Source organism: Hemiscyllium ocellatum, unplaced genomic scaffold, assembly GCF_020745735.1.
Source record: "Hemiscyllium ocellatum isolate sHemOce1 unplaced genomic scaffold, sHemOce1.pat.X.cur. scaffold_101_pat_ctg1, whole genome shotgun sequence".
Lineage (NCBI taxonomy): Eukaryota > Metazoa > Chordata > Chondrichthyes > Orectolobiformes > Hemiscylliidae > Hemiscyllium > Hemiscyllium ocellatum.
The window spans coordinates 1,333,953-1,406,041 of NW_026867640.1; the positions used below are offsets into that span (position 1 = coordinate 1,333,953).

The window sequence follows — 72,089 nt, forward strand, 5'->3', positions numbered from 1 at the left end:
GTCAACTGCTGCTCCCAGCATTCTCTCTAACACTGCACTCATTTTCCTTCTGACATTTTCTCACTGTGTTGCTATGATCATACTTGGTGTTGCATGGCCTAGGAAAATGATACAGATCAAGGTTTTTGCATTGTTGAATTCAATTGTGTGTTTAGTCTTATTTAGGATTTTGAAAGTGTCTGTTCTGTACAGAAGTGCTGGTCAAAAACATCTGAGCAGAAGAATGGTGTTCCGAATAATGACATTAAGCACTATGCACTCTCCTCCAGTGCACAGTGGGAATGCCGTTGCCCCACAACCCAGAGGTCAGACCATAGTCTTGGGACCGTACTGTGCTATTTAGCATTTCACCAAACCAGGGAGAAATATCTGCTGTTCTGCATAATTTACGCAATTCACTTATTTATAAGTTCATGCACATGCGCATATATGTGACGAGGTGGCCGAGATGTTAAGGCGATGGAGTACTAATCCGTTGTGCTCTGCACGCGTGGGTTCGAGTCCCACTCTCGTCGCTGTTTTCAATGTTGCTATTTTTGCATGCTCACACCTGTCTTATTTAAACTGGAACACCAATGGTCAATTTATATGCATCGACGCTATTATAAAATCTCAAAGAATAATTTGAGTCAGTTGCTTAAACTGCATTGAAACGTAGATCGCATTGGGATAATGAAAAGTAACGCGATTTTCTTTTTCAAGTCAAGCTGCTGTGACCTTTTATCATATGAAAGAGATGCAGGAAAACCAAAATACAAGAGATGCGAAGGGCATGTTTATGTAATGGGATTCTTAATGACTGTTTTGTCAAATGAAATCTGGAGCATGTTGAGTAGAAGTTAGTCATCTTGGTGAGAAGAGTACAGAGAGACAACACAAAATAATGGAAATATTTCAAAAGGGGCAGGGCGTGGGGGTTGGGGCACCGAGAACTGGCTGAAAATGCACAGTAAAGAATTGCAGATATGGGTGCCATGCATGGATACGGAGAGACTTACACATTGGTCTCTCCCTCGCCCGTTGCTCTCGCCATTGATGAAGGCTGGACACAAGACACAGATAAACACAAGATGTGGGAAGCAAGCTCCAAAACGTTATGCACACACTGGATGCATCACATTGAACAATGAACAACTGGAGAAGTAGCATGTTCACTGCAGGGACTGAACCTAAACTGTGGATCAATAATCGCAAATTCATGCAGCATTAGCATGAAAAATGATTTAGTGTGTCTTTATACGCATGTCATTAACAGACGTTTCGTTCTAATACCGTGTGGTTGAAAGAAGAGGACACCACATGTCAAGATGGATGACAAAGTAACCAAGTTTGCTTTGAAATTGAGATCTATGTCATCATTGTACACAGTGGACAAGTTCATTTTAAATAATACAAACCACATTCCCTCACCCGGAATAAAAGTGTGATTACATTTCAAACATTGCCCTTGCTAAGTGGCAGTTACTCAACGTGAAAAACATGATGTAATTTTTATTGAGCATACATCAATTAGTACCATTATCTAACTTCGGATTGACTGCAATATGCACATGATAAACAATATTTAAGAAAGAATGTCTTTTGGAACTAATGATTCGGTGCTGACGAAAAGTAATATTAAATTCACATGATGCGGATATTCCACCAATGGCTCCTTTGGTGGAAATGGTCAGTGGGCACTATTTCTAAGTTGGTATAGAGGTGTGTGAGTTGCAAGGGTTGGGAGCTCCACCTCATCTGGAGCAGCGTCTGCTCACATGGACCAGGGAGCATTGGGGCAGCAGGCTGGGAGTTCCAACCACAACTGGAGCAGCCTGTATTGACATGAAGCAGCAGGGAGCATTGCAACATCAGACTGCGGGATCTTACCTAATTTTAAGCAGCTTCAGTCGACATGGAGCAAGGAGCTTTGCGAGATCCGTCTGGGAGCTCCACTCTCACTTGGAGAAGCTTTTAATGTCAAATAGCAGCGAGAAGCATTGGGACATCAGAGTGATAGTTCCAACCTCAACTGGACCGCTTCTATTGACATGGAGGAGGGAGCATTTGGATATCAGAGTGGGAGCACCAACCTCACAAGGACCAGCTCTTAATGACACGTCGCACCTGGGAGCATTTTGGCATGAGAGTGGTAGATCCAACCTCAACTGAACCGCTTCTATTGACATGGAGCAAGGAGCATTGAGGCATCAGACTGGGAGCTCCAACTTAAATTGGAGAAGCTGCTATTGACATGGAGCAGCAAGGAGCATTGGAACGTCAGGTTGGGGGCTCCAACCTTGCCTGGAGCAGTTGGTATTTACATGGAAGAGAAGGGAGGATTGGGACATTAGGCTGGGGGAAAGGATATTCAACTATTTTAATCTGAAGTAAAATAGGTTTCAAAACTCAGATGTTAATTGATTTATGAAGAAACTTTCCCACGAAAATAATTAATACTTTCGAGACTAAAGACAAGTCCTGCAAATATCCAACTCAGGAAAACGCATTGGTACAGAGAGAAATGGGAGTAATGTTTCTTGTCTTTATCTTTTCTTTTCTGGCCGACTCTGCATTGGATTATATCACTGAAAGGATGTTTTCACTCATTTCATGTTGTTCAGTTTCCTGCAAATACGATCAGGTCATTAACGTAATGTAAATCTGAAAATTAATGGGTACATGCGATGTTATGATTAGACAGGAGGTTACCTCTAATTAGGGTGAAAACGCAGCAAAGTAAGTTGCAATTTTCTTGATCAGCAGCGACCTCATTGATTGGCTGCTCAAATTGTGAATGGTAGTTTTTTTTAAAGACAATTTGAAGTGGATCATTGATGGTGATTATCATTGTTCTTCGTTCACCTTGTGACTGTTACTGTTATTGCTCATGTCATTGTCAGCACCACAGCTCTGCAGCGTGTAAAATTTCAGCTGTGCATCTGGCCAGTGGTACAGCCATTCGATCAATTAAACATTACCAAGAGCACTCAATGTTAAAAATCACATTGCATCAGATAGTATCGAACAAGCATATTTGGAAGCACCAGTGTTCAGTGTACTGTTTCTTCATCAGGTGGTTGTCAACTGTTGGACTCTAATCTGGCTTTGTATGATTTTTAAATTTGTCCATCCCAGTCCAACACCAACACATCTAAGTCATGGGTACCATCGACACCACGAACGGTCAGTTAAAGTCCAGATGATCTTCCAAACGATCGCGCATATTGACACACACATCAAGTTTCTGCAGAAAGACACCCACCTGATGAAGGAGCGGCTCTCTGAAAGCTAGTGTTTCCAAATAAACCTGCTGGACTAAGCCCTGACGTTGTGTCATTTTTAACTTTGTCTACCCAACTCAAACACTGGCACTTCCATATCATTGAGAACATCAGTCATGTCCTAGCGCAGTCAGAGAAGGCAATCTTGGAATAGCCTCACTCATTGTTCAGAAGGTACGTTTAATTTTCAGAAACCAACCCACTCAATCGTGAATTACTACAGATTGTTAATGTGCTGACCTGTTTGTTTTAGCTTTACATTAAATGGAAGCCGGTTAGCTCAGTCCGTTGGCTAACTGGTTTTTGGTATAGAGTGAGACTAACGACGTGGGATTAATTGTCGCACTGTCTCAGGGTGCCAGAAGGATCATCATCTCCTCTGCTTACGTGATCTGTAATACAATGTGACTCTAGTGAGTAGGAATGCACCTGTCGATGTCAAGCATCATTATCATTGCCATCGATTGCCTTGGTCGTTTGGTCACAATGACCAGGAACGGGACTTAGTCCTTTTAATACTCACTGATTTAATGGGATACAGAAAAATGTTGTGCAAAATAGACTTGATTGAAAACTGGGTTTCCAAGGGTCGCTGCGTTGGTTACAGAAAATGTTACATTATCACAGGGCTTCTCACTCGGTCGGCTTCAATTCAGCACAGAATTCGATTCAACCACACTTCACGAACATGCTTCTGCAAGATCCTAAAGACAACATGAAACACACTGCACTCATCTTTAATCTTCACCATGGCTTCATTCAAGGACATAATGCACAGTTTTCATGAATACTGAAGACATAAGAATGTCATGCAAGATTAAATTGAATTTCAGTTTAAATTGTTAAGTGATAAGAATCTCGAGTAAGATACAGAACGCCCGAAATTCATGTTTATTACCGTGGTCAGAACTCTAGTCAGAAAAAGGGGAAATCTGTCCCTGAATCCCCAATATCTAACCGGCAGTTTGCTCCATGTGTCTAGTTGGAAACCTGTGTGAAGGAGCATGCAGCTTGAAAGAGCATCTGGGAGAATCCTGCACTGTCTGATCTGAAGCTACAACAGCAGCTGGTAGAGCGGTGGGATAAAGGGGAGGACCTTGGTATTCCGTGGTGTAGATTCACATTGTCCTCATCATGCTATTGTTTAAAACCCTCTGTCAGAAACAGCACAGACTGAGAGGAATAGGAGGGGGCCATTTCACCCGCCAGCGCTACCCCGCCATTTGACATAATTACGGCTGATCGAACAGGTCAATGTCTTTTCCCAGCCCATCTACATCAACCTAACACCCAAAGGGAAAAAGACACTGAATAAATCGAAACACTCTGTGCAACCGTGGGAGGGAACTGTGTTGAAAGACAGTGGGTATCTGCAGTGGGTTTTGTGAATGCGCAGCCGATTGCTGGCTTATCATATTTCAGATGATATGATTTTCTTAAAACTCACCACCAAGAAAGTGAGGAACCTTCTCTGGTCAGTAGCAGGAACGACAACTCCAGACGAGGGGAACTGACGATGAAGCAGCAGAACAATCATTGAATCAGCTGAAATCTGAACAAAATTGCGATTCTGGGGTGAATCAAACCCACAAACTGTGAATCGCGATCTTAACAATGCAGTAGATGTCCACCACGTCTTTCATTGTGCCACTGAGCTGCGCTAGCCTCCATTTTACTGCACTGAAAGTTACAGTATTCAAGTCTTTCAATAAATATCTGTTTATCTTCGCCCCACCTTCCAGTACCTGGTCCTTATCCGTGCATGCTCTAGCTCCTCAAGTGTTTCAACTAAATACTGCTGAAGTATTTGGATGACTCTTAGCTTTACCACACGTTCAAACAGTGAGTTCCAGACAAACAACCCTCTCTGGATGTAAACATTCTTCCTAAATCTTCCCTGAACATCCTCCCTGTAGCGTTTCATCTATAACCTTGGTTATTTATCAATCCCATATGAAGTTTATTCCTGTCAAACATACCTATTCCATTTCTGTGCACGTTAATCAATTTCTCTCTCAGCTTTCTCCGTTCTCAGATAGAGAGCCCCAGTCGAGCTCATCTATCTTTGCATTGGCGAGAGTGTAGTACTTTAAAAGCACAGAACGTCTGGCAGCATCCGAGGAGCAGGAGAATCAATGTTTCCGGCATAAGCCCTTCATCAGGAATGAGGCTTTTGAGTCGGGGTTGAAGAAGGGGAATGGGGTTGGTGGTCAGGTAGCTGGGAAACCGATAGATGGATGAAGAGAGGTAGAAGGTGGTAGTTCGGAGGGGCAATGATGTCCGGGTCCAGAGAGCAGTGCCTAGCTGGAGGTTTGGGATTGGGATAATGTTGGGGGAGGTGAAATGAGCAAGCTGTTGAAATACACATTTATCCCGTATGGTTGCAGGGTCCTAAGGTGGAACAAAAGATTTTCTTCCTCCAGGCATCGGCTGGCAATGGAATGTCGTTTTTTTTCCCCGAAACATCGATTTTCCTACTCCTCAGATGCTGTCTGACGTGCTGGGCATTTCCAGCACTACACTCTCGACTTTGAGCTCCAGCACCTGCAGGCCTCACTTTCGCTTATCTTCGCAGGGGGAATGGTCGAGCTCAGGCACCACGTTGATAAATCTCCTCTGACCACAATCCCGTCCAAACGCACTTTTCCTGAAAGGCTGGCAATCACAACAGAATAAAGTTATCAAAAGAAATGTAGAAATATCGGAACAAAATCTGCAGGTCTCGTGCATCTGGGGAGAAATTTTCGAGCCAAACCATCCGCCTTTGGAATGAATGGTATGTGTAGATGGGGCAGGAACATGAAAGAAGATGGGCAGGGTCTAAAATGATTGAACTCCACGTTGGGTACTGAAGATTGCACGGTCTCTCATTCGGAAATGACGTGCCACTCTTCCAACTTGCACAGGCCATGCGGAGCTCTGCAGCAGACCAAACTGACATGGAGGCATAGGAACACAGTGGGAATTTGCAGTGACAGGAATCTAGAAGCTCAAGTTCTTTTTTCTGTTTGCAGACAGAACATAGGTGTACTCGCATTTGTCACCCATTCTGTTTTTCTCTCCCCAGTCTTGACGAGATTACACTGTGAGCAGGAAATGCAGTTTGCTAAATTGAGTGAGAGGCACATAAATCACTGGAACTTTACACAGCGAGGAGAGACATCGTAAATAAGTAGCATTGCATCTTCTGAGACTTTGTGCACTTGTGCCATATGGGGAAGTGTTGGGGACCAAGGAGGACTGGATAATGGTGCTCAGAGAGAAATTGTCCTACATAGTGCCGGTATTCAGTGGTATGGGCGAGTGGGGAAAGGGCAGTAGAATGTATATTTTCCTGAGCTACCTTCTATAAGTAAACACCTCACTACAAGCAAAACTACCTAATGATTTTCGTTCCAACACCGACTCTAGGTACAGCTTACAGAAGTCACGTGTTTGCACAGTCACTGTCACTGTGTCTCCCCGGGAGCAGCAGCACTCCCACACGCTGATTCAGACAGCACAGTTCTTACTCTGACATGTCCGTTCGGGAATGGAAGGACAAGTATGAATAACCCATTCTTGTAACTGAGTATCTGTATTGCTCAATCACAATCACTTAACTATCCGAACTCCTTTTTAAATCACTTGATACAGAGCCTTGTATGTCTTGGCATCACAAATTCGCATCTGAATACTTCGGAAAGTTATGTGGATTTTGCCTCTCCGATCCTTGCATGCAGTGTGTTTCAGATTTGAGCCACCCACTGCTTGCAAACGTATTTCCACGCATTCACTGTAATCTTTCCGCCTCTGATATATTGTCAACACAGGAGAAAACGGAGCTTCGTGGAATGATTGGTTCGGCTGGGATTATTCTCTTTGAAACAAAGGAGGCGGAGGGGACCTGTATAATCCCATGATAACATTTATAAACGTTCAGTATTCATGGGATCTTGACAGGGTAGTTATGGGCAGGTGGTTTATCCTCTGGTATGAGGAGAACACCAGAGGACATGAACTCAGAATTAGATTTTGCCTATTTAATTCAGAAATGAGCAGTCATTTCTTTGCTCAGGGGCCAGTGAAACAGTGGAACTCCTTACCGAAACTGTTGTTGATGTTGAGTTGTTGTGTATTTTCAAACTGTGCCAGACAGATCAGAAAGACGATAATGCTTTGTCAGGCAATGCAAGAGAATGGAGTTGAAGATTATCAGATCAGCCGTGAGATCATTGAATGTTCGAGCAGACTCGATAGTCTGAATGGCCGACTTTCACTACTGCATCATTTGGTCTAATGCCTTACTTTGTTGATAAGTTTCGAATTTTGAGGGGATGGAATGAAGTGATAGAAAAGGTTTCTCAAACTGATCAGACAGATCAGGAACTAGGCTCATAAGCTCATAAACAAGAAATGTGCTGCTGCCTGGAGACAACAAATGGCACTGGGCACACCCCAGATGGGTATGTGCAGAAGTTGTGGTTGCTAAAGAAAATTGGTGGATCTAATATTGTTGCCAACTTGGTGATCACGCTGGATGCCGGATCCCGGTATGATGCACACAGCAAAAGATTGTGAAAGAATGAAAGGCTCATTATATTTGAAAAGTTTTCTGCGGTTCCAATTCAATTGACTGTTTAAAATACTGATCAAAAGTTTGTGTGGTGTGTTACATTAAAATTCACAATCCAACTGGATAAAATATTGCACCTGATCTCTCCTTATTTGTATTGCTTTCATTCGATGTAAATTCATAGAAAGTCAAGATGGAATGAAAGGAGGAAAGAAACGTTTGCACTCCTTTTCATTATCCCAATTTAACTTACAACGGAAACAAATTGCTTGATTTCGACTTTGATGAGGTTTCGTTTTATCACAAATCTCCGGTGCAATGAAGGGCAAGAACAAGACTCTCCATTCCAATGTATACTAAAGATGTGAGGCACAAACGAAAACCACAGCTGTTTTTGATGGAAGTAACAGCCAGAGTAGGATTCAAATCCACACATGCACAATGAAAGACCAACCCGTCGCCTTCACCTCTGGGCCACTTCAGCCCATTGCAAAGGGGCTCACAGGTGACCACATCAAGATTACATATGGTGCACCCAGGGGATAAGAAATTCGCTGAGAGGAATCGAATCCACACCATTATGTTTCTGCTTTCAGCGAATAATAATACCAGCAAAATCCAAAGAATTGACCTCGTCCTTGGAAGGAATACCTGTCCTTGATTCATTCCGAGTCCGAACTGTCTCAGAATGAACCAGCAAACATGAAATTGCCGTCACATTCACACGCATATTTAGTCTTGACGCATAATTTCTTCAGACAGTTTCTCTCTCACGTGAAGAAGTATATATGGAGAGAGAAGTGAAGGTGATGTTTTAGCTCGATGGGCTTTCTCATATGGCTGCATCTGAAGTGGGTAAAATTTCCGGAAAGGCAGTTTTCTTCATTTCATTTTATTAATTTTGCTGCAACTTCATTCTGTTCATTGCAATGATCGGAAGTGAATTTGATTTATATCATTGGAATGTTTAATGTTGCATTCAATTTTGCTCCGAATTTATTTCAGCTTAAAGAAAATACTGTTGAGAAAAACAGAAGGTTAAACTACAAAACAAGATGCCAGTTTTGATGCTCAGTTACGTTGGCAGATTTCAGTGGGTATCCAATGAACCCAACATCATGGCGATTGTCCTTCCATCTTTAAGGCGTAGGATTAAAGCAGGAATGGATCTCCAAGAGACAGGTCACTTCCTATTCATTATGGAATATCTTTCCTTGACAATATACAAAATCTGCTCAGTTCGATTTATAATGTTTCATGTAGAATATCAATATAAATCTTTCAAAACTCTGATGGTTCTTTGCTCAATATTATTCAGCTGCATACGTTTCCGATATTTCTTCACATCTAAATTCGTCCAAATTAGACATTGATTCCTCACAACTTCCACCGCCCACACACCTCCCCCCACCCCCAAACACACCCCACGTTTACACATTTACCTGGCCACAGGCTGTTTCTCTCATGGTGTAACTCACTGCTTCTGTGTCTCGAAATGTGTCTCTCCAAATATTTGGAAATGGATTCTCAGAGTGACAGAAATTCTGCTCTTATTATTTCTTTGCCCGACATCGATGGTTTTGAAAGCCTGACGTTCAGAAATTTGCGAACTTGAAAGAGAGCATTTACCAACTATTTACTCTCTCCAAACCTCAAATACTCTGGAAAACTTCCATTCGGTTTTCCTTGGTTCAGTTTCCAATTTTCCAACACACAAATAAATAAAATTTCATCCCCACGAAACGCCGTCAGCATCGTCTCTAATGTCTTAGCAGCCCAGTAAGCGCTGGCAGTGTCCTCTCCGATAGAATCACAGATTCCCAACAATGCAGGAAGTACAATTCAGCCGATCAGGTCTGCAGGGACATTGGAAACAGCATCTCAACCAGACCTAGCTCCCGTCTCTATCCTGGCATGCCTTTGGCTTGTGATTTCAAATAAACCTGTTGGAATGAAACCTGGCATCGTGTGACTACTGACCTTATCACTGCGTTACCCATGGCTAACTCACTTAACTTACTGAATTCACTCCCTGAACACATCAACGAATTTAACACGGCCAATCCACCTAACCTGCAGACTTACCAGCAGTGCGAACCAATGAGCAAATGTACCATCATATTGAACACTATCCGTATCATGTTTAATGGCTTTATACACTTGCAACTCAGCCGAGTGAAAGCAAGCTGCGCCCACAAACCGAGCTCAATGCATGCAAACGCGGTTCTGCGCTGTACAACCTCATTAGTGCTGCTGGAAATGTTTCTGCACTCAGATCTGAATGGGTTTACTCTGTTTTCTTCCTCAGATTGCTGCTTTATATAAACACACAGTCAGGAACAACTCTATATAATGGTTTTCATTGCAACACAAACACAATGTGCAGTTTGCAGAAGTTACGTGTTTGCACTTTCACTGACACACTCTCTCCCCAGGAGCTGCAGTCCTTCCCCAGCTGATTCTGACAGCATTGTCCTTCCTGTGACATAACCAATCGAGAATAGAAGGCCAGGCATTAATAACCTTCACTGGGGAACAGAGCGACAGGTTTAAAACATTTACGATACCCCCAGCTGAGAATTGAGCCCAGTGACAGGCGGGGACACTAACCACGATACTGTGGAAGACAACAAAATCGAAGGAGGCCCTGCAGCCTGTTGTGGCCGCACTTGTTCAACACAACTGCTTAACTACCTGAAACAAGATTTCCATTGTTTAGCCCATAGTCTGATATGTATGGCATCACAATTTCACATCTGAATTTTTTTTTCAGGTTAAAAGAGTTTCCGCCTCTCTGACCGTTTCCGCACATATAATCAAACCTTTCTGCCTTTTCCCAAAATCTGTTGGCCCCGTTGTTCAATCCCTCCATCAATAACAAACGCTTCTTTCAGTCGATCCTATCCATATCCCTCATTATTTTGTACATCTCAGTCATGTCTTCTCCAATCTCCTCTGCTTGGTGACAAACAACCCCAGTCTATCCAATCTCTCCTCATAACTGAAACTCTTCAGCCCAGACAATATCCCAGTGAATCTCTCCTGCAACGTTCGCAGTGCCATCACATCATTGCTATACTGTGAATTGCAGAACTGCACACAGTACTCTAGCCAGAGCTAAATTAACTTTTTTCCTATTCTGTTACAGAATGAGGGCATCGCTGTCTCGGCAGCATTGATTGCGATCCCTAATTGCACAGCAGGTAGTCGATACTCAACCGTATTGCAGTGAGTCTGGAGTCACATCGAGGCCTGACCAGGTAAGAATAGCAGGTTCCTTCCTCAAAGGACGTCAGTGAACACGATGGTTTTGTTTTTTTTCAACAATTGGCCATGTATTTATAGGTGTTATTAGATTCGTAATTCCAGATATGTATTGTATCCCAATTCTAACACCTGGCATGGTTGGAGTCAAACCCGGGTCCCTGGTTCATCTGCTTGGTATCTGAGTTAACTATAATCGTGCTCGGCCATTGCGGAAAACCCGTGGAAGTAATCTTTCTGAAAGCAGTCGCTTTTCCTCGATATTGTCCTGAATCATTTTCCTGAGCTTGACCGCCCATAATCGCAAGTCCATATCAGTAAAAGCTGCTACCTGAGGATTGGCCTCACAACAACCGTAACCAAATGGATCAACTGGTCTTCAGGTCCTGATGGTGGGGTTGGGGCACGTTCAACCAGCAACGGTGACCGCAGAAGCACAAACTGAATGGTATCAATGTGAGAGTCAGTGTTAGATTCTGCAGTGCCTTAATGAAATAGGAAATGACTCCACAACCACATGATGAAAGAGCAGCGCTCCGAAAACTAGTGCTCAGTTCAATCTGTTAGACTCTAACCTGGTGTTGTGTGTTTTTTTAACTTTTTACACCATAGACCAACACCGGCATCTCTAAATTAATGTAATGGGGGTGTGGGATGAAAAGTTCAGTTAGTGATCGTAGGAGGGAGTGAAATCTCTGAGAACGGGTGGATTTGAATTCTGACATATGAAATACAGAGATGTGAGCGAGCAGAATCTGAAGGGCAAAGATCATCACCTTGGAAAAAATTACCTTATCCAAACAACTGATTCCTTTGTGTTTCCCAAGAGCTGGAGAAGATAGAGCAATTACTGCCGTGACTCGGATTCGAACCGAGGTTGCTGCGGCCACAACGCAGAGTACTAACCACTATACGATCACGGCATTCCACACATGAGGGGGTTGACAGCGTGCAATAAGTACAATCTCATAGGACACATTAGGCAGAGCACCAAATGCACAATATCAGTGCTAAGCGAATAGTGGCAGTTATGTGGGAACTCAGAACGGGCTGACCGCTTAATATCGGTTCCCCCAGAAGCTGTGGTGATTCCATCATTAATATGCTGAAGGCTGAGATAAGTAGATTTCTCCAAAACATCAAAAACTCCGGGGACAGTGCCGATGTTGTTGAAATGTATGCTTCAATCGTAATGCAGTTTAACATTGGCTACTTCACCAGTTTCCCCACACAAGGCAGTAACCACTGCTGCCACATAGTCCCAATTCCCAGACTCAGAATCAGAGGAACTGAGTGGCGCAGTCGCGAAGATGTGCGAAAAGCTTTATCAGCCAGTGGGTGGTTGGAATTTGGAATATGCTATCTGCATTGTTCAGAGCGACAGAAACCTTTACAAACTGAATAAATATTCAGATGTGAGCTTGTGATGCCAAGACATGTAAGGCTGTGGGGTAAGAATTGTGAAATGTGATTCAGTTCATTAGGCAGTTGTATTTGAGAAGTGTGGCCACATTTGGTTGAAGGGACTCCTTTGACACTCTTGTTCTCGGTCGTATAGTAGTTAGTATCCCCGCCTGTCACAGGGCTCAATTCTCCGCTGGGGACAGTGTAAATATTTTAAAACTGTCGCTCCATTCCCAAGTGCGGGTATTGATACCTGTCCTTCTATTCTAGATGGGGCATGTCACAGGAAGGAAACTGCTGCCTGAATAAAGGTGGGGAAAGACTGCAGCTCTCAGGAAGGCTGTGTGTCAGTGAACGGCCAAACACGTGCCTTCTGCAAACTTCACCTTGTGACTGTGTTGGAATGAAAAGTATTTGACAGATTTGTTCCGGATTGAAGTGTTTACAAGAAGCAGGAAGCTGAGGAGGAAACAACGTAAACACATTCAAATATGAGTGCAGAAACATTTCCCGCAGCACGAATGAAATTGTAAAGGACAGAGTAGCGTTTCGATACATTGAATTTGGGTTCATTTATTCTGATGAGTCTGTTACCAGGGTATAAAACCATTACAAAATGACACAGCATTTACTCAGTATGATGGAACATTGTCTCAGTAATTCGCATTGGTTTTCAGAGGGAGGGTTCGGTTGATTGGCAAAGTTAAGTTGCCCTCTCGTGTCCAGGGAGTGAATTAAGTAAGTTAAGTGAATTAGCCATGGGCATTGTGGGGATAAGGTCAGAAATCACAGGACGTCAGATTATACTCCAACAGGTTTATTTGAAATCATAAGGGAGAGGGATTCCCCTTCTTCAGGTGAAATATATGGAAATAGGGAGGGGAGGTGGGTCTCGGTGAGATGCTCTTCAGAGAGTCGATACCGGCCCGATTGACTGAAATGCTCTTTCTGCACTGCAGGATTCTGTGATTCAATGAATTGATGATGACGGGGTTTACTGGGGTGTAAAGCCATTCGAGAAGATGCTGATGGGGGTGTACTGAAGATGAGATTTTGTTCACTTGTCTTCTTGGAAAACTGAGAACAGTTATCATTTAACCAAGGAAGACTTAATGTTTTTTTTTCCAGTTTATGAAATGTTTGGTCAGAGTAAATAGGTGGAAAATTCCATCTTTCAAGTAAGTAAACATATAGATATCAGGTGTTCAATACCTTTAATCAAACCTTTGAAGGAGAAAGAAATGATGAGAACAGAATCACTGCCACTCCGAGAATCTGGTTTTCAAAATATTTGGAAAGGCACTTTTGTTGACATACAAGGAATAAATTTCACAAGGAGAGACACAGCGTGTGGGTAGGTAAAGGTGTAGGGATGGGGTGTAGTCGGTCGGAAGTTGTGGGGAAACAATGTCTAGGTTAGTTGACTTTAAATGTAAAGAAATTCCTTTAATGTGTGCAGCTGAATAAGATTCGGTTCCAAAACTCTGCATTTTGAAAGATTTGGCATAATATTCCACCTTAAGCATTGTAAATGGAACTGAGTGGATTTTTATTTATTGTGAAGGGAAGATATTACATAATGAATAGGAAGTGAGCAGTTGCTTGGAGAACGACTTCCTGCTTTCATCACATGCGGTCAGGATGTGAGAACAAACACCATGATGTTTGATCCATGTAGTACTCTGTGAAATTTGTCAAAGCAACGAGCAACAAACCTGGTGGGTTTTCTTTTGCACTTTAACCCTCTGTTTTTCTTAGCAGTATTTCCTTAAGCTGAAATAAAGTCAGAGCAAATTTGAATACAACATTAATCGTTCCAATGAGATATATCTAATTCACTTCTGATTATTAATGAACATTGTGAGGTTTCAACAAAATTAAAACGAAACGAACAAATCAGCGGTTCTTGCGATTTAATCCAATTCAGGTTCAGCCAAATGAGAAAGGCCATTGAGCGACAACATCGTCCTTATTTCCCTTTCCATGGCTGCTTCTTCACGTGAGAGAGAAAGTGACGGAAGAAATTATGAGTCAAATGTACGTGTAAATATGAAAGAAATTTTTTTTCCTATTTCATTCTGACTCAGTTCTGACTCAGAATGTATCAATGACAGTTATTCATTCTGACCAGCATGGCTATTTATTGGAATTTGCTGTTATTATAATTCTGGTGAAGGCAGAAGCACAATGGTGTGGTCATATGTCACCCCTCTACAAAATGTGCAGAGGGGACCGAGGGATTATGGTGGTGGGTAATTATACCACTGTGATCCACATTCACAGGTTCGAGTCACACCCTGGCTGCTAACTTTATGTACCGCTCTGGCAGTTTTTATTTGCAGCTCACACTCTGGTATACACTGGATCGAGAATCTTGTTCTTGCCCTTCACTGCACGGGAGATTCACAAATAATCGACACCACATTAAAGTCGAAATGAAGAGTGAGAGCAGCCATTCTATTCAATTGTAGATGAAATTGATGAAATGAGAAAGAACCCATTTTTCTTTCCGCCCTACATTCCATCTTGTCTTTCTATGAATTTACATCGAAAGAAAGAAAAAAAAACCTACAGATCGGAAGCACAGGCTTATCCAGTGGGATTGTTCATGAGTATTTTAACCTAACACTTCACACAAAAATCTGATCAGTATTTCAAACAGTCAATCGGAATTGGAACCACAGAAAATGTCTCCAATGAAACAAACATTTCATTCTTCCACAAATTTCTGCTGTGTGTGAATCATGCAACGATCCATCATCCAGCGTGATCACTGACTTGCCAACTGTATAAAATCTAGCAACTTCCTTCAGCAATCACAGCTTCTGGACACAGCCACCTGTGCTGGGCCCAGTGTCATTTGTTGCCCCCAGGCCACAGCATATTTCTTCTTCCTGAGTTGATGAGCATTGTTCCTGCTGTGTCTGATCTGTTCAATAAACCTTTTATGTCTCTTCATCCCATCCCCTCACAATTCTGAACTTATGAATAAAATAAGGCGTTAGACGAAATATTAAACCAAGTGTAAGTATGCTATTCAGCGCAAGGAGTCTGCTCAACCATTCAACGAACTCATGGTTGATCTGATTTGGAAATGCTGGTGTTGGACCGAGGTGGACAAATTTAAAAACCACACAACACCAGTTTATAGTCCAACAGGGTTAATTGGAAAAACACTCTCTTTCGGAGCGATCACCTGATGAAGGAGCGTCGCTCCGAAAGCTAGTGTGCTTCCAATTAAACCTGTTGGACGATAACCTGGTGTTGTGTGATTTTTAACTTTGTACACCCCAGTCCAACACCGGCATCTCCCAATCATATTTTACCTGTCCAGTAACGTCAAGTGACCTGTCGCACATAATTGAACATTCTAAATATTCCTACAGCTGGAGAAATCGGAGCTAAAAAGGCCAAACTAAAGCAAACATTAGACAAAATAATCAGCTCCAGAAAATTGTGGAAAGACCAGTCAAAGAGGTCACAAAGGTTCGAGAGATCCAGTCATAACCAGCCCGAGAGTTGTGCTTTGAAGAGTTTTATGCAGACTTCCTGGCACCTTGACTTGCAGCCAGTGCCTGAGCGTTATACACCTCGCTTGAGAATGACGACAAGTGAAGGGTGTTTTCATGAAACCCATTGAATGCTTAGAATCCAGAATTTTGGTAAAATGTTGTAAAATATTTCTCAGATCATGGAAATCAGCTCAACATTATTAAAATCAAAGTACTCGTAATGGTCTTCAAAGCCACCAAATTACTGTTCGGTGAAATACGCTTTGTACATGCCTTATTGTTCTCAGGATGAATAATCACAGCAAACATTCAGGTCTCACCAGACACAAACATATGGAAGAGAAACCTTATTATAATTTACACACTATATCTTTCCCAGACCCATGATGACACCTTATTTCTTATGACTGAGATACTACACGTAACATGTATCGAGATGAAGCAAGTCCTGAATATAGGATTTTTTTCTGATAGATTTCCAAGCCAAAAATTATGATAAAAATTTAATTGTGGCTCATTACATTGTCAAAAGATCCCCATTAAATGTATTTACCTGTTTACTCAGAGACAACATTGAAACAAATACATTGATAAATGCTGTTGACTGTATGCTTCTGTGAAAATAAATCTCCCTTATGACTTACTTTCTTTATAATATTGACTCAAATGTCTAAATATTGATGAGATGAAAAATTGCATGCATTAAGTACAATGCAGAATTTGTTCTTATTATATATTATATTTCTTCAGAAGAAAAGTAGAGAAACCAAGTATAGAGATTTTGAAGATCTGAGAATTTTGAATGACAAACCATTTCTGATCAATGTTCACTGAATGTCTAATGTCTTTCCATATCATCATGCCGGAATTTGCATTCTCGGCTGACAGATTAAGAAATATCTAGTCAACATCAGAGCAAATCCATTTAGACATATTGAATCATTTACTTTGCCAAAGTTCTAAAATTAATTAACAATTCATTGTCATTCCAAAAATCACACAGTTTAGGTTTTGTAACAAACATCGTCAAATTCACATTTTAATTAAATCCAGTATTTCTTAGTGTCATTATTTTTTTAAAAAAGTTCTCTTATTCCAGGATAACACAAATACAAACTAATTAATGATTCCTAATCCAACACTCACAGGTAATATCTGTTCCCTTCTCGTTTGAATGTTCACTGAAATCATTGGATTAATATTCATCCTGACATATTAAGAGAGGTCTGATTATTTCACCCTCCAATAAATGCTGTTCATTTTTACACATGACAGGCAGCTATATGAGATTTCTAATCATTTTGAAATTCGCTATGAAATGTTTTTAAGATTAATTGTTGCTTATATCTAATAGTTAAGAATTGACCAAATCCAGTGTATCTAGTTTTAAGTGTGTAGTTAAGGCTCAGTAACATAAACGCATTGCATTTTACAGATACCAATGGTAGCGAATGGTGATTTTTATTTCAATACTTGAATCTTAGTTGATTTGCTGTTCTGGGCTGCCCCCACTTGGAATAGAATGGTCCATATTGGCTCATACAAAATGCCTGACTTTCAAAAACAGGCAGCCTACCTCAGAACTAAAATACAAGGTGTCAGGGGGCGATAAACTAGACTAACATTCTGTTCCAGCCTTAAATTAAAAGAAAGCACACTACCAATGGACCGAGTCCAACGCCGGGACTACAACATGCCAGACATTTCTGCATAAGAGCATGCCGACATACAGTCAAATGACCAATCCTGACCTTCATAAATGAAAGGATAATTGTCCCAATAAATGAATAAACAGAAGCTGCAGGGTGCAGCCCAGTTAACTTACAAAGCAGCTATTATGACAACAGAAGAGTTCATTTGTCAGATATAGTAATTATTTTACAGTTACTCAGAACATTAAACAAAGGTTCTAATTACAGATTCTTGAGTATAATAGGGGAAATTTGCAACATAAGTTTGATACATGTAACCAATGCCTACTACAAACATCATAGCAAAGCATTTAGACTGAGATTTGAAGTTACTTAGTTTTAGGAATTAACGTCACGGTATGATGTTGATTGCCCATTAATTATGAAGTCCTGACAGAAAGAGTAGCTGTACAATTTTACACAATATAAGGAACTTTATAACACAAGTCATATTACTAATCTTATAGCAAGTAAGCTAAAATTAACTGTCTTTTCTATTTCTTTTTACATACATAATTAAGACAGTGAAAAATATAAGGAGTAATTGGCTTTGATAAAATAAAATATAATGACTAGCCGAATTCAAAATTTCCCAACTGGTAAGGTATCCTGAGAGGCCCGAGGGAGTTCAGGAATAACTTTGGAATCTATGTCAATAAGATGCATGGAAAGTTCCCAGTTGGAATCTGGGGATGTCCATGAGAATGCCCATCTGCGATTATGTGATTCAATTGAGTGTTTGGATGAGGAGTGAAGGGCGGTAACCACATTGCATGTGGCCATTGTGATGCAGAAAGTCCATAAAATGCTGCTTTTTACTGTATATGTTACAGTGTGTCATGGATCTCCCTTCCGTGATTGGCCTCGGGGGATGATCCCTTCATTAACTGATTGCTGCACATGCCTCAGCTCAGCCTGCCTCCTGAGTCCTCATTCCCTGTCAGGGGGAAAACACTTCTACAGCTATGATGACATTTCAATTCAACATAAACATTTATTGTGTGTGAAATGATTACATTCAGAGCGATATAATTTTCAGGATAAAATTGCTTTACATTTACTTTTTTCGTGTACAAGAAAACATTTTGATTTTATCAATTTATTCTTTTGTTCAACCAACACAAAGTTTTAAATTATTGTAAAGACTACAATGGGGGAAACGGGAACGAGTTTTCAGCTCAAATGTCAAATGAAATGACTGTTTCCTTTTTTCAAACAAATTGCCCTCCAAAATGATTTTTATTTTCATTTCACTATAAGAAAAATATTCCTTGGAAATGTTGACAATTCTCCTTTTCCTCCCATATTAGATGTCAGTGAACAATAATCACACAATTATGAGAATTCCTTTCCAGATGAAATGTCATTGACTCTATGTTTTGTTCACAGTAATAGTCCCTTCCATGGCCAAATTCTTTCCCTCCTAATTCTGAAATAAATATCAAAACATTTATTGTGATAAAAATTACATCAATAAAATTGACATGACTCTTCAAAAAAATATTGGAAGCACATAAATCTTGCAATGCCTGCATTTTTAAACAAAATCATTTTTTTCAATTGCTGCTGAATGACTTTTTTCACATCATAGAGCGTAGTTTTATGCTTTAATTTTCAGTTCCCTAATCTTAATGAATATCCAATCAACATCAGAGAAAAGTGTTTTCAAAAATATTAAGTCAATTTATCTGTTAGGATTCTAAAAGCAATTATCAATTACAGTAATTGAACAGCAATTTAACATAGACTATGTAAAAATGCGGTGTTTAAAAAAAAATCAATCATTATTTCTGATTGTCAATGCTACTATATTAATACCTATTTGTTCAGGCCCATGCACATACCAAACGACCAAGAATTTCCCTGGCAACATTCATTGTAAATGTCTGATTTTTGCTCAGGTGAAATATAACAATTATCTCAGCCTTTGAAATTCAGAGAGCTCCAATTACTTTTCCCTACAATATTACTCTTCATTTCTACATATTACTCAGTCTAATATCAAGATGGGATATCTCATTATTCTCAAATTCACGAATATGTATTTTTAAATCCCTTTATTGCTAATATATCTTATATCTAATAATTGTGTAATCCAGCAAGGGCTGCAAATGTGGAATTATGCTTATGTGCAATAAATACTGCAAGGACATTGCAATGTCCAATCTCTCAATCATTGTGAATATTGCATTTATTTTAAACTTGGAAACATTTTTGAATTGATTTGATTGTAATTTACTTCGATGCTGACACTTACTGTATTTCCAGTCACAATGTCTGTAGATTATTTGGAGGTATAATCGTCCATTCCAATAATCACAGTATCTGCTATATACTTTCTTCTGGTCACTCATAGCAAAATGTATCCATCTACACTCAATCAATATTCCTCAAAAAATATTTGAGAATGTTGCAGTCATAAGGCTTAAATATACAAAGTCATGATAGTCATTAATTTTCTCTTGTTCTGTAGATCTTAATTAAAACAACATAGAAATTTATGCTCCAGTGCTATGAGGAAAGATCACTGACTTCTCAGTAAAATAAACAAATGCCACTTGCTATTATTTATCAATTTTTAATTACTGATCAGTTTATCAATTGTGTGAGATTTGTTTTTAGCTTTCCAGTCATCTAGTTATATTGAATATGATACTGAAATGGTGTGAAAATATCAGGGTGTGCTCATTTGAAAATTCAATTTGCATACCTCTTACTTATCCCGTTAATTGCATGATGGTTTAAGAACGTTTCACTCAGCAATCCTCGTAAATATTAAAAATTGTCTGATTTTAAATCAGATCATTCGCACGCAATTATCGATCTGTTCCTAATTCATGTAAATATGTCAATTTTATCGAACCCAATGTTCACACTAAACAATACACATAAAGCAACACAAAGACTTCCATCACCATCTGATTATTGTTCAGTAAAATACCTTATTGCTCCTGAAACCAATGACAACAGTAACCATTTGTTTACTATTCCATGCAACACGTGCAATTGATATCTTCTATTTCAGTTCAGTAGTTAAAGATGATTTATGTTGCTTAAAACAATGCTTCTACTTTATCACAGATATTGACTGTAACACAATCATGCAAACAACAAACGTTTTGTCATTCTAATAATCTTTAAGTTTACTTATTTTAAATTTGTGTGCAAGAGATATTTCAAATTACAACCATTTTTGTTGTATATTTCAGCAGACCTAAATTTTGAATTTGGGAAAGACTCCATTTTTGCAGAATGGAAGTAGTTTTCAGTTTACATAACACATGAAATGACTGCTTTTTTAAAATCACGTGCTGTGCAAAATGATTATTGGTTTCATTTAATTGTAAGAAAAGAACTGCTTTGAACATATTGATTCTTTTTTGTCTTTTCTATTCCAACATTATTCATCACTGTACAATAATGAACAATTTTTATAATTCCTTTATGTACCAAATATCATTGACTGCATGATTTGTTCACTTTCATGCTCACTTTCATTATCTATTAACTTTCTTCCGAATTCTGACACAAATGTCTGAACTCTGATCATAATATTAATCATCTAAATTAAAATAACATGTCTCCATGAGGAAACCATTTGATAGAAATTCATATTTCTTGTGTTACCTGCATTTTTTAGTCAAGAAAGAAAAATATTGTTCTATAATCACTGGTTCAGTTTTTCTTCAATTCATAAAGCTAGTTACTATATTCTATTCCACAATTTACCAATTTTAATAAATATCCAATCAACATCACAGCAATGTGTTTTTGAAATATTGAATCATCTTCATTGCTCATATTGCAACATTAATTATCACGTCATTGTCATGATAATACTTGCACAATTGTTTAAGAAAGTCTTTTGAACAAATAAAATGAGATTCAGATTTTAATTTGACAATTGTTTCTGAGTACCAACACTGCAATATGAAACTTGATTTTCAGGTCAAGTATCCCACAATGGATCCAAGGACTTCCCATCCAACATTAATTGTGACTGTCTAATGTTTGCTTATTTGAATGATCTCCACAGTCACAGACTTTAAATTCACAGACCTGCAATTACTTTTCACTGCAATAATTCCTGTTTGTTTGCAAATATTCCTCAGTCACATAGCAAAATGAGATTTCTCATTATTTCTAAATTCATTGATGGAATTTTGTATTCAGTTGTTGCTCATACCTAATAATTATTCAATCCAGCATTTGCCGTAAATGTGGAATTACGGCTCTTTACATTAATAACTAAATATATTGTAGTGTATAATCTCAATCATTATTAATATGAATTCTTACTTTACTCGCGGAAACATAGTTGAATTAATTTAAATATATTTCACTTCAATGCGAACATTTGTTGTATTTCTGATCACAATAAGATTTAAGTATTTTTCACGCAACAAAATCATGTAACATTCCGGCGTTTTGTTAAGTCAAATGAAAAAGAATTAACATCTCTGTTTTGTCTCATTAAACAATGACAATACATTTTGAATTTTTCGAAGTTGAGCATTTTGCAAAGAAGGGATGTTGTCTTCAGCAGAATAATCGCATTGACTGACTAATTCACAGAATCTGCTGTTTATTCTGTTTGTGTTCCCATGAAATCAAAGTGACTAATTCTGCTTGTTCTAAATTCCTGGAAAGTATTTGATAATGTTTGAGTCTTAAGGATGAATAAGTCGATGGAATTGCATTGATTTTTTTTATTGAAAAGAGCTTACTTCAAACATTTCAGGCACATACAACACTTTTCTGCAGTGTTGCAAAGATGAAAAGCAAGTCAATTTCTCCATCAGTGAAACAAACAAATGTCACTGCCCGTTATTCATTAGTTAACTCATTCCCAAATTTGTTGTTAAACAATGAAATTCACCTGAATATTGTTGTGTCCTTTGATCATATTAATTTTCTAATTATTGCTCATTCATGATTTGTTAGTGATTTTTATTTTGCACGTATCTCACTTTTTCACTTCTTGCATGGGAATTGGGCATTGAGAACAGAGGATCAGTGGTTAGCACTCGTGTCTTACAGTGTTATGCACTTGGGTTTGATTCCATCCTCGGACACATGTATGTGTGGAGTTTGTATGTTCTGGTTTTCTCCCACAATCCGAATATATGCAGGTTAGGTTGATTGGCCATGCTTAGCTGCACGTTCTGTTCAGGGATGTGTAGGTTATGTGCATTAGTCAGGGGTAAATGTCCAGTAATCTGCGAGAAGAATGGTGCTGAGTAGATTATTCTTAGGAACGTCAGTGTAGACTTGTTGGGCTAAATGGCCTGTTTCCACACAGTAAGGATTCGATAAACTTAGAATTGTGTTTCGCTATCCAAAACTAACAATTTTTTTAAAACGTTGCATTTAAAACTTACCTTTAAGTGTCAATTGTTAATCTTGTAAAATATCTCAATGTTACCGAAATCGATGTTCAAACAAAACACTGCACATAAAGCCACAAAAAGATCTTCATGGCCATCTAATTACTGTTCAGTGGAATAATCACAGTAAAATTTTATTGTCGAGGAGATCAATCACCACTATCACAGTAAGGATCTGGTTATCATTCCCTCCAATAAATACAATCGGTGTCCTCTGGTATTTCAGTTCAGTCGTTATACAGCACATTGGTTGTTCAAAGCATGGTTATTCTTTATTATGAATGTCCAAGGATTCTAACGGCAAGAGATGTTGTTCGATCGAATTCTCTGCATGTTCTCAAACAGGTTTTCACTATAAATATTGCAAAAAATGTGTCAATTTGGTCTTGTTCAACTGCTGATGCTAACATTTTCAGTTCATGTTCATTAAACATATTTGTAGAAGGTGAGGAAAGCTGTAGCATTGGAAAAGGGAAGGCACATTCAAAGAGCAGGAGTATCGGCCTGTCGGGCATTCGGCCATCATCAAAAAAGATTCCTGATGAAGGGCTCATGGCCAAAACGTCGATTCTGCTCCTCGCATGCTGCCTGACCATGCTCTTTTGACATTAGAAATATTTGTCTGAATATTCAGTGGTAATACTAAAGGTTGCTTCTGTCAATTTAGTTTACTGTGCTTTCTATTCACTGAGTTTTCATGTTAATTTCTCGTCTTTTTATTCTTAAGTCTGATGCAAATACAGAACACATTAAAATTCACATGAATTATAAGTTTGATTTCTCGACAAGAAAACCAATGGAACACAATATAGAATTCTTGAACAGCCGACACGTTTGAATGAAAAAGCAATTCCTTCCAAAATATGATTGCCCGTCTGTATCTCTCTTTCAATTCAATAATCCTGCAAATAGTTTATAATTGCCAGTTGATCTCTCTGAATGAGTACCTAATCAATGTCAATGTAACCAGCTGAAACATTAACAACAGATTGATAATTGGGTGTTACAGATCTTATTTGAAGTGAACAAATGTTTGGAAGTTACTTGAATTCCACCAGGAAACATTCTTGAATCATAATACAAGAAATGAGATATGTGAGAGATGTGCAAACCTTATTTTTAAATGAACAAACTCCAATATTTTCAAAGTATTTCAACCTTACGGTCAAAATGAACAGGTGAATGGAAAAATAAAAACAAGTTTGTGGCAATTCATAAACTGAACAACAATTACAAATTCACTTTGATCAAAGGACAGAGTAACATTTATATGAATCACAATATTTAGTTACAAAGTCGGCAATCAGCTGACTGACAAGTAATAGGTGAGAGCATTTGTTAGTTTACTGAAGAAGATATCAACTTTATTTCCAATTTATAGCACGAGAAAATAATGTTTAATGTGTTTCAAATGTTTGGACTTGCCCCTTTGCAACAAAAAAACAGATCAATCTCATTACTTGGAATGTTGAATTCTGCAACATTTTCAAATATTCTCCAGGAACTTATAAGCGACAGAATTAGATACAGGTATCCCTACTATCCGAAAGTAAAGCATTATTATGAAACCTTTCATAAGCTGAAAAGGCGTTGGTTGAAGAAGCATTAATTTATATGGGAAACAGCTCCACTTTTTTCGTAAAAGTGAAAATGCTCTTCAGATTTCTACAGTTAGAGAAAACAGGGACAGATGTAAGTCTTTTGTAAAAGCAACGTGGCAAAAACGAATTTTCCAACACATATTTCTTGGTAACCTGACTCAAGTAAGTATCAGATTTTGTGATTATTGATGTAATAGTCAAAAGCAGATCGAATATTAGATTGAAAAGCAATTCAATCTGTGCTTAGGTACTCTCTAATCAACATTCAGAGCAGCTCTTCATATATTTCTGTTGAAGGTGTGATTTGAAACCTTCCCTCGGGTCTAGTAATAGAGGCACTGCCACAGCTCCACAAGCTCCTTTCATAATGTTCCCACTCAGGCCGGCAGGACTGTAATATTATGTTTAATGTGGTTACTCAAATGAAAACTAATCAACTCTTTATTGCAGTAATTTGAATGGGAATTGATTAGGTAGTTTCTGTGTGTAATGGACTGGAAATTAAACAATATTTTACAATAACAAAGAATAAAGGAATAATAGACTTAAATAAACAGGAATCTCATGACAATTCTTTGAAATACAAATTGACCAAACTGTATGATTATTGTACTTTGATTTGTAAAATACATCAGTCATTCAATGTGAATGTTCAGCTGAAGACAATTCCCCTTCCTTTCAACAATGTACACCTTCCACAAATTCAAAATGAACAGTCATTGAAAAAGGAAGGAACAAGCAGATGTTAATTCTATTTTCTGTACGTAAGCATGCGATTAATTTTAATTAACTTTTATATATGTAAAAAGGAAACTCTTATTGTGGTTCAAAATACAATAAATGTTAGCGTGAAGTGAAATATAATCAAATCAATTCAACTTTTTTCTCAGTTAAAATATAGTTCAATATTCAAAGTAATCGAGTAATTGTACACTGCAATATCTTTACATTAATTCAGTGCTGAGACATAATTCCACATTTATACCCCTAATAGCGAAGCAAAGTTGTGCCAGGAGTCAGAGGAGGTCGGGGAGGTCCTTAATGAGTACTTTGCTTCAGTATTCATGAGTGAGTTGTATGTTGTTCTTTGTGAGGACAATGGGAAACAGGCTGATATGGTCAAACCAATCCATGTTAAGACGGAGAATGTGATGAACATATTGAAAACTCATGGGAGTAGAGAAGTGCCCTGGGCCAGAAAGGACATAACTTAGGTTGTTATGGGTAGCGAGGGAAGGGATTACTGTGTTTTGGCAATGATCTTTGCATCCTCACTATCCACTAGAGTCATACCAGATGATTGGAGGGTTGCAAACATTATTCCGTTTTTCAACAAAGGCAATCAAGATAATCCTGGGAATCATTGATGAGTCAGTCTTACATCAGTTGTGGAGAAATTATTGGAGAGGATTCTGAGAGACAGGATTTATTTGGAAAAGCATAGATTGATTAGAGATGGCCAGCATGGCTTTGTGAGCGTCAGGTTATGCCTCAAACCTTATTGAATTATTTGAGGATGTGACAAACATGTTTGTGAGGATAGAGTAACGGATGTGGTGTATATTGATTTCAGCAATGTGTTTGATAACGTTCTCCATGGAAGGCTTATTCAGAAAGTGGTGAGACACGGGGTACAGGGTTATCCTGGTATCATGATTCAAAGTTGAGACATTTGTGTCAGAGACTGCAAGGGGGTGAGTGAGAGAGAAATGAATAAGATAAAAGCAGAAAGGAAAGGAACTGGTGAGCAGAAGAGCTCCAAATGTAGTTTCGCACCCTGCCTGCATCGTATTGGGTGAGCCGGAACACAGACTGTCAACCAACGGCCTTACACATTCAGAATCATTCCTTACAATGTCCCAGACACCACCATCACCATCCCTGAATGTCCTGTCCCACCAGCAGGACATGGATGTAACTTAAATGCTGGAACATGCAGGGCTATGGACCAAAGTCTGCAGAATAGGATCAATGTGATTTATTTGTCATTTCTCCAGAATATTAAACTCCAATCCAATTTGAAAATGTATTAACGTCATCAGACTTGAACTCCAAATGTCAGATAAAAATATCAGAAACTTACAGCACAGATCGCGGCCACTTGGCCCATCCTATGTATGTTGCTGTAATAGAACTACCCAGGCTTTACAATGTTCTGTACTCACCAATGAGAGCAACAATTTCAGACTGTGAACTCTGCCCTCTATGTTGTTATAATCTGTTTTTCCAAATTATTTGACAGCTGCATACCTTGTTTCCTGGTTTCTTTCCCAGCCCTAATTCCATTCCATCTGACCTTGAGGGACTACCATTTCTGCTGTTTAATCTCGCTTTTCTTCCCCCGTGTGACAGACTGTCTTTTTGTCCTTGTCTGATCCCCACCTTCCTCACAATCTATTACATTTCTGATGTTTCCCAGGCCTCTTTAACATTCATTGTGGCCCCTGGGTCAGTGGCACAAGTTTTGATTTCTCTTCCTCCAGAGATAATTGGAAATCTTTCTGGTTGCAGTTTCACCCAGATTCTATTTTTTAAAAACAGAACATTTGTGTCAGAGTCAAATATTCGCGAGCCTTCATCCACAATTCCAAGCATTTGGATGTAATTAGATTACTTACAATGTGGAAACAGGCCCTTCGGCCCAACAAGTCCACACCGACCCGCCGAAGCGCAACCCACCCATACCCCTACATTTACCCCTTACCTAACACTACGGGCAATTTAGTATGGCCAATTCACCTGACCCGCACATCTTTGGACTGTGGGAGGAAACCGGAGCACCTGGAGGAAACCCACGCAGACACGGGGAGAATGTGCAAACTCCACACAGTCAGTCGCCTGAGTCGGGAATTGAACCCGGGTCTCAGGCGCTGTGAGGCAGCAGTGCTAACCACTGTGCCACCGTGCCGCCCAAAATCTGCGACCCTCCCACAGATGTGCAGGCTTGCTCTATTGGCCGTGCTCACATGTCCTGTAGTGTGCAGGTTCAGGCCGGTTGGGTTAGCCATGGTAAATGTGGGGCTATGGAGGTAGGGTGGGAGAGCAGTTCATTGTAGGCTCGATGGACTGAATAGCCTCTTTCTGCACTGACAGGATTCTGTGATTCTAACTAGTTGTGATTGTCGTCACATTTTTCTAATGCCAGGTTCATTCAGTTCATGTACACACGCTGCCTTTGTATTTATTGGGGTTCTCACTCAATCCTTTCCTTCTGTTTTACAGCAATTTCACAGTGTATATGAGGGTGAGAATGAATTTGTAAAACAAATACTCCAACCTAAACCCGCACAGGTCAGCTGGCATAACTCACAAGGAACAGAACAATAATAAAGGATTCGTCACAAATCTTACAGGAAAATAGAGTTTTTAATCACCAGGAAAGGCTGAACAATTCAAAATGTTTTTTTCTCACGAAAAGAGGAGGCTGAGGACAACCTGACATAAGGAGGAAGCTTTGTTTTTGTGGGATCAGAGATTTGAGTTTGGAATCGTTGGGTCTGAAACATGTTTCATTACCCCAGGTCAAAGTTGCTATCTAAATGTCTTTTGTCTTTCTGTCTGAGTTAACAATCAGATGGGTAGGTCAGTGTCTGAGTGCTTTCCCAAATCCCTGATTGAATCTGCCTCCCCCACAATCTCAGGCGCCTCACCACTCATTGGGTCACAGAGAAACACTGCCGTTACAATGAGAACTGTCTTTGCTGTCGCCTCTCCTCGAGTTTCTGCCTAATCCCCACTTCCTTTCATTAAATCCCAGCTGTCTGTAGTCCACCCACATAGACATGTTGAAGAGCATGACAGGAGAATAGATTGAAACAGAGAGTTCAATAACCAGAATGAGAGAGGGAGGAAATAAATGGGGTTTGTGGATCCCAGAGGATACAGACTCCAGGCTGAGTCCTTTGTGGACATTCCCGCAGTAATACAAGACAGCATTCCATGATGAGAGTTAATACCGGGTGGCAAGACAGGGAGCCACTGATCTTCAGCAGGTTTAGTTCAAACACAGGAGGTTTGTTCAGTCAGTAATGGTGAGTTAGACATGGATGTGAAGTGAACAGTGAGGGGAAATGTTACCAAAAGCCGCAGATGGACAACTTTCATTGGAACATGAGGAGACCATTCAGCCCTTCAAACCTGCTCTGCCATTCAATAGATCATGGCTGATTTGTGGCCTAACTTGCAATTTTCAAAACTCTCCAAATTCATCAATAAACTCCTCTGAAAAAGACAAGATGAATATTGAACAATGAACCATCTGCAAACCAGAAACAAAAACAGACATTGCTGGAAAAATTCAACAGATCTGGCAGCATCTGTGGAGAGTGAACCTTTCGGCTCCAGTGACCGGTCAGGTGACCAGCTGCAGCTGACCATTCTGCCTGTTCTGTAACACTCTTTGGAACAGGTTCTGGTGCGAGGGGAATGAGATTGTCAATAATAACTGAGAGAAAAAGGAGGACCTTGGATGCTGCCTGAACTGCTGCATTTTTCCAGCAACAAATTTTTCAGCCCTTATCTCCAGCATCTGCAGTCCTCACTTCCTCAGTGAGAATAAAACCCATTTTGAAAAATGTGTTGCTGGAAAAGCGCAGCAGGTCAGGCACCATCCATGGAGCAGGAGAATCGACATTTCGGGCATGAACCCTTCTTCAGGACTGCAGATGCTGGAGATCAGAGTCAAAAGGTGTGGTGCTAGAAAAGCATAGCCCTGAAGAAGGGCTCATGCCTGAAACATCGATTCTCCTACTCCTTGGATGCTGCCTGAACTGCTGCATTTTTCCAGCAACAAATTTTTCAGCTCTTATCTCCAGCATCTGCAGTCCTCACTTCCTCATAAAACCCATTTTGGTCTTACACTTCTAATTCAACTGCAAACATTTTTCATTATTATTTCCAAAATCGGATATTAGACCAGAAATCAACTCCTCATGTCATTGGGCCTGTGAAACGGTTAATTCTGGCCTGGTCCAGCCGACATGTGAATCCAGACTCTGAATAATGTAGTTGACTCTGAACCATCTCCTGGGCAGTCAGAATGGATGACAAATGCTGCCCCAGCAAGTGACGCTGTGATCCCATGCAATTTCTTTCATTGCTGTTGCTGATTGAATGAGTCACTAACGAGCGAACTGATCCAAGCCATGATTCAGCACCTCTGCTGCCAATTCTCGCACGTTGAATAACGACAGACAGCTTCCAAATGAGGTCTTTCAGATCCGACTTTGGGGTACATTTGACAGACAGACTAGTTCAGGAATCTGTGGTGTACTGTGACACCAGCGCGTCAGCTTCTTCCCTGTCTTTGAACCGGACCGCCTGCACAAGGAATGCAAACGCGGTACTGCTTGTGGTGGAAGATTCAGAACGCGGTAACTACACTCTGAAGCAGAATGTCATATAATCAGACCAAGTTTGGAGAAAAAACTTTACAATGCTTTGCAAACTAATTTAATGGAATTGCATCACATTTCACAAAGAGAGCAGATTTGTTCGAGCATTTTCGAAGGCAGGTTTGCAGATGGGAGAGCAAGCAAGAAAGCTCCGTTCTTGTCCGTGTAAAAGGCTACAAATGAAGATCAAAGCAGCTTCTGCTCGGTTTCGTACTGGGGACCTTTCGCGTGTTAGGCGAATGTGATGACCACGACACTACAGAAACGATTATCAGCCAGGCGCGCTGTGGTCCTGTGGCATCCAGCACTGAAAGTTGAAGCCATTCTACGTTTCACCTTTCTTTTACCAATAGCTCGTTGTTATCCAGGGAAATTGACATTTTGAAAAAGTTAAAAAATATAGACTGAAATTCAATAACATATGCATTGGAAAGATTTTCCCATTTGCCAGAAAGCCAAATAACGATGAATCGACTCACCGCCGGACTTTGTTTCACAACAGCGATGAAATAACAGTCTCCATTCGGTTCCAGTAAAACCTCAACTTGCCTGGAACGTTAACCAATCGCCGAACTATTTACGATTTTCTGCAGGGGAGGCGAACAATATCGTGACAACAGAGAGACCTCACAATGCGCAGCACATTTCTACAGTTATTCTCTCGGGAACATCAATGCAGCATTCTAACAGTGCTGCGGTGGTGGAGTTGATCAGCTGAAATGGCATCCGAACCCACGCCCCTTTCAGGACTGGAAGCTGAATCCAGCTCCTTAGACCGCTCGGCCACACTACCAGACAGCCTGAGCATCCATTTTCTTGCATTTCGAATTGTGCTCCTGCATAACCAGTTTCTGCCCTGTTTCGAACGGGGGACCTTTCGCGTGTGAAGCGAACGTGATGACCACTACACTACAGAAACGAGCTTCAGCCGAGCGCGTTGCGGCTCTGTGGCATCCAGCACTGAAAGTTGAAGCCATTCTACGTTTCACCTTTCTTTTTCCAATAGCTCGTTGTTATCCAGGGAAATTGACATCTTGAAAAAGTCAAAAAATATAGACTGAAATTAGTGACAAAATATAGACAAGGATGTCGTCAATGTTTGGACTGGAGTGTGAAGTGGAATAAGCTGGGACAACTTTCCCGGCAGCATAACGGCTGCGACATGGTTTTATGGAAGGGTTGTAAACTGAGTATTTACGTGTTTTACACAAGCTAGGATGAGTTGGAAACTCGAGAGCATAGGTTTAAGGTGAGTGGTCTGAAATTGACAAAGGACCCCGACGCACATTTTCCACTCACAAGGTTGTGGGTGTATGGAATGAGCTACCAGAGGGAGTGGAGGAGGCTATTGCACTCAGAAAATTGCAATGGTAATCGGATGAGTTTCTGGATAGGATGGGTTTAGAGGGATTGAGGAGAAATGCTGTGGAACGGGACTTGTTTAATTTTGGTGATGTGGTGAGCATGGATGAGATACACCGAAGTCTCTGTTTCCACGCGGTGTACCCCAATAACCTTGCGTTGCTTACACCGGTTTTAAAGGATTACTTTTCAGCGGAGCTTGCCGTCGCAGTGTGTAGCACAATCATTTAATCTGTTCGACTGCTCACGGGAAAGGTAGTATTGTGAAACACTGCAGAAACGAACGACTCCCTTACTTTTGCTCCGACTGACCATGCTTCGTGAAACTTTCCCAGATCCTCAGTTGAGGATTTTTGCTGCTGCAAGTTACCTCAGAACCCCTGTTAACTCGTAATGTATTGACCGAATCGCAAACAGAAAGCATTTAACACGGAACACAAACAAAACTGGCATACCTAATGCATGTTCAGACACAGCGAAGCATGAATGCTAAATGTGAGACAGTCCGAGGGCATGAGGCATAAAGTAATCTCACAACTAACAACTGGGCAATTCCAAACTACTCTTTCAAACATACTGCAGCCTTAGTGCACCACCACTTCCCAGACAATGCTGAAAAGAGAGAAAGAAAGAATATAATAAGTATGGGCCATAAAAAAGTGAATTTCACCAATCACAGTCTCGATTAGATTACCTTTCCCTTCCGGTGTCTCCAGGACGGAAATGCAGGAAATGGGAGAAATTCAATAACATATGCATTGGAAAGATTTTCCCATTCGCCAGAAAGCCAAATAACGATGAATCGACTCACCGCCGGACTTTGTTTCACAACAGCGATGAAATAACAGTCTCCATTCGGTTCCAGTAAAACCTCAACTTGCCTGGAACATAAACCAATCGCTGCTTGCGATTTTCTGCAGGGGAGGCGAACAACATCATGGCAGCTGAGAGACCTGGCAATACTCGGCACCTTTCCACAGTTAATTCTCTAAGAACATCAATGCAGCGGGGATCGAAGCAGCATTCGAGCAGGTCAGCTGAAATGGCAGTGGTGGAATTCGAACACACGCCCCTTTCCAGGCCGGAACCTGGATCCACCGACTTAGACCGCCCGGCCACACTACCAGACAGCATTTCGAATTGTGCTCCTGGATAACCACACATGCAAAGTCACTTGAAAAGTGTTCCATGGTCCCTGTCCGACTCGCACAGCAGCTGGTATGTGCCCGGCTACAATGTCTATTTCGCAGCAGATAATGAAAGCCCATCAATCCAGACAAAAATCAATGGTAAGGTGTGTCTATCTTCTCAGACTCTTTTCAGCCAGAAATGTATCTTTGACTGCGTGAGAATATATGTTCGGTAATGATTTGGTCAAATCACCATGAGCTGCTTGACATTACTTCAATTTCGATTCTTGCTTTGCTGAATGATTTCACCGATTGCTCGAAACAGGACAACTTTCACGTTTACACGGAACACGAAACACACCGAACTACAGGGAAAATGCACAAAGCTGAGCAGGCCGTGTTCCACATCATACCGTGCACTATATTTTCAGTCACTGTGTCTGTTTTGCAAAGAATGTTCTCCACCCTAACACCGGAGGTAGCATTACAATCCGAGAACGACAGATCACCTTGTGAGGATGATATGACCTCGGGGCTGGTTCGAGATGCCACTTTCCTTGCCTTTTACCTTAACCGTGCAATTGGCTGCAGGGATATTCACACCTGGACATGAGCCACATCGATACCGACTGACTTGGAAACCTGTGTGGGAAGCGACGAGAAGCGACTCAATAAATCTTGCTAAATTCCATGGTGCTCATTAGAAATGCAGTTTCTGTTCACCTCAATTTAAAAGGCAGTTTCTGAACATAGTAACTGAAGTCAAAAGGTAATTATCTCACTCCACCCCAATTCCGGGAGAGGTGCTAACTGCACTTGATTGCTTTTTGTTCTCGATGTGAAGAGTTCTCAGGCATGAGTCACCTTCACGTCTCTTGGTGCTGAGTGACTTACAAAGAAGGAGTTTCACCAGAGCTGCAACTGCCTCACTTTCCCACTCGCCCTGCCCGTTTACAGTTTCCTGCTCGTCAGTGATTTAAAGAAAACCAAAAGGTTGCGATGTTATTCTGCAGCCTCTCTGTCAATTCCTCCGTTTCAGTTCCAACATGGCTTAGATCTCGGGGCTCACCTTAATACTAGCGACGCTATGAAACCACAAGTCCAGAGGTTCCTCTGGGAGTGCAATTTCTTTCATTGCTGTTGCTGATTGAATGAGTCACTAACGTGCGAACTGATCCAAACCATGATTCAGCACCTCTGCTGCCAATTCTCGCACGTTGAATAACGACAGAGAGTTTCCAAATGAGGCCTTGCAGAGACGACTTTGGTTTACATTTGACAGACAGACTAGTTCAGGAATCAGTGGTGCGCTGATCAGTAGCACCAGCGCATCAGCTTCTTCCCTGTCTTTGAACCGGTCCGCCTGCGCAAGGAATGCAAATGCGGGACAGTTTTTCGTGGAAGGGATCAGAACGCGGTAACTACACTCTCAAACAGAATGACTTATGATCAGAACCAGGTTTTACAATGGTTCTGATCAGAACAAGCCTTTACAATGCTTTGCTCACTAATTAAATGGAAGTGCATCACATTTCACAAAGAGAGCAGATTTGTTCGAGCATTTTCGAAGGCAGATTTGCAGATGGGAGAGCAAGCAAGAAAGCTCCGTTCTTGTCCGTGTGAAAAGCTGCAATTGAAGAACAAAGCAGTTTCTGCCCAGTTTCGAACTGGGGACCTTTCGCGTGTGAGGCGAACGTGATGACCACTACACTACAGAAACGAGCTTCAGCCAAGCGCGTTGCGGCTCTGTGGCATCCAGCACTGAAAGTTGAAGCCATTCTACGTTTCACCTTTCTTTTTCCAATAGCTCGTTGTTATCCAGGGAAATTGACATCTTGAAAAAGTCAAAAAATATAGACTGAAATTAGTGACAAAATATAGACAAGGATGTCGTCAATGTTTGGACTGGAGTGTGAAGTGGAATAAGCTGGGACAACTTTCCCGGCAGCATAACGGCTGCGACATGGTTTTATGGAAGGGTTGTAAACTGAGTATTTACGTGTTTTACACAAGCTAGGATGAGTTGGAAACTCGAGAGCATAGGTTTAAGGTGAGTGGTCTGAAATTGACAAAGGACCCCGACGCACATTTTCCACTCACAAGGTTGTGGGTATATGGAATGAGCTACCAGAGGGAGTGGAGGAGGCTATTGCACTCAGAAAATTGCAATGGTAATCGGATGAGTTTCTGGATAGGATGGGTTTAGAGGGATTGAGGAGAAATGCTGTGGAACGGGACTTGTTTAATTTTGGTGATGTGGTGAGCATGGATGAGATACACCGAAGTCTCTGTTTCCACGCGGTGTACCCCAATAACCTTGCGTTGCTTACACCGGTTTTAAAGGATTACTTTTCAGCGGAGCTTGCCGTCGCAGTGTGTAGCACAATCATTTAATCTGTTCGACTGCTCACGGGAAAGGTAGTATTGTGAAACACTGCAGAAACGAACGACTCCCTTACTTTTGCTCCGACTGACCATGCTTCGTGAAACTTTCCCAGATCCTCAGTTGAGGATTTTTGCTGCTGCAAGTTACCTCAGAACCCCTGTTAACTCGTAATGTATTGACCGAATCGCAAACAGAAAGCATTTAACACGGAACACAAACAAAACTGGCATACCTAATGCATGTTCAGACACAGCGAAGCATGAATGCTAAATGTGAGACAGTCCGAGGGCATGAGGCATAAAGTAATCTCACAACTAACAACTGGGCAATTCCAAACTACTCTTTCAAACATACTGCAGCCTTAGTGCACCACCACTTCCCAGACAATGCTGAAAAGAGAGAAAGAAAGAATATAATAAGTATGGGCCATAAAAAAGTGAATTTCACCAATCACAGTCTCGATTAGATTACCTTTCCCTTCCGGTGTCTCCAAGACGGAAATGAAGGAAATGGGAGAAATTCAATAACATATGCATTGGAAAGAATTTCCCATTCCCCAGAAAGCCAAATAACGATGAATCGACTCAGCGCAGGACTTTGTTTCACAACAGCGATGAAATAACAGTCTCCATTCGGTTCCAGTAAAAACTCAACTTGCCTGGAACGGAAACCCAGCGCTGAGCTGTTTGCGATTTTCTGCAGGGGTGGCGAGCACCATCATGACAGCAGAGAGACTTCACCAAATTCACCACAGTTAATTCCCCTGGAACATCAACGCAGCGGAGATCGAAGCTGAATTTTAACAATGCTGCGGCGGTGGAGCTGACCAGCTGAAATGGTAGTGGTGGGATTCGAACCCACGCTCCTTGCAAGACTGGAACCTGGATCCAGCGCCTTAGACCGCTCGGCCACACTACCAGACAGCGCCGCCGCGCATTTTCTTGCATTTCGAAATGTGCTCCTGCATAACCACACATGCAAAGTCACATGAAAAGGGTTCCATGGTCCCTGTCCGACTCGCACAGCTGCTGGGATGTGCCCAGCTACAATGACAATTTCGCAGCAGATAATGAAAGCCCATCAATCCAGGCAAAAATCAATGGTAAGCTGAGTCTATCTTCTCAGACTCTTTTCAACCAGAAATGTATCTTTGACTGCGTGAGAATATATGTTCGGTTATGATTTGGTCAAATCACCATGAGCTGCTTGACATTACTTCAATTTCGATTCTTGCTTTGCTGAATGATTTCACCGATTGCTCGAAACAGGACAACTTTCACGTTTACACGGAAATGAAACACACCGGACTACACGGAAAATGTACAAAGCTGAGCAGGCCGTGTTCCACATTATACCGTGCAGCATTGTTTCAGTCACTGTGTCTGTTTTGCAGAATAAGAGTCCCAAAGAATGTTCTCCACCCTAAAACCGGAGGTAGCATTACAACCCGAGAACGACAGATCACGTTGTGAGGATGCTCTGACCTCGGGGCCAGTTCGAGATGCCACTTTCCTTGCCTTTTACCTTAACCGTGCAATTGGCTGCAGGGATGTTCATACCTGGGCATGAGCCACATCGATACCAACTGAGTTGGAAACCTGTGTGCGAATCGACGAGAAGCGAATCAATAAATTTTGCTAAATTCCATGTTGCTTATTAGAAATGCAGTTTCTGTTCACGTCAATTTAAAAGGCAGTTTCTGAACATAGTAACAGAACATAGAAACCCACCCCACCCCCACTGCGGAAGAGGTGCTAACTGCCCTTGAGTGCTTTTTGTTCTCAATGTGAAGAGCTCTCCCGCATGAGTCACCTTCACGTCTCTTGTTGCTGAGTGACTCACAAAGAAGGAGTTTCACCAGAGCTGCAACTGCCTCACTTTCCCACTCGCCCTCCCGTTTACATTTTCCTGCTCGTCAGTGATTTAAAGAAAACCAAAAGGTTGCGATGTCATTCTGTAGCCTCTCTGTCAATTCCTCCGTTTCAGTTCCAACATGGCTTAGATCTCGGGGCTCACCTTAATACTAGCGACGCTATGAAATCACAAGTCCAGAGGTTCCTCTGAGAGTGTAATTTCTTTCATTGCTGTTGCTGATTGAATGAGTCACTATAACGTGCGAACTGATCCAAACCATGATTCAGCACCTCTGCTGCCAATTCTCGCACGTTGAATAACGACAGGCAGCTTCCAAATGAGGCCTTGCAGAGACGACTTTGGGGTAGATTTGTCAGACAGACCAGCTGAGGAATCCGTGGTGCACTGTGACGCCAGCTCATCAGCTTCTTCCCTGTCTTTGAACCGGCCCGCCTGCGCAAGGAATGCAAATGCGGTACTGCTTTTTGTGGAAGATTCAGAACGCGGTAACTACACTCTGAAACAGAATGGTATATGATCAGACCCAGCTTGGAGAAAACCTTTACAATGCTTTGCAAACTAATTTAATGGAATTGCATTACATTTCACAAAGAGAGCAGATTTGTTCGAGCGATTTCGAAGGCAGGTTTGCAGATGGGAAAGAAAGCAAGAAAGCTCCGTTCTTGTCCGTGTAAAAGGCTGCAATTGAAGAACAAAGCAGTTTCTGCCCAGTTTCGAACTGGGGGCCTTTCGCGTGTTAGGCGAATGTGATGACCACTACACTACAGAAACAAGCCTGTGCCATACGCGCGCTATTGTATGTGACGGGATGGCCGAGATGTTAAGGCGATGGACTGCTAATCCATTGTGCTCTGTACGCGTGGGTTCGAATCCCACTCTCGTCGCTGTCTTCAAAGCTGCTACTTTTGTATGCTCACACCTTTCTTATTGAAATTTGAACTCCAATGGTCAATTTATATGCATCGACGCTATTATAAAATCTCAAAGAATAATTTGAGTCAGTTGCTTAAACTGCATTGAAACGTAGATCGCATTGGGATAATGAAAAGTAACGCGATTTTCTTTTTCAAGTCAAACTGCTGTGACCTTTTATCATATGAAAGAGATCCAGGAAAAACAAAATACAAGAGATGCGAAGGGCATGTTTATGTAGTGGGATTCTTAATGACGGTTTTGTCAAATGAAATCTGGAGCAGGTTGAGTAGAAGGTATTCATCTTGGTGAGAAGAGTACAGCGAAACAACACAAAATAATGGAAATATTTCAAAAGGGGCGTGGCGTGGGTGTTGGGGTACAGAGAACTGGCTATAAATGCACAGTAGAGAATTGCAGATATGGGTGCCATGCATGGATACGGAGAGACTTACACAATGGTCTCTCCCTCGCCCGTTGCTCTCGCCATTGATGAAGGCTGGACACAAGACACAAATGTGGGAAGCAAGCTCCAAAACGTTATGCACACACTGGATGCATCACATTGAACCATGAACAACTGGAGAAGGAGCATGTTCACTGTAGGGAGTGAACATAACCTGTGGATCAATAATCGCAAATTCATGCAGCATTAGCACGAAAAATGATTTAATGTGTCTTTATACGCATGTCATTAATAGTCGTTTCGTTCTAATACCCGTGTGTTTGAAAGAAGAGGACACCACATGTCAAGATGGATGACAACGTAACCAAGTTTGCTTTGAAATTGAGATCCATTTATTCATTGTACACAGTGGACAAGTTCATTTTAAATAATACAAACCACATTCCCTCACCTGGAATAAAAGTGTGATTTCATTACAAACATTGCCCTTGCTAAGTAGCAGTTACACAACATGAAAAATATGATGTAATTTTTATTGAGCATACATCAATTAGCACCATTATCTAACTTCGGATTGAATGCAATATGCACATGATAAACAATATTCAAGAAAGAATGTCTTTTGGAAGTAATGATTCGATGCTGAGGAAAAATAATATTAAATTCACATGATACGGATATTCCACCAATGGCTCCAATGGTGGAAATAGTCAGTGGGAACTATTTCTAAGTTGGTATAGAGGTGTGTGAGTTGCAAGGGTTGGGAGCTCCCACCTCATCTGGAGCAGCGTCTGCTCACATGGACCAGGGAGCATTGGGGCAGCAGGCTGGGAGTTCCCACCACACCTGGAGCAGCTTTTAGTTACTTAGAGTAGCAGGGAGCACTGGGGCAGCGGCTTGGGAGATCCAACTTCACCCGGAGCAGCTTCAAATGATGTGGAGCAGCAGGGAGCATTGGGACATCAGACTGGGAAATCCAGCCTCACCTGGAGCAGTCTCTATTGACATGAAGAAGCAGGGAGCATTGGAACATCAGACTGCGGGATCTTACCTAATTTGAAGCATCTTCAGTAGACATGGAGCAATACGCTTTGCGACATCCGTCTGGGAGCTCCACTCTCACTTGGAGCAGTTTTTAATGTCAAGTAGCAGCGGGAAGCATTGGGATATCAGAGTGATAGATCCAACCTCAACTGGACCGCTTGCATTGACATGGAGGAGGGAGCATTTGAACATCAGAGTGGGAGCACCAACCTCACAAGGACCAGCTCTTAATGACACGTAGCACCTGGGAGCATTTGGGCATGAGAGTGGTAGATCCAACCTCAACTGTACCGCTTCTATTGACATGCAGCAGGGAGCATTGAGGCATCGGACTGGGAGCCCCAACTTAAATTGGAGAAGCTGCTATTGACATGGAGGAGTAAGGAGCATTGGAATGTCAGGTTGGGAGCTCCAACCTCACCTGGAGCAGCTGGTATTTACATGGAAGAGAAGGGAGGATTGGGACATTAGGCTCGGGGAAAGGATATTCAACTATTTTAGTCTGAAGTAAAGTAGGTTTCAAAACTCAGATGTTAATTGATTTATGAATAAACTTTCCCAGGAAAATAATTAATACTTTCGATACTAAAGACAGGTCCTGCAACAGAGAGAAATGGGAGCGATGTTTCATGTCTTTGTCTTTTCTTTTCTGGCCGACTCTGCACTGGATTACATCACCGGAAGAACGTTTTCACTCATTTCATATTGTTCAGTTTCCTGCAAATACAGACAGGTCATTAACGTAATCTAAATCTGAAAATTAATGGGAATATGCGATGTTATGATTAGGCTGGAGTTTACCTCTAATTATGGTGAAAACGCAGCAAAGTAAGTTGCAATTTTCTTGATCAGGAGCGACCTCATTGATTGGCTGCTCAAATTGTGAATGGTAGTTATTTTAAGACAATTTGAAGTGGATCATTGATGTTGATTATTTTTGTTCTTTGTTCACCTTGTGACTGTTACTGTTATTGCTCATGTCATTGTCAGCACCACAGCTCTGCAGCGTGTAAAATTTCAGCTGTGCATCTGGCCAGTGGTGCAGCCATTCGTATAGCTGGCTGCGGATCAGGCAGGTGCAGGGTCAACTTTTGCTTGGCGCAAGCGCATTGTGGAGAATCAGCACACATCCAAACTTTTTTTTTTGTTCCACTGAGGTGGATAATATTTGAATTTTTCATCTCCACGAACGAATATTCGTTTACTGTCTTCGATCAATTAAACATTACCAAGAGCTCTCAATGTTAAAAATCACATTGCATCAGATTGTACCGAACAAGCATATTTGAAGCGCCAGTGTTCCGTGCACTGTTTCTTCATCAGGTGGTTGTCAACTGTTGGACTCTAATCTGGCTTTGTATGATTTTTAAATTTGTCCACCCCAGTCCAACACCAACACATCTAAGTGATGGGTACCATCGACACCACGAACGGTCAGTTAAAGTCCAGATGATCTTCCAAAAGATCGCGCATATTGACACACACATCAGGTTTCTGCAGAAAGACACCCACCTGATGAAGGAGCGGCTCTCTGAAAGCTAGTGTTTCCAAATAAACCTGCTGGACTATGCCCTGACGTTGTGTCATTTTTAACTTTGTCTACCCAACTCAAACACTGGCACTTCCATATCATAGAGAACGTCAGTCATGTCCCAGCGCTGTCAGAGAAGGCAATCTTGGAATAGCCTCACTCATTGTTCAGAAGATACGTTTAATTTTCAGAAACCAACCCACTCAATCGTGAATTACTACAGATTGTTAATGTGCTGACCTGTTTGTTTTAGCTTTACATTAAATGGAAGCCGGTTAGCTCAGTCCGCTGGCTAACTGGTTTTTGGTATAGAGTGAGAATAACAACGTGGGATTAACTGTCGCACTGTCTCAGGGTGCCAGAAGGATCATCATCTCCTCTGCTTACGTGATCTTTAATACAATGTGACTCTAGTGAGTAGGAATGCACCTGTCGATGTCAAGCATCATCATCATTGCCATCGATTGCCTTGGTCATTTGGTCACAATGACCAGGAACGGGACTGAGTCCTTTTAATACTCACTGATTTAATGGGATAGAGAAAAACGTTGTGAAAATAGACTTGATTGAAAACTGGGTTGCCAAGGGTCGCTGCGTAGTTTACAGAAAATGTTACATTATCACAGGGCTTCTCACTCGGTCGGCTTCAGTTCGGCACAGAATTCGAATCAACCACACTTCACGAACATGCTTCTGTAAGATCCTACAGACAACATGAAACACACTGCACTCATCATTAATCTTCACCATGGCTTCATCCAAGGACATAATGCACAGTTTTCATGAATACTGAAGACATAAGTATGTCATGCAAGAGTAAATTGAATTTCAGTTTAAATTGTAAAGTGATAAGAATCTCGAGTAAGATACAGAACGCCCGAAATCCATGTTTATTACCGTGGTCAGAACTCCAGTCAGAAAAAAGGGGAAATCTGTCCCTGAATCCCCAATATCTAACCGGCAGTTTGCTCCATGTGTCTAGTTGGAAGCCTGTGTGAAGGAGCATGAAGCTTGAAAGAGCACCTGGGAGAATCCTCCACTGTCTTATCTGAATCTACAACAGGAGTTGTGAGAGCGGTGGGATAAAGGGGAGGACCTTGGTATTCCGTGGTGTAGATTCACATTGTCCTCATCATGCTATTGTTTAAAATCCTCTGTCAGAAACAGCACAGACTGAGAGGAATAGGAGGGGACCATTTTACCCGCCAGCGCTACCCCGCCATTTGACATAATTACGGCTGATCGAACAGGTCAATGTCTTTTCCCAGCCCATCTACATCAACCTAACACCCAAAGGGAAAAAGACACTGAATAAATCGAAACACTCAGTGCAACCGTGGGAGGGAACTGTGTGGAAAGACAGTGGGTATCTGCAGTGGGTTTTGTGAATGAGCAGCCGATTGCTGGCTGATCATATTTCAAATGATATGATTTTCTTAAAACTCACCACCAAGAAAGTGAGGAACCTTCTCTGGTCAGTAGCAGGGACGAGAACTCCAGACGATGGGAACTGACGATGAAGCAGCAGAACAATCATTGAATCAGCTGAAATCTGAACTAAATTGCAATTCTGGCGGGAATCAAACCCACAAACTGTGAATCGCGATCTTAACAAATGCAGTAGATGTCCACCACGTCTTTCCTTGTGCCACTGAGCTGCGCTAGCCTCCATTTTACTGCACCGAAAGTTACAGTATTCAAGTCTTTCAATAAATATCTGTTTATCTGCGCCCCACCTTCCAGTACCTGGTCCTTATCCGTGCATGCTCTAGCTCCTCAAGTGTTCGGCTAAATACTCCTGAAGCATTTGGATGACTCTTAGCTTTACCACACGTTCAAATAGTGAGTTCCAGACAAACAACCCTCTCTGGATGTAAACATTCTTCCTAAATCTTCACTGAAAATCCTCCCTGTAGCGTTTCATCTATAACCCTGGTTATTTACCCTTCCCATAAAGTTTATTCCTGTCAAACATATCTATTGCATTTCTGTGCACGTTAATCAATTTCGCTCTCAGCTTTCTCCGCTCTCAGATAAAGAGCCCCAGTCGAGCTCATCTATCTTTGCATTGGCGAGAGTGTAGTGCGTTAAAAGCACAGAACGTCTGGCAGCATCCGAGGAGCAGGAGAATCGATGTTTCGGGCATAAGCCCTTCATCAGGAATGAGGCTTTTGAGTCGGGATTGAGGGAGGGGAATGGGGTTGGTGGTCAGGTATATGGGAAACCGATAGATGGATGAAGAGAGGTAGAAGGTTGTAGTTCGGAGGGGAAATGATGGCCGGGTCCAGAGAGCAGTGCCTAGCTGGAGGCTTGGGATTGGGATAATGTTGGGGGAGGTGAAATGAGGAAGCTGTTGAAATACACATTTATCCCGTATGGTTGCAGGGTCCTAAGGTGGAACAAAAGATTTTCTTCCTCCAGGCATCGGCTGGCAATGGAATGTCGTTTCTTTTTTCCCGAAACATCGATTTTCCTACTCCTCAGACGCTGTCTGACGTGCTGGGCATTTCCAGCACTACACTCTCGACTCTGAGCTCCAGCACCTGCAGCCCTCACTTTCGCTTATCTTCGCAGGGGGAATGGTCGAGCTCAGGCACCACGTTGATAAATCTCCTCTGACCACAATCCCGTCCAAACGCACTTTTCCTGAAGGCTGGCAATCACAACAGAATAAAGTTATCAAAAGAAATGTAGAAATATCAGAACAAAATCAGCAGGTCTAGTGCATCTGGGGAGAAATTTTCGAGCCAAACCATCCGCCTTTGGAATGAATGGTATGTGTAGATGGGGCAGGAACGTGAGGGAAGATGGGCAACGTCTAAAATGATTGAACGCCATGTTGGGTACTGAAGATTGCACGGTCTCTCATTCGGAAATGACGTGCCACTCTTCCAACTTGCACAGGCCATGCGGGAGCTCTGCAGCAGACCAAACTGACATGGAGGCATAGGAACACAGTGGGAATTTGCAGTGACAGGAATCTAGAAGCTCATGTTCTTTTTCTGTTTGCAGACAGAACATAGGTGTACTCGCGTTTGTCACCCATTCTGTTTTTCTCTCCCCAGTCTTGACGAGATCACATTGTGAGCAGGAAATGCAGTTTGCTAAATTGAGTGAGAGGTAGATAAATCAGTTGAACTTTACACAGTGAGGAGAGACATCGTAAACAAGTAGCATTGCATCTTCTGAGATTTCGTGTAATTGTGCCATATAGGGAAGTGTTGGGGGCCAAGGAGGACTGGATGATGGTGCTCAGAGAGAAATTGTCCTACATAGTGGCGGTATTCAGTGGTATGGGCGAGTGGGGAAAGGGCAGTAGAATGTATATTTTCCTGAGGTACCTTCTATAAGTAAACACCTCACTACGAGCAAAACTACCTAATGATTTTCATTCCAACACCGACTCTGGGTACAGCTTACAGAAGTCACGTGTTTGCACAGTCACTGTCACTGTGTCTCCACGGGATCAGCAGCACTCCCACACGCTTATTCAGACAGCACAGTTCTTACTCTGACATGTCCGTTCGAGAATGGAAGGACAGGTATTAATAACCCACTCTTGTAACTGAGTACCTGTATTGCTCAATCACAATCGCTTAACTATCCGAACTCCTTTTTAAATCACTTAATACAGAGCCTTGTATGTCTTGGCATCACAAATTCACATCTGAATACTTCGGAAAGTTATGTGGATTTTGCCTCTCCGATCCTTGCATGCACTGTGTTTCAGATTTCAGCCACCCACTGCTTGCAAACGTATTTCCACGCATTCACTGTAATCTTTCCGCCTCTGATATATTGTCAACACAGGAGAAAACGGAGCTTCGTGGAATGATTGGTTCGACTGGGATTGTTCTCTTTGAAACAAAGGAGACGGAGGGGACCTGTATAATTACATGATAACATTTATAAACGTTCAATATTCATGGGATCTTGACAGGGTAGTTATGGGCAGGTGGTTTACCCTCTGGTATGAGGAGAACACCAGAGGACGTGAACTCAGAATTAGATTTTGCCTATTTAATTCAGAAATGATGAGTCATTTCTTTGCTCAGGGGCCAGTGAATCAGTGGAACTCCTTACCGAAACTGTTGTTGATGTTGAGTTGTTGTGCATTTTCAAACTGTGCCAGTCAGATCAGAAAGACGATAACGCTTTGTCGAGGCAATGCAAGAGAATGGAGTTGAAGATTATCAGATCAGCCATGAGTTCATTGAATGTTTGAGCACGCTCGATGGTCTGAATGGCCGACTTCCACTACTGCATCATTTGGTCGAATGCCTTACTTTATTGATAAGTTTCGAATTTTGAGGGGATGGGATGAAGTGATAGAAAAGGTTTCTCAAACTGATCAGACAGATCAGGAACTGGCTCATAAGCTCATCAACAAGAAACGTGCTGTGGCCTGGAGACAACAAATGGCACTGGGCACACCACAGATGTGTATGTGCAGAAGTTGTGGTTGCTAAAGAAAATTGGTGGATCTAATATTGTTGCCAACTTGGTGATCACGCTGGATGACGGATCCCGGTATGATGCACACAGCAAAAGGTTGTGAAAGAATGAAAGGCTCATTTCATTGGAAACGTTTTCTGCGGTTCCAATTCAATTGACTGTTTAAAATACTGATCAAAAGTTTGTGTGGTGTTTTACATTAAAATTCACAATCCAACTGGATAAAATATTGCATCTGATCTCTCCTTATTTGGATTGCTTTCATTCGATGGAAATTCATAGAAAGTCAAGATGGAATGAAAGGAGGAAAGAAACGTTTGCACTCCTTTTCATTATCCCAATATAACTTACAACGGAAACAAATTGTTTTATTTCGACTTTGATAAGGTTTCGATTTATCACAAATCTCCGGTGCAATGAAGGGCAAGAACAAGATTCTCCATCCAATGTATACTAAAGATGCGAGGCACAAACGAAAACCACAGCTGTGTTTGATGGAAGTAACAGCCAGAGTAGGATTCAAATCCACACATGCACAATGAAAGACCAACCCGTCGCCTTCACCTCCGGGCCACTCCACCCCATTGCAAAGGGGCTCACATGTGACCACATCAAGATTACATATGGTGCACCCAGGGGATAAGAAATTCCCTGAGAGGAATCGAATCCACACCATTATGTTTCTGCTTTCAGCGAATAATAATACCAGCAAAATCAAAAGAATTGACCTCGTCCTTGGAAGGAATACCTGTCCTTGATTCATTCCGAGTCGGAACTGTCTCAGAATGAACCAGCAAACATGAAATTGCCGTCACATTCACACGGACATTTAGTCTTGACGCATAATTTCTTCAGACAGTTTCTCTCTCACGTGAAGAAGTATATATGGAGAGAGAAGTGAAGGTGATGTTTTAGCTCGATGGGCTTTCTCATATGGCTGCATCTGAACTGGGTAAAATTTCCGGAAATGCAGTTTTCTTCATTTCATTTTATTAATTTTGCTGCAACTTCATTCTGTTCATTGCAATGATCGGAAGTGAATTGGATTTATATCATTGGAATGTCTAATGTTGCATTCAATTTTGCTCCGAATTTATTTCAGCTTAAAGAAAATACTGTTGAGAAAAACAGAAGGTTAAACTACAAAACAAGATGCCAGTTTTGATGCTCAGTTACTTTGGCAGATTTCAGTTGGTATCAAATGGACACAACATCATGCCGATTGTCCTTCCATCTTTAAGGCGCGGGATTAAAGCAGGAAATCTATCTCCAAGAGACAGGTCACTTCCTATTCATTATGGAATATCTTTCCTTGACAATATACAAAATCTGCTCAGTTCGATTTATAACGTTTCATGTAGAATATTAATATAAATCTTTCAAAACTCTTATGGTTCTTTGCTCAATATTATTCAGCTGCATACGTTTCCGATATTTCTTCACATCTAAATTCGTCCAAATTAGACATTGATTCCTCACAACTTCCACCGCCCACACACCTCCCCCCCCCAAACACACCCCACATTTACACATTTACCTGGCCACAGGCTGTCTCGCACATGGTGTAACTCACTGCTTCTGTGTCTCGAAATGTGTCTCTCCAACTATTTGGAAATGGATTCTCAGAGTGACAGAAATTCTGCTCTTATTATTTCTTTGCCCGACATCGATGGTTTTGAAAGCCTGACGTTCAGAAATTTGCGAACATGAAAGAGAGCATTTACCAACTATTTACTCTCTCCAAACCTCAAATACTCTGGAAAACTTCCATTCGGTTTTCCTTGGTTCAGTTTCCAGTTTTCCAACACACAAATAAATAAAATTTCATCCCCACGAAACGCCGTCAGCATCGTCTCTAATGTCTTAGCAGACCAGTAAGCGCTGGCAGTGTCCTCTCCCATAGAATCACAGATTCCCAACAATGCAGGAAGTACAATTCAGCCGATCAGGTCTGCAGGGATATTGGAAACAGTATCTCAACCAGACCTAGCTCCCGTCTCTATCCTGGCATGCCTCTGGCTTGTGATTTCAAATAAACCTGTTGGAATGAAACCTGGCATCGTGTGACTACTGACCTTATCACTGCGTTACCCATGGCTAACTCACTTAACTCACTGAATTCACTCCCTGAACACATCAACGAATTTAACACGGCCAATCCACCTAACCTGCAGACTTACCAGCAGTGCGAACCAATGAGCAAATGTACCATCATATTGAACACTATCCGTATCATGTTTAATGGCTTTATACACTTGCAACTCAGCCGAGTGAAAGCAAGCTGCGCCCTCAAACCGAGCTCAATGCATCCAAACGCGGTTCTGCGCTGTACAACCTCATTAGTGCTGCTGGAAATGTTTCTGCACTCAGATCTGAATGGGTTTACTCTGTTTTCTTCCTCAGATTGCTGCTTTATATAAACACACAGTCAGGAACAACTCTATATAATGGTTTTCATTGCAACACAAACACAATGTGCAGTTTGCAGAAGTTACGTGTTTGCACTTTTACTGACACACTCTCTCTCCAGGAGCTGCAGTCCTTCCCCAGCTGGTTCTGACAGCATTGTCCTTCCTGTGACATAACCAATCGAGAATAGAAGGCCAGGCATTAATAACCTTCACTGGGGAACAGAGCGACAGGTTTAAAACATTTACGATACCCCCAGCTGAGTATTGAGCCCAGTGACCGGCGGGGACACTAACCACGATACTGTGGAAGACAACAAAATCGAAGGAGGCCCTGCAGCCTGTTGTGGCTGCACTTGTCCAACACAACTGCTTAACTACCTGAAACAAGATTTCCATTGTTTAGCCCATAGTCTGATATGTATGGCATCACAAATTCACATCTGAACTTTTTTTCAGGTTAAAAGAGTTTCCGCCTCTCTGACCGTTTCCGCACATATAATCAAACCTTTCTGCCTCTTGCCAAAATCTGTTGGCCCCGTTGTTCAATCCCTGCATCAATAACAAACGCTTCTTTCAGTCTATCCTATCCATATCCCTCATTATTTTGTACATCGCAGTCATGTCTTCTCCAATCTCCTCTGCTGGGTGACAAACAACCCCAGTCTATCCAATCTCTCCTCATAACTGAAACTCTTCAGCCCAGACAATATCCCAGGGAATCTCTCCTGCAACGTTCGCAGTGCCATCACATCATTGCTATACTGTGAATTGCAGAACTGCACACAGTACTCTAGCCAGAGCTAAATTAACTTTTTTCCTATTCTGTTACAGAATGAGGGCGTCGCTGTCTCGGCAGTATTGATTGCTATCCCTAATTGCACAGCGGGTAGTCGATACTCAACCGCATTGCAGTGAGTCTGGAGTCACATCGAGGCCTGACCAGGTAAGAATAGCAGGTTCCTTCCACAAAGGACGTCAGTGAACACGATGGTTTTGTTTTTTACAACAATTGGCCATGTATTTATAGGTGTTATTAGATTCGTAATTCCAGATATGTATTGTATCCCAATTCTAACACCTGGCATGTTTGGAGTCAAACCCGGGTCCCTGGTTCATCTGCCTGGTATCTGAGTTAACTATAATCGTGCTCGGCCATTGCGGAAAACCCGTGAAAGTAATCTTTTTGAAAGCAGTCGCTTTTCCTCGATATTGTCCTGATTCATTTTCCTGAGCTTGACCGCCCATAATCGCAAGTCCATATCAGTAAAAGCTGCTACCTGAGGATTGGCCTCACAACAACCGTAACGAAATGGATCAACTGATCTGCAGGTCCCGATGGTGGGGTTGGGGCACGTTTAACCAGCAACGGTGACCGCAGAAGCACAAACTGAATGGTATCAATGTGAGAGTCAGTGTTAGATTCTGCAGTGCCTTAATGAAATAGGAAATGACTCCACAACCACATGATGAAAGAGCAGTGCTCCGAAAACTAGTGCTCAGTTAAATCTGTTAGACTCTAACCTGGTGTTGTGTGTTTTTTAACTTTTTACACCATAGACCAACACCGGCATCTCTAAATTAATGTAATGGGGCTGTGGGATGAAAAGTTCAGTTAGAGATCGTAGGAGGGAGGGAAATCTCTGAGAACGGGTGGATTTGAATTCTGACATATGAAACACAGAGATGTGAGCGAGCAGAATTTGAAGGGAAAAGATCATCACCTTGGAAAAAACTACCTTATCCAAACAACTGATTCTTTTGTGTTTCCTAAGAACTGGAGCAGATAGAGCAATCACTGCCGCGACTCGGATTCGAACCGCGGTTGCTGTGGCCACAACGCAGAGTACTAACCACTATACGATCACGGCATTCCACAGAAAAGTGCGCTGACAGTGTGCAATAAGTACAGTCTCATAGGACATATTAGGCAGCGCACCAAATGCACAATATCAGTCCTAAGCGAACAGTGGCAGATATGTGGGAACTCAGAATGGGCTGACCGTTTAATGTCGGTTCCCCCAGAAGCTGTGGTGATTCCATCATTAATATGCTGAAGGCTGAGATAAGTAGATTTCTCCAAAACATCAAAAACTCCGGGGACAGTGCCGGTGTTGTTGAAATGCATGCTTCAATAGTAATACAGTTTAACATTGGCTACTTCACCAGTTTCCCCACACAAGGCAGTAACCACAGCTGCCACATAGTCCCAATTCCCAGACTCAGAATCAGAGGAACTGAGTGGCGCAGTCGCGAAGATGTGCGAAAAGCTTTATCAGCCAGTGGGTGGTTGGAATTTGGAATATACTATCTGCATTGTTCAGAGCGACAGAAACCCTTACAACCTGAATAAATATTCAGATGTGAGCTTGTGATGCCAAGACATATAAGGCTGTGGGGTAAGAATTCTGAAATGTGATTCAGTTCATTAGGCAGTTGTATTTGAGAAGTGTGGCCACAATTGGTTGAAGGGCCTCCTTTGACACTCTTGTTCTCGGTAGTATAGTAGTTAGTATCCCCGCCTGTCACAGGGCTCAATTCTCCGCTGGGGACAGTGTAAATATTTTAAAACTGTCGCTCCATTCCCAAGTGCGGGTATTGATACCTGTCCTTCTATTCTAGATGGGGCATGTCACAGGAAGGACAGTGCTGCCTGAATAAAGGTGGGGAAAGACTGCAGCTCTCAGGAAGGCTGTGTGTCAGTGAACGGCCAAACACGTGCCTTCTGCAAACTTCACCTTGTGACTGTGTTGGAATGAAAAGTATTTGACAGACTTGTTCCGGATTGAAGTGTTTACTAGAAGCAGGAAGCTGAGGAAGAAACAACGGACACACATTCAAATATGAGTGCAGAAGCATTTCCCGCAGCACGAATGAAATTGTATAGGACAGAGTACCGTTTCGATACATTGAATTTGGGTTCATTTATTCTGATGAGGCTGTTACCAGGGTATAAAACCATTACAAAATGACACAGCATTTACTCAGTATGATGGAACATTGTCTCAGTAATTCGCACTGGTTTTCAGAGGGAGGGTTGGGTTGATTGGCAAAGTTAAGTTGCCCTCTCGTGTCCAGGGAGTGAATTAAGTAAGTTAAGTGAATTAGCCATGGGTAATGTGGGGATAAGGTCAGAAATCACAGGACGTCAGATTATACTCCAACAGGTTTATTTGAAATCATAAGGGGGAGGGATTCCCCTTCTTCAGGTGAAATATATGGAAATAGGGAGGGGAGGTGGGTCTAGGTGAGATGCTCTTCAGAGAGTCGATACCGGCCCGATTGACTGAAATGCTCTTTCTGCAATGTCGGGTTCTGTGATTCCATGAATTGATAATGACGGGGTTTACTGGGGTGTAAAGCTATTAGAGAAGATGCTGATGGGGGTGTACTGAAGATGAGATTTTATTCACTTGTCTTCTTGGAAAACTGAGAACAGTTAGCCTTGAACCAAGGAAGACTTAATTTTTTTTTTGCAGGTTATGAAATGTTTGGTCAGAGTAAATAGGTGGAAAATTCCATCTTTCAAGTAAGTAAACATCTAGATATCAGGTGTTCAATACCTTTAATCAAACCTTTGAAGGAGAAAGAAATGATGAGAACAGAATCGCTGTCACTCCGAGAATCTGGTTTTCAAAATATTTGGAAAGGCACTTTTGTTGACATGCAAGGAATAAATTTCACAAGGAGAGACACAGCGTGTGGGTGGGTAAAGGTGTAGGGATGGGGTGTAGTCGGTCGGACGTTGTGGGGAAACAATGTCTAAGTTAGTTGACTTTAAATGTAAAGAAATTCCTTTAATGTGTGCAGCTGAATAAGATTTGGTTCCAAAAACATTGTAAATGGAACTGAGTGGATTTTTTTATTTATTGTGAATGGAAGATATTAAATAATGAATAGGAAGTGACCGGTTGCTTGGAGAACGACTTCCTGCTTTCATCACATGCGGTCAGGATGTGAGAACATACACCATGATGTTTGATCCATGTAGTTCTCTGTGAAATTTGCCAAAGCAACGAGCAACAAAACTGGTGGGTTTTCTTTTGCACTTTAACCCTCTGTTTTTCTTAGCAGTATTTTCCTTAAGCTGAAATAAAGTCCGAGCAAATTTGAATACAACATTAATCGTTCCAATGAGATATATCTAATTCACTTCTGATTATTAATGAACATGGTGAGGTTTCAGCAAAATTAAAATGAAACGAACAAATCAGCGATTCTTGCGACTCAGAATGTATCAATGACAGTTATTCATTCTGACCAGCATGGCTATTTATTGGAATTTGCCGTTATTATAATTCTGGTGAAGGCAGAATCACAATGGTGTGGTCATATGTCACCCCTCTACAAAATGTGCAGTGGGGACCGAGGGATTATGGTGGTGGGTAATTATACCGCTGTGCTCTACATTCACAGGTTCGAGTCACACTCTGGTTGCTAACTTTATGTACCGCTCTAGCAGTTTTTATTTGCAGCTCACACTCTGGTATACACTGGATCGAGAATCTTGTTCTTGCCCTTCACTGCACGGGAGATTCACAAATAATCGACACCACATTAAAGTCGAAATGAAGAGTGAGAGCAGCCATTCTATTCAATTGTAGATGAAATTGGTGAAATGAGAAAGAACCCATTTTTCTTTCCGCCCTCCATTCCATCTTGTCTTTCTTTGAATTTACATCGAAAGAAAGAAAAAAAAACCTACAGATCGGGAGCACAGGCTTATCCAGTGGGGTTGTTCATGAGTATTTTAACCTAACACTTCACACAAAAATCTGATCAGTATTTCAAACAGTCAATCGGAATTGGAACCACAGAAAATGTCTCCAATGAAACAAACATTTCATTCTTTCACAACTTTCTGCTGTGTGTGAATCATTCAACGATCCATCATCCAGCGTGATCACTGACTTGCCAACTGTATAATATCTAGCAACTTTCTTCAGCAATCACAGCTTCTGTACACAGCCACCTGTGCTGGGCCCAGTGTCATTTGTTGCCCCAGGCCACAGCATATTTCTTCTTCCTGAGTTTATGAGCCTTGTTCCTGCTGTGTCTGATCTGTTCAATAAACCTTTTATGTCACTTCATCCCATCCCCTCACAATTCTGAACTTATGAATAAAATAAGGCGTTAGACGAAATGTTAAACCAAGTGGAAGTATGCTATTCAGCGCAAGGAGTCTGCTCAACCATTCAACGAACTCATGGTTGATCTGATTTGGGAATCCTGGTGTTGGACTGAGGTGTACAAATTTAAAAATCACACAACACCAGTTTATAGTCCAACAGGGTTAATTGGAAAAACACTAGCTTTCGGAGCGATGCTCCTTCATCGGGTGATCACCTGATGACGGAGCGTCGCTCCAAAAGCTAGTGTGCTTCCAATTAAACCTGTTGGACTATAACCTGGTGTTGTGTGATTTTTAACTTTGTACACCACAGTCCAACACCGGCATCTCCCAATCATATTTTCCCTGTCCAGTAACGTCAAGTGACCTGTCGCACATAATTGAACATTCTAAATATTCCGACCGCTGGAGAAATCGGAACTAAAAAGGCCAAACTAAAGCAAACATTAGACAAAATAATCAGCTCCAGAAAATTGTGGAAAGACCAGTCAAAGAGGTCACAAAGGTTCGAGAGTTCCAGTCACAACCAGCCCGAGAGTTGAGCTTTGAAGAGTTTTATGCAGACTTCCTGGCACCTTGACTTGCAGCCAGTGCCTGAGCATTATACACCTCGCTTGATAATGACGACTAATGAAGGGTGTTTTCATGAAACCCATTGAATGCTGAGAATCCAGAATTTTCGTAAAATGTTGTAAAATATTTCCCAGATCATGGAAATCAGCTCAACATTATTGAAATCAAAGTACTCGTAATGGTCTTCAAGACCACCAAATTACTGTTCGGTGAAATACGCTTTGTACGTGCCTTATTGTTCTCAGGATGAATAATCACAGCAAATATTACAGTCTCACCAGATCCAAAGATACGTAAGAGAAACCTTATTATAATTTACACACTATATCTTTCCCAGACCCATGATGACACCTTATTTCTTATGACTGAGGATACTACACGTAACATGTATCGAGATGAAGCAAGTCCTGAATATAGGATTTTTTTCTGATTTCCAAGCCAAATATTATGATAAAAATTTAATTGTGGCTCATTACATTGTCAAAAGATCCCCATTAAATGTATTTACCTGTTTATTCAGAGACAGCATCGAAACAAATACATTGATAAATGCTGTTGACTGTATGCTTCTGTGAAAATAAATCTCCCTTATGACTTACTTTCTTTATAATTCTGACTCAAATGTCTAAATATTGATGAGATGAAAAATTGCATGAATTAAGTACAATGCAGAATTTGTTCTTATTATATATTATATTTCTTCAGAAGAAAAGTAGAGAAACTAAGTATAGAAATTGTGAAGATCTGAGAATTTTGAATGACAAACCATTTCTGATCAATGCTCACTGAATATCTAATGTCTTGCCACATCATCATGCCAGAATTTGCATTCTCGGCTGACAGATTAAGAAATATCTATTCAACATCAGAGCAAATCCATTTAGACATATTGAATCATTTACTTTGCCAAAGTTCTAAAATTAATTATCAATTCATTGTCATTCCAAAAATCACACAGTTTAGGTTTTGTAACAAACATCGTCAAATTCACATTTTAATTTAATCCAGTATTTCTTAGTGTCATTATTTTTAAAAAAGTTCTTTTATTCCAGGATAACACAAATACAAACTAATTAATGATTCCTTATCCAACACTCACAGGTAATATCTGTTCCCTTCTCATTTGAATGTTCACAGAAATCATTGGATTAATATTTTTCCTGACATATTAAGAGAGGTGTGATTATTTTACACTCCAATAAATGCTGTTCATTTTTACACATGACGGGCAGCTATATGAGATTTCTAATCATTTTTAAATTCGCTATGAAATGTGTTTAAGATTAATTGTTGCTTATATCTAATAGTTAAGAATTGACCAAATCCAGTGTATCTAGTTTTAAGTGTGTAGTTAAGGCTCAGTAACATGAACGCATTGCATTTTACAGATACCAATGGTAGCGAATGGTGATTTTTATTTCAATACTTGAATCTTAGTTGATTTGCTGTTCTGGGCTGCCCCCACCTGGAATAGAATGGTCCATATCGGCTCATACAAAATGCCTGACTTTCAAAAACAGGCAGCCTACCTTAGAACTAAAATACAAGGTGTCAGGTGGTGATAAACTAGACTAACATTCTGTTCCAGCCTTAAATTAAAAGAAAGCACACTACCAATGGACCGAGTCCAACGCCAGGACTACAACATTCCTGACATTTCTTTATAAGAGCATGCCGACATACAGACAAATGACCAATCCTGATCTTCATAAATGAAAGGATAATTGTCCCAATAAATGAATAAACAGCAGCTGCAGGGTGCAGCCCAGTTAACTCACTAAGCAGCTATTATGACAACAGAAGAGTTCATTTGTCAGATATAGTTATTATTTTACAGTTACTCAGAACATTAAACAAAGGTTCTAATTACAGATTCTTGAGTATAATAGGGGAAATTTGCAACATAAGTTTGATACATGTAACCAATGCCTACTATAAACATCATAGCAAAGCATTTAGACTGAGATTTGAAGTTACTTAGTTTTAGGAATTAACTTCACGGTATGATGTTGATTGCCCATGAATTATGAAGTCCTGACAGAAAGAGTAGCTGTATAATTTTACACAATATAACGAACTTTATAACACAAGTCATATTACTAATCTTATAGCAAGTAAGCTAAAATTAACTGTCTTTTCTATTTCTTCGTACATACATAAATAAGACAGTGAAAAATATAAGGAGTAATTGGCTTTGATATAATGACTAGCAGAATTCAAAATTTCCCAACTGATAAGGTATCCTGAGAGGCCCGAGAGAGTTCAGGAATAACTTTGGAATCTATGTCAATAAGACGCATGGAAAGTTCCCAATTGGAATATGGGGATGTCCATGAGAATGCCGATCTGCGATTATGTGATTCAATTGGGTGTTTGGATGAGGAGGGAAGGGCTGTAACCACATTGCATGTGGCCATTGTGATGCAGAAAGTCCATAAAATGCTGCTTTTTACTGTATATGTTACAGTGTGTCATGGATCTCCCTTCCGTGATTGGCCTCGGGGATGATCCCTTCATTAACTGATTGCTGCACATGCCTCAGCTCAGCCTGCCTCCTGAGTCTTCATTCCCTGTCAGGGGAAAACACTTCTACAGCTATGATGACATTTCAATTCAACATAAACATTTATTGTGTGTGAAATGATTACATTCAGAGCGATATAATTTTCAGGATAAAATTGCTTTACATTTACTTTTTTTAGTGTACAAGGAAACATTTTGATTTTATCAATTTGTTCTTTTGTTCAACCAACACGAAGTTTTAAATTATTGTAAAGACTACAATGGGGGAAACGGGAACGAGTTTTCAGCTCAAATGTCAAATGAAATGACTGCTTCCTTTTTTCAAACAAGTTGCCCTCCATAATGATTTTTATTTTCATTTCACGGTAAGAAAAATATTGCTTGGAAATGTTGACAATTCTCCTTTTCCTCCCATATTAGATGTCAGTGAACAATAATCACACAATTATGAGAATTCCTTTCCAGATGAAATTCATTGACTCTATGTTTTGTTCACAGTAAAAGTCCCATCCATGGCCAAATTCTTCCCCTCCTAATTCTGAAATAAATGTCAAAGGATTTATTGTGATAAAAATTACATCAATAAAATTGACATGACTCTTCAAGAAAACTCTTGGAAACATATAAATCTTGCAATGCCTGCATTTTTAAACAAAATCTTTTTTTTCAATTGCTGCTGAAAGTTTTTATTTCACATCATAGAGCGAAGTTTTATGCTTTAATTTTCAGTTCCCTAATCTTAATGAATATCCAATCAACATCAGAGAAAAGTGTTTTCAAAAATATTAAGTCAATTTATCTGTTAGGATTCTTAAAGCAATTATCAATTACAATAATTGAACAGCAATTTAACATAGACTTTGTAAAAATGCGGTGTTTAAAAAAAACAATCATTATTTCTGATTGTCAATGCTACTATATTAATACCTATTTGTTCAGGCCCATGCACATACCAAACGACCAAGAATTTCCCTGGCAACATTCATTATAAATGTCTGATTTTTGCTCAGGTGAAATATAACAATTATCTCAGCCGTTGAAATTCAGAAAGCTCCTATTACTTTTCCCTACAATATTACTCTTCATTTCTACATATTACTCAGTCTAATATCAAGATGGGATATCTCATTATTCTCACATTCACGAATATGTATTTTTAAATCCCTTTATTGCTAATATATCTTATATCTAATAATTGTGTAATCCAGTAAGGGCTACAAATGTGGAATTATGCTTATGTGCAATAAATACTGCAAGGACATTGCAATGTACAATCTCTCAATCATTGTGAATATTGCATTTATTTTAAACTTGGAAACATTTTTGAATTGATTTGATTGTAATTTACTTCGATGCTGACACATACTATATTTCCAGTCACAATGTCTGTAGATTATTTGGAGGTATAATCGTCCATTACAATATTCACAGTATCTGCTATATACTTTCTTCTGGTCACTCAGAGCAAAATGTATCTAACTCCACTCAATCAATATTCCTCAGAAAATATTTGAGAATGTTGCAGTCATAAAGCTTAAATATACAAAGTCATGATAGTCATTAATTTTCTCTTGTTCTGTAGATCTTAATTAATACAACACAGAATTTTATGCTCCAGTGCTATGAGGAAAGACCAATGAATTCTCAGTAAAATAAATAAATGCCACTTGCTATTATTTATTAATTTTTAATTACTGGTCAGTTTATCAATTGTGTGAGATTTGTTTTTAGCTTTCCAGTCATCTAGTTATATTGAGTATGACACTTAAATGGTGTGAAAATATCAGGGTGTGCTCATTTGAAAGTTCAATTTGCATACCTCTTACTTATCCCGTTAATTGCATGATGGTTTATGAACGTTTCACTCAGCAATCCTCGTAAATATTAAAAACTGTCTGATTTTAAATCAGGTCATTCCCACCCAATTATCGATCTGTTCCTAATTCATGTAAATATGTCAATTTTATCGAACCCAATGTTCACACTAAACAATACACATAAAGCAACACAAAGACTTCCATCACCATCTGATTATTGTTCAGTAAAATACCTTATTGCTCCTGAAACCAATGACAACAGTAACCATTTGTTTACTATTCCATGCAACAAGTGCAATTGATATCTTCTATTTCAGTTCAGTAGTTAAAGATGATTTATGTTGCTTAAAACAATGCTTCTACTTTATCACAGATATTGACTGTAACACAGTCATGCAAACAACAAACGTTTTGTCATTCTAATAATCTTTAAGTTTACTTATTTTAAATTTGTGTGCAAGAGATATTACAAATTACAACCATTTTTGAAGTATAATTCAGCAGACCTAAATTTTGAATTTGGGAAAGACTCCACTTTTGCAAAATGGAAGTAGTTTTCAGTTTACATAACACATGAAATGACTGTGTTTTAAAATCACGTGCTGTGCAAAATGATTATTGGTTTCATTTAATTGTAAGAAAAGAACTGCTTTGAACATATTGATTCTTTTTTGTCTTTTCTATTCCAACATTATTCATCACTGTACAATAATGAACAATTTTTATAATTACTTTATGTACCAAATATCATTGACTGCATCATTTGTTCACTTTCATGCTCACTTTCATTATCTATTAACTTTCTCCCAAATTCTGACACAAATGTCTGAACTCTGTTCATAATATTAATCATCTAAATTAAAATAACATGTCTCCATGAGGAAACTATTTGATAGAAATTCGTATTTCTTGTGTTTTCTGCATTTTTTTAGTCAAGAAAGAAAAAAATTGTTCTATAATCACTGGTTCAGTTTTTCTTCAATTCATAAAGCTAGTTACTATATCCTATTCCACAATTTACGAATTTTAATAAATATCCAATCAACATCACAGCAATGTGTTTTTGAAATATTGAATCATCTTCATTGCTCATATTGCAACATTAATTATCACGTCATTGTCATGATAATACTTGCACAATTGTTCAAGAAAGTATTTTGAACAAGTAAAATGAGATTCAGATTTTAATTTGAACAATATTTTCTGAGTACCAACACTACAACATGAAACTTGATTTTCAGGTCAAGTTTCCCACAATGGGTCCAAGGACTTCGCATCCAACATTAATTGTGACTGTCTAATGTTTGCTTATTTGAATGATCTCCATAGTCACAGCCTTTAAATTCACAGACCAACAATTACTTTTCACTGCAACAATTCCTGTTTGTTTTCAAATATTCCTCAGTCACATAGCAAAACGAGATTTCTCATTATTTCCAGATTCATTGATCGAATTTTATATTCCGTTGTTGCTCATACCTAATAATTATTCAATCCAGTATTTGCCGTAAATGTGGAATTACGGCTCTTTACATTAATAACTAAATATATTGTAGTGTATAATCTCAATCATTATTAATATGAATTTTTACTTTACTCGCGGAAACATAGTTGAACTAATTTAAATATATTTCACTTCGATGCGAACATTTGTTGTATTTCTGATCACAATAAGATTTAAGTATTTTTCACGCAACAAAATCATGTAACATTCCGGCGTTTTGTTAAGTCAAATCAAAAAGAATTAACATCTCTGTATTGTCTCATTAAACAATGACAATACATTTTGAATTTTTCGAAGTTGAGCATTGTGCAAAGAAGGGATGTTGTCTTCAGCAGAATAATCGCATTGACTGACTAATTCACAGAATCTGCTGTTTATTCTATTTGCGTTCCCGAAATAAAAGTGACTAATTCTGCTGGTTCTAAATTCCTGGAAAGTATTTGATAATGTTTGAGTCTTAAGGATGAATAAGTCGATGGAATTGCATTGATTTTTTTTATTGGAAAGAGCTTACTTCAAACATTTCAGGCACATAAACCACTTTTCTGCAGTGTTGCAAAGATGAAAAGCAAGTCAATTTCTCCATCAGTGAAACAAACAAATGTCACTTCTCGTTAGTCATTTGTTAACTCATTCCCAAATTTGTTGTTAAACAATGAAATTCACCTGAATATTGTTGTGTCATTTGATCATATTAATTTTCTAATTATTGCTCATTCATGATTTGTTTGTGATTTTTATTTTGCACGTCTCTCACTTTTTCACTTCTTGCATGGGAATTAGGCATTGAGAACAGAGGATCAGTGGTTAGCACTCGGGTCTTACAGTGTTATGCACTTGGGTTTGATTCCATCCTCGGACACATGTATGTGTGGAGTTTGTATGTTCTGGTTTTCTCCCACAATCCGAAGATATGCAGGTTAGGATGATTGGCTATGCTTAGCTGCACGTTCTGTTCAGGGATGTGTAGGTTATGTGCATTAGTCAGGGTAAATGTCCAGTAATCTGCGAGAAGAATGGTGCTGAGTGGATTATTCTTTGGAACGTCAGTGTAGACTTGTTGGGCGAAATGGCCTGTTTCCACACAGTAGGGATTCGATAAACTTCGAATTGTGTTTCGCTATCCAAAACTAACATTTTTTTTAAACGTTGCATTTAAAACTTACCTTTAAGTGTCAATTGTTAATCTTGTAAAATATCTCAATGTTACTGAAATCAATGTTCAAACAAAACGCTGCACATAAAGCCACACAAAGATCTTCATGACCATCTAATTACTGTTCAGTGGAATAATCACAGTAAATTTTTATTGTCTAGGAGATCAATTACCACTATCACAGTAAGGATCTGGTTATCATTCCCTCCAATAAATACAATCGGTGTCCTCTGGTATTTCAGTTCAGTCGTTATGCACCATATTGGTTGTTCAAAGCATGGTTATTCTTTATTATGAATGGCCAGGGATTCTAACGGCAAGAGATGTTGTTCGATCGAATTTTCTGCATGTTCTCAAACAGGTTTTCACTATAAATATTGGAAAAAATGTGTCAATTTGGTCTTGTTCAACTGCTGATGCTAACATTTTCAGTTCATGTTCATTAAACATATTTGTAGAAGGTGAGGAAAGCTGTAGCATTGGAAAAGGGAAGGCACATTCAAAGAGTATCGGCCTGTCGGGCATTCGGCCATCATCAAAAAAGATTCCTGATGAAGGGCTCATGGCCAAAACGTCGATTCTGCTCCTCGCATGCTGCCTGACCATGCTCTTTTGACATTAGAAATATTTGTCTGAATATTCAGAGGTAATACTAAAGGTTGCATCTGTAAATTTAGTTTACTGTGCTTTCTTTTCACTGAAGTTTTCATGTTAATTTCTCGACTTTTTATTTTTAAATCTGATACAAATACAGAACACATTAAAATTCACATGAATTATAAATTTGATTTCACGACAAGAAAACCAATGGATCACAATATAGAATTCTTGAACAGCCGACACGTTTGAATGAAAAAGCAATTCCTTCCAAAATATGATTGCCCGTCTGTATCTCTCTTTCAATTCAATAATCCTGCAAATAGTTTATAATTGCCAGTTGATCTCTCTGAATGAGTACCTAATCAATGTCAGTGTAACCAGCTGAAACATTAACAACAGATTGATAATTGGGTATTACAGATCTTATTTGAAGTGAACAAATGTTTGGAATTTACTTGAATTCCACCAGGAAACATTCTTGAATCATAATACAAGAAATGAGATATGTGAGAGATGTGCAAACCTTATTTTTAAATGAACAAACTCCAATATTTTCAAAGTATTTCAACCTTACGGTCAAAATGAACAGGTGAATGGAAAAATAAAAACAAGTTTCTGGCAATTCATAAACTGAACAACAATTACAAATTCACTTTGATCAAAGGACAGAGTAATATTTAGATGAATTACAATATTTAGTTACAAAGTAGGCAATCAGCTGACTGACGAGTAATAGGTGGGAGCATTTGTTAGTTTACTGAAGAAGATATCAACTTTCTTTCCAATGTATATAACTAGAAAATAATGTTTAATGTGTTTCAATTGTTTGGACTTGCCCCTTTGCAACTAAACAAAGATCAATCTCATTACTTAGAATGTTTAATTCTGCAACATTTTCAAATATTCTCCAGGAACTTATAAGCGACAGAATTAGATGCAGATATCCCCACAATCCGAAAGTAAAGCATTATTATGAAACCTTTCATAAGCTGAAAAGGCGTTGTTTGAAGAAGCATTAATTTATATGGGAAACAGCTCCACTTTTTTCGTAAAAGTGAAAATCCTCTTCAGATTTCTTACAGTTAGAGAAAACAGGGACAGCTGTCAGTCTTTTGTAAAAGCAACGTGGCAAAAATGAATTTTCCAACACATATTTCTTGGTAACCTGACTCAAGTAAGTATCAGATTTTGTGATTATTGATGTAATAGTCAAAAGCAGATCTAACATTAGATTGAAAAGCAATTCAATCTGTGCTTATGTACTCTCTAATCACCATTCAGAGCAGCTCTTCATATATTTCTGTTGAAGGTGTGATTTGAAACCTTCTCTCGGGTCTAGTAATAGAGAAACTGCCACAGCTCCACAATCTCCTTTCATAATGTTCTCACTCAGGCCGGCAGGATTGTAATATTATGTTTAATGTGGTTACACAAATGAAAACTAATCAGCTGTTTATTGCAGTAATTTGAATGGGAATTGATTAGGTAGTTTCTGTGTGTAATGGACTGGAAATTAAACAATATTTTACAATAACAATAGAATAAAGGAATGATAGACTTAAATAAACAGGAATCTCCTGACAATTCTTTGAAATACAAATTGACAAAACTGTATGATTATTGTACTTTGATTTGTAAAATACATCAGTCATTCAATGTGAATATTCAGCTGAAGACAATTCCCCTTCCTTTCAACAATGTACACCTTCCACAAATTCAAAATGAACATTCATTGAAAATGGAAGGAACAAGCAGATGGTAATTCTATTTTCTGTACATAAACGTGCGATTAATTTTAATTAAGTTTTATATATGTAAAAACGAAACTCTTATTGTGGTTCAAAATACAATAAATTTTAGCGTGAAGTGAAATATAATCAAATCAATTCAACTTTTTTCTCAGTTAAAATATAGTTCAACATTCAAAGTAATCGAGTGATTGTACACTGCAATATCTTTATATTAATTCAGTGCTGAGACATAATTCCACATGTATACCCCTAATAGTGAAGCAAACTTGTGCCAGGAGTCAGAGGAGGTCGGGGAGGTCCTTAATGACTACTTTGCTTCAGTACTCATGAGTGAGTGGGACGTTGTTTTTTGTGAGGACAATGGGAAACAGGCTGATATGGTCAAACTAATCCATGTTAAGACGGAGAATGTGATGAACATATTGAAAACTCATGGGGGTAGAGAAGGGCCCTGGGCCAGAAAGGACATAACTTAGGTTGTTATGGGAAGCGTGGGAAGGGATTACTGTGTATTGGCAATGATCTTTGCATCCTCACTATCCACTAGAGTCATACCAGCTGATTCGAGGGTTGCAAACGTTATTCCGTTTTTCAAACAAGGTAATCAAGATAATCCTGGGAATCATTGATGAGTCAGTCTTACATCAGTTGTGGACAAATTATTGGAGAGGATTCTGAGAGACAGGATTTATTTGGAAAAGCATAGATTGATTAGAGATGGCCAGCATGGCTTTTTGAGCGTCAGGTTATGCCTCACAAATCTTACTGAATTATTTGAGGATGTGACAAACATATTTGTGAGGATAGAGCAGTGGATGTAGTGTATACTGATTTCAGCAATGTGTCTGATAACGTTCCCCATGGAAGGCTTATTCAGAAAGTAGTGAGACACGGGGTACAGGGTTATCCTGGTATCATGATTCAAAGTTGAGACATTTGTGTCAGAGACTGCAAGGGGGTGAGTGAGAGAGAAATAAATAAGATAAAAGCAGGAGGAAGGAAAGGAACTGGTGAGCAGAGGAGCTCCAAATGTAGTTTCTCACCCTGCCTGCATCGTATTGGGTGAGCTGGATCACAGACTGTCAACCAACGGCCTTACACAGTCAGAATCATTCCTTACAATGTCCCAGACACCACCATCACCATCCCTGTATGTCCTGTCCCACCAGCAGGACATGGATGTAACTTAAATGCTGGAACATGCAGGGCTATGGACCAGAATAGGATCAATGTGATTTGTTTGTCATTTCTCCAGAATATTAAACTCCAGTCCAATTTGAAAATGTATTAACGTCATCAGACTTGAACTCCAAATGTCAGATAAAAATATCAGAAACTTACAGCACAGATCGCGGCCACTTGGCCCATCCTATGTATGTTGCTGTAATAGAACTAACCAGGCTTTACAATGTTCTGTACTCAAAAATAAGAGCAACAATTTCAGACTGTGAAATCTGCCCTCTATGTAGTTACAATCTGTTTTTCCAAAGTATTTGACAGCTGCATACCTTGTTTCCTGGTTTCTTTCCCAGCCCTAATTCCATTCCATCTGACCTTGAGGGACTACCATTTCTGCTGTTTGATCTCGCTTTTCTTCCCCCGTATGACAGACTGTCTTTTTGTCCTTGTCTCACCCCCACCTTGCTCACAACCTGTTACATTTCTGATGTTTTCCAGGCCTCTTTAACATTCATTGTGGCCCCTGGGTCAGAGGCACAAGTTTTGATTTCTCTTACTCCAGAGATAATTGGAAATCTTTCTGGTTGCAGTTTCACCCAGATTCTATTTTTTAAAGACAGAACATTTGTGTCAGAGTCAAATATTCGTGAGCCTTCATCCACAATTCCGAGCATTTGGATGTAATCTGCGACCCTCCCACAGATGTGCAGGTTTGTTCTATTGGCCATGCTCACATGGCCTGTAGTGTGCAGGTTCGGAGGGTTGGGTTAGCCATGGTAAATGTGGGGCTATGGAGGTAGGGTGGGAGAGCAGTTCATTGTAGGCTCGATGGACTGAATAGCCTCTTTCTGCACCTACGGGATTCTGTGATTCTAACTAGTTGTGATTGTCGTCACGTTTTTCTAATGTCAGGTTCATTCAGCTCAGGTACACACGCTGCCTTTGTGTTTCTGTGGGTTCTCACTTAATCCTTTCCTTCTGTTTTACAGCAATTTCACACTGTCTGTGTGAGAATGAATTTGCAAAACAAATACTCCAACCGAAACCTGCACAGGTCAGCTGGCATAACTCACAAGGAACAGAAAAATAAGAAAGGATTCATCACAAATCTTACAGGAACATAGAGCTTATAATCACCAGGAAAGGCTGAACAACTCAAAATGTTTTTCTCAAGAAAAGAGGAGGCTGAGGGACAACCTGGCAGACGGACGAAGCATTGTTTTTGTGGGTTGAGAGATTTGAGGTTGGAATCGGTGGGTCTGAAGCATGTTTCATTGCCCCAGGTCAAAGTTGTTATCTAAATGTGTATCATTATTTTGTCTTTCTATCTGAGTTAACAATCAGATGGGTAGGTGAGTGTTTGAGTGTTTTCCCAAATCCCTGATTGAATCTGCCTCCCCCATAATCTCAGGTATCTCAGCACTCACTGGGCCACGGAGAAACTCTGCTGTTACAATAAGAATGGTCTTTGCTGGCACCTCTCCTCGTGGTTCTGCCTAATCCCCACTTCGCTTTATTAAATCCCAGCTGCCTGTAGTCCACCCACATGGGCATGTTGAAGAGCATGACAGGAGAATGGATTGAAACTGAGAATTCAATAGCCAGAATGAGAGAGGAAGGAGGAAATAAATGGGGTTTGTGGATCCAGGGGATACAAACCCCGGCTGAGTCCTTTGTGGGCATTCCCGCAGTAATACAAGACAGCATTCCATGAGAGGTAAACCCGGGTGGCAAGACAGGGAGCCACTGAACATGAGCAGGTTTGGTGCAAACACAGGAGGTTTGTTCAGTCAGTAACAGTGTGTTAGACATGGAGGTGAAGTGCGCAGTGAGGGGAAATGTTACCACAAGCTGCAGATGGACAACTTCCATTGGAACAGGAGGCGGCCGTTCACCCCTTCAACCCTGCTCTGCCACTCAATCGATCATCGCAGATTTGTGGCTTAACTTGCAATTTTCAAAACCCTCTAAATTAATCAATAAACTCCTCTGCAACAGACAAGATGAATATTGAAAAACTAATGATCTGCAAATGCTGGGAAATCAGAAACAAAAACAGACATTGCTGGAAATGTTCAGGAGGTCTGGCAGCATCTGTGGAGAGTGAACCTTTGGGTCCAGTGACCGGTCAGGTGACCAGCTGCAGCTGACCATTCTGCTGTTTCTGTAACACTCTCTGGAACAGGTTCTGGTGCGGGGGGAATGAGATTGTCAATAACAACTGAGAAAACAAGAGGACGTGCTCAATCAGAATAAAACCCATTTTGGTCTTTCACTTTTAATTCAACTGCAAACATTATTCATTACTATTTGCGAAATAGGATAATAGACCAGAAATCAACTCTTCATGTCATTGGGCCTGGGAAACTGTTAATTCTGACCTGGTCCAGTCGGCACGTGAACCCAGACCCTAATAATGGGGTTGACTCTGAACCATCTCCTGGGCAGTCAGAATGGATGACAAATGCTGCCCCAGCAAGTGATGCCATGATCCCATGAACAAACAAAATAAACCCAATCGCCGTGGTTACTTGTGAACTCGCTGGTGTTTCATTAAGCTGGATATCTGAGTGAACTGCTTCCCATACTCCGAGCAGGTGAATGGCCTCTCCCCAGTGTATATTCTCTGGAGTACAGTGAGGCTGGATGGTGTACTGAACACAGTCCTACAGTGAGAGCACCTGAATGGTCTCGCACTAGTCTCCTGTGACCGGGGGAAGATGATATCCACCATCCCGGGGGATAGAGGGTAAAGATACCTCCAACAGGGGTCTAGTGAGAGTAGATCAGGACAAACTGTTCACATTCATGAAAGAATCAACAATGAGGAGGTACCGATGTAGAGAGATTGAGAAAGGAATAACATGTGACGTTTTCATGCAGAGAATGTTTATGGTCAGGAATGCACTGCCAAAGAGTGTGGTGGAGCCAGGTACAATAAAGAGAATAGAATTGAACAGTTACTGGAAGAGGACGAATGGGAAGGTTTACGGGGTAAAGGTAGAAGAACAGCATTCGGTGAGGTGATCTTTTGGAGAGCTGATGAGCCAATCGCCTCCTTTTGCGCAGTAATAATTCTGTGAACATTTCATTCTGAGCCCTCTGAGGAAATATCAGGGCGGGGTTTGTAAAGAGGTCAGATTGAATGACGGTCTCGGTGAACTAAAGTGAGACACAGAAACAGAGGGGATTTGGGATGGGAATCAAATGTTATCAATTTGCATGGCACCCAACACTACAGCAGTTTCAAACAGGAGTGATCAAGAGAGTGGAATAAGAGCAGCAAATATATCTTAAACATTTATGCAGCTAAAGGGGATGCTGGGTAAAGATACCACAGTTAGTGCTGATTTCATTCCAGACACACCAGCCAGGAGCACATCCTTCCTGTATCTGTCCTATCGAACTCTTGAAGAATTTTGTTCAAGTGTTTTATTTTAGATACTCCAGAGAAGACAGTTTCATACTCCTCAATCTCTCCAGCCAGAGCAATACTGTGGTTAGAATTCAATTCACTGATACATGTTACTGGCTGCTTCATGGACTGGAAATGGCAATTGAGACTGTAAGGTTACTGTATAAAATATCGTCAATTGTATTGCCAGATTGCCGGACACATGAGGAGCTTTAAGAAAAAACACAATTTAAGGGTATTGAGTGTCAAAGTACTTCCTGTTGTGGGGGCATCCTGTTTAGGTACAAACTATTGATAATTGTTAGAATTGACTTGCACTGGCTCTGTAGAAGTGGTCAGAGCATTATAACTGTCATTGGAGCAGGGAACAAATTTCTCATGAGTTAAAACTTGTAAATGATAGAATAGGTATGGGTTCTTCTGGTAAAATGCGTAAAGTTATTCAAAATGTTCCTAATTTACTTTCAGAAACAAATGAGAGAAAGACACATTACTGAGGTAATTTGGGCATTAGTCCAAATTTAGAAGTTCAGGAGAACTGGCTGGAGAGCTGGTGTTGGGAGTTGTAGTAATGACAGGGGAAAAAAAAATCTTGTTTTACAGAGAGAGAGTGTTCCTAGATGGGAAACTCAGCTTTAACATCACATCAACTGCAGAGTCATCCAATTCCGCAGGTCCTGATCCTTATCGGTAATATGGAAAGGGAAAGCAGCATTCCCAGCCCAGAGAAATCATTCCCATGTTATGCATGTGGTGGAATATTTAACCAGTCATGTGATCTGGGAAGACACCATTATGACGGGACCAGGACGAGGGTATGCAAATATGTGGATTTTGGGAAGGAATTTATCTCCCCCTCCCAGCAGGACACTCACCGACACAGTCACACTGTGGAGAGGGCGCTCACCTGTCATGTATGCGAAAGGGATTTACTCGATCTTACAATCTGCTGAGGCACCAGAGATGTCTCAGTGGATTTAGACCCTTCACCTGAACCATGTGTGAGAAAGTATTCATTCAAATCTCTCACCAGCGGAGACATCAGTGCATTCCCCCCGTGGAGAGGCCATTCACCTGCTTAGTGCGCGGAAAAGATTCGTTCAGTGACCTGCTGAAACAGCAGCAAGCTCACTCTGGGGAAAAGTCATTCACTTGCTCCCAGTGTGGGGAGAGATTCACTCAAATGCACCACCCCCTGAGACCCCAGTGAGCCCACACAGGGGGAGAGGCCATTCAGACGGTCAGTGTGTGAGAAGGGATTCAGTGATTCATCCCGCCTGCTGAGACCCCAGCGGTTCACACTGGGTGGGAGCTGCTTACCTCGCTATGCGACAAGGGATTTGGCGAGTCTTCAACATGACTGTGAGCCCATTGAGTGGACACAGGGAAGTGGTCATCCACCTGTTCCGTGTGGGGTAGAGTTCACACATCACTGCAGGACTCTGATTCTGCAGTTACTGTTCATCACAGTCAGGACTGGACCTTGCACATGATGACACTGTTGGAGTATTGATGTTGTGGTTGTTAATCACATTAACTGGGCTGGAGTTGACTGAATTTATATTGCCACTTTCTGTACTACAGGATGCATCTTGGCAGTCAGTCTCCACAAACAGTAATGTGACAACGAGCAGGGATAATCTGTTTTGATTTAAATTATAAATGTAGCACTGCTGCTTCACAGCATCAGGCACAAGCTTAGAGTCCGGCCTTGGTCAACAACCGGTGTGGGTCCACTCCAGGTGTCTGGTTTCCTCCTACCTCTGGGTAGGTTGTTCTTCGGACGGTCGGTGGGGTTTGACGGGACAATGCTCTCCTTCCACACTGTAGGGATTTTATTCCATGATTGAGGATAAAGGCTACACAGCAGGGTGTCCTTGGAGAAGGAGCATGTGGTGTGTATCAATGCTCTTGATGCCTTCAGATAGAGATGGGCACCACAGGGGATACAGTGCTTTATCTCCACCGCTGTGCTCTCACCCTTAACTCTACTTTGATTTGGTCCCTTCCCACTCTGTCACTTGTAATGGTTTGCTTTGGCTGTAATAGGCTTTGTTTGGAAATATTCAATTGGTTACACGGCTGGTTTACTGCTGGTGAGTATATGTTAACAAAAACCAAAATGACATAATGATGATGTTGATGGTGGGAAGGTTGCTCAGCTGTGTGTGATCACATTTCTGGGTCGGAGAAATGGGGGAGAAAAGAATGTTTCACAGCTCACAGAACGAGCATCGAAAAGCAGTTAAATCAAACCAATGGTTCAGACAGGAAAGGAATATTTCCCTGGAGTTTGAGTAACTGGAAAATGATGGAGTCTGGGAGTAGACAGGAGTTTGTGCTAAAGGGCACTTGAAATTTTAAAAACCGTTATATTCAGATAGTTTCAATTATTTTACTTTTATTTATTGTGGAATAAAATTTAACACAAGGTTTGCAAATTTGTTTTTTTGTGATGTAAAGCCAAATGTCAAACCGTCCCTCACTGAAACCTGAGGTAGAGGTGTAATCTCCTGGACAATCCCTGTCCTGCCCACTCCTTCCTCCCTAGGCTCCATGGCTGAATACATACCTGGGAGATAGCAGCAGGAGGAGGCCATCCTGCTCCACCATTCCATGGGAAACAGCTGACCACCCAGCTCAGTCTCCTGTTCCTGCTGTGTTCCAATCCCCTTTCATGACTTTACCTCGAAGAACTATATCTAAGTCCTCCTTTGGTTTCACTGCCTTTTGTTCCAGTGACGTTGCGGTGTTACTGTGTGAGTGTAGGCAGGGGTAATGTGATGGTGCTGCCTCCTGGAGGATGCACTCAGCATCCCTCATCATCCTGCAGTAACATCAACTGGGGTTCAGCAACTAGAGATAGGAACCATTTCCAGGATATGGGCATCACTGGCTCAGCCAGCATTTATTCCCCATCTCTAGTTACCCTTGAGAAGATGGTAGTGAGCTGCTGTCTTGAACCATTCACAGTCCATTTGGCGCAGAGAGACCGACAATGCTGTGTGGGAGAGTGTTGCAGGAGTTTGGCCGAGTGATTCCCCATGTTTGGTTTGTCAAATTCTGTTTAACTTAATCATGATTGGCACATGATTTTGAGATTTCAGTCTGCAAATCCTCACCCTGTATAAAGGAATATATACAGATTAGAAAATTCAGAACAGACAATTTTAGTTTCTCTGGAATATTTTCCCCTTCTGCCCCCCCCCCCCCCCACCGCAAAGCTGTAACCCTCCAGCCCACTTACTCTCTCCCACCATTCTGACTCTGCTACCCACTAATGTACACCCTCCCCATTGTCATGGAGTTACTGATAAACAGATCCATGCCACCACTTCCCGTCCCTGGTTAGACTCTGCACCCTTTCTGGGTTCACTTCCTTTCCCTTCAGTTGCTGCAAGTCAATAATGTAACAGCAGAATGAAACAAAAGGAAACAGAAAGGGAGGTGGCAGATCCTGGACAGAAGAGGAACCTTCAGTCTGGGAGAATGGGTCAGATCCTTCCTTGTTTCCCATTGGTCTATTCCCAGTGTTATGAGGAATTGAGGATGGAACTTGGTCCCATGTGGGTGTGGTGACACTTTGACCCCCCCCCAACAGATCAATACTATACGCAGATTAGTCCCTCCACCAATCAGTGTGAAAAGCTTTACACTAGTTACGCCAAAGCACTTGCTCTAAAACCCACCCACATTCTTTACATGTACAGTGCCGAGTTTCCCCACACACGTGTGGTCCCTGCCTCAGGAATTGTCATCCCAATGAAGCCTCTGGAGACCTGTCTCTGGAAAATGAAAGAAAGTGTGGGCTGGAGGGTGTTGTGTATAGGATATCCATTCAGACACACAGGACATGTGGGCTGTCACTGGGTTGTACTGAGACATCCGCTTAGACAACCCGATTTCTGAGGTAAGGAATATATATTCAGCCAATTGCGGGGTGGGGAGGTTAATAAGGGGCAGCAGATTTTAAGCAGATGTGGCTCAGTGGCCAGCATTGCCTCACAGCCTCTGGGACCTGGGTTTGATTCCAGTTTTAGGAAACTGTGTAGAGTTTACACACTCTCCCCATGTCTGCATGGTTTTGTTTGGTGCCCTGGTTTCCTCCTGCAGTTCAAAGATGTGCAGGTTAGGTGGATTGGTTATGCCAATTACCAATAGGGTCCATGTATGAGCCGATTAGGCAATTAACAACGGGAAATGCAGGGTTACAGGGAATGGGAGGGTCGGAATGGGATGCTCATCATAGGGTGTGGACTCGATGGGTGAATACCCTATTTCTGCACTATAGAGACTCTATTCTATTCTCAGGAAGAAGAATGTACCGATCTCGATATGTTGTGAATCTGTGGATTTCGCTTTTCTAAATGCAGTGGATGCCAGGGCAATGAGCAAATTTACTGAAGGGATACAGATGTTGAATTTGCAATGAGTTTAAGGGTGAGAAAGAGCAGGTGGGAAAATCCAGCTGAGACCGAGGTGAGCTCAATCATCACCGTATTAAATGGTGGGGCTGGTTCGAAGGGCTGCATTGCCTCTCCTGTGCCCAGTGCTCATCTTCTTACGGTAATAACTGGAAAGCTGAATCCAAAACTCACCACCTTCACCAAAGGAGATTTTTGGAAAAAGCAGGATAGTCAGGTGGATTAGTGTTCCAAACCTAGATAGTGAGGAAGCATGTGGGAGATAAAGATTTTGCAATTTTAAACTAAGGGGCGACAGTGATTTATGGTTTTAGATTGTGAGGACATTCACACCGTCCAGAATACTCTGCTGTGAATATCTATCCTGTACTTTACTACAAAAGTTAAGGTCACTGATAACGAAAACCCAAAACACCCAGGAAACATCACCTCACCTT

At 40.8% G+C, this 72,089-nt stretch overlaps 7 non-coding genes across 7 annotated transcripts; 2 read left to right on the forward strand and 5 right to left on the reverse strand.

Annotated features, from left to right (window-relative positions):
• Window positions 1-433: 433 nt before the first annotated feature.
• On the forward strand, window positions 434-515 carry trnas-acu (transfer RNA serine (anticodon ACU)). Its single transcript has one exon. It is a non-coding gene; the product is annotated as a tRNA-Ser (tRNA).
• Window positions 516-11,933: 11,418 nt separating this feature from the next.
• On the reverse strand, window positions 11,934-12,005 carry trnah-gug (transfer RNA histidin (anticodon GUG)). Its single transcript has one exon. It is a non-coding gene; the product is annotated as a tRNA-His (tRNA).
• An 18,911-nt stretch (window positions 12,006-30,916) lies between these two features.
• Window positions 30,917-30,989, reverse strand: trnav-cac (transfer RNA valine (anticodon CAC)). The gene has a single exon. It is a non-coding gene; the product is annotated as a tRNA-Val (tRNA).
• Window positions 30,990-34,209: 3,220 nt separating this feature from the next.
• Window positions 34,210-34,282, reverse strand: trnav-cac (transfer RNA valine (anticodon CAC)). Its single transcript has one exon. It is a non-coding gene; the product is annotated as a tRNA-Val (tRNA).
• A 1,502-nt stretch (window positions 34,283-35,784) lies between these two features.
• trnal-cag (transfer RNA leucine (anticodon CAG)) lies at window positions 35,785-35,866 on the reverse strand. Its single transcript has one exon. It is a non-coding gene; the product is annotated as a tRNA-Leu (tRNA).
• Window positions 35,867-37,521: 1,655 nt separating this feature from the next.
• On the reverse strand, window positions 37,522-37,594 carry trnav-aac (transfer RNA valine (anticodon AAC)). The gene has a single exon. It is a non-coding gene; the product is annotated as a tRNA-Val (tRNA).
• Window positions 37,595-37,625: 31 nt separating this feature from the next.
• trnas-gcu (transfer RNA serine (anticodon GCU)) lies at window positions 37,626-37,707 on the forward strand. Its single transcript has one exon. It is a non-coding gene; the product is annotated as a tRNA-Ser (tRNA).
• The last annotated feature ends 34,382 nt before the right edge of the window (window positions 37,708-72,089 follow it).